At 46.9% G+C, this 71,082-nt stretch overlaps 1 long non-coding RNA gene across 1 annotated transcript; it reads left to right on the plus strand.

Moving 5' to 3' along the window:
• The first annotated feature begins 12,484 nt into the window (after positions 1-12,484).
• Positions 12,485-38,706, plus strand: LOC137332279 (uncharacterized). The gene is made up of 3 exons (XR_010965620.1): positions 12,485-12,640; positions 18,613-18,797; positions 38,601-38,706. It is a non-coding gene; the product is annotated as an uncharacterized lncRNA (long non-coding RNA).
• The last annotated feature ends 32,376 nt before the right edge of the window (positions 38,707-71,082 follow it).

Below are 71,082 nucleotides of genomic sequence, written 5' to 3' on the forward strand. Positions count from 1 at the left end.
TGCCTCTCCAAATGCCTGTAGATCCTGTCTCTCAGAATACCCTCTAACAACTTACCCACTACAGATGTCAGGCTCACCGGTCTGTAGTTCCCAGGCTTTTCCCTGCCGCCCTTCTTAAACAAAGGCACAACATTTGCGACCCTCCAATCTTCAGGCACCTCACCTGTAGCTGTCGATGATTCATATATCTCTGCTAGGGGACCTGCAATTTCCTCCCTAACCTCCCATAACGTCCTGGGATACATTTCATCAGGTCCCGGAGATTTATCTACCTTGATGCGCGTTAAGACTTCCAGCACCTCCCTCTCTGTAATATGTACACTCCTCAAGACATCACTATTTATTTCCCCAAGTTCCCTAACATCCATGCCTTTCTCAACCGTAAATACCGATGTGAAATATTCATTTAGGATCTCACCCATCTCTTGTGGTTCCGCACATAGATGACCTTGTTGATCCTTAAGAGGCCCTACTCTCTCCCTAGTTACTCTTTTGCCCTTTATGTATTTGTAGAAGCTCTTTGGATTCTCCTTTGCCTTATCTGCCAAAGCAATCTCATGTCCCCTTTTTGCCCTCCTGATTTCTCTCTTAACTCTACTCCGGCAATCTCTATACTCTTCAATGGATCCACTTGATCCCAGCTGCCTATGCATGTCATATGCCCCCTTCTTCTTTTTGACTAGGGCCTCAATCACCCGAGTCATCCAAGGTTCCCTACTTCTACCAGCCTTGCCCTTCACTTTATAAGGAATGTGCTTACCCTGAACCCTGGTTAACACACTTTTGAAAGCCTCCCACTTACCAGACGTCCCTTTGCCTGCCAACAGACTCTCCCAATCAACTTCTGAAAGTTCCTGTCTAATACCATCAAAATTGGCCTTTCCCCAATTTAGAATTTTAACTTTTGGGCCAGACCTATCATTCTCCATAGCTATTTTAAAACTAATGGAATCATGATCACTGGTCCCAAAGTGATCCCTCACTAACACTTCTGTCACCTGCCCTTCCTTATTTCCCAAGAGGAGGTCAAGTTTTGCCCCCTCTCTAGTCGGGCCATCCACATACTGAATGAGAAATTCCTCCTGAATACACTCAACAAATTTCTCTCCATCCAAGCCCCTAATGCTATGGCTGTCCCAGTCAATGTTGGGAAAGTTAAAGTCCCCTACTATTACCACCCTATTTTTCTTGCAGCTGTCTGTAATCTCCTTACATATTTGCTCCTCAATTTCCCGTTGACTATTTGGGGGTCTGTAATACAATCCTATCAAAGTGATCTCTCCCTTCTTATTTTTCAGTTCTACCCATATAGACTCAGTGGGCGAACCCTCGGATATATCCCCTCTCACTACTGCCGTGATGTTCTCCCTAATCAAGAACGCAACTCCCCCTCCTCTCTTACCTCCTGCTCTATTTTTCCTATAGCATCTGTACCCTGGAACATTGAGCTGCCAGTCCTGCCCCTCCCTTAGCCATGTTTCAGTAATAGCTATAACATCCCAGTCCCATGTACCCATCCATGCCCTGAGTTCATCTACCTTGCCCATCAGACTTCTTGCATTGAAATAAATGCAGTTTAATCTAGACTTCCCTTGGTCTTTGCCCTGCTTTCTCAGACCATCTGTCCGGTCATGTTTTGTACACTCTCCCTTACTGCCTTTTGTTTCTGTCACCACTTTACTTCCCACTGACTTCCTGCATCGGTTCCCATCCCCCTGCCACATTAGTTTAAACCCTCCCCAACAGCACTAACAAACACTCCCCCTAGGACATTGGTTCCAGTCCTGCCCAGATGCAGACCGTCCAATTTGTACTGGTCCCACCTCCCCCAGAACCGGTTCCAATGGCCCAGGAATTTGAATCCCTTCCTCTTGCACCATCTCTTACGCCACATATTCATCCTAGCTATCCTGTCATTCCTACTCTGACTAGCCCGTGGCACTGGTAGCAATCCTGAGATTACTACCTTTGAGGTCCTACTTTTAGTTTAACTCCTAACTCCCTAAATTCAGCTTGTAGGACCTCATCCCGTTTTTTACCTATATCGTTGGTACCTATATGCACCACGACAACTGGCTGTTCACCCTCCCCCTCCAGAATATCCTGCAGCCGCTCCGAGACATCCCTGACCCTTGCACCAGGGAGGCAACATATCATCCTGGAGTCTCGGTTGCGTCCGCAGAAACGCCTGTCTAGTCCCCTTACAATCGAGTCCCCTACCACTATAGCTCTGCCACTCTTTTTCCTGCCCTCCTGTGCAGCAGAGCCAGCCACGGTGCCATGAACCTGGCCGCTGTCACCTTCCCCTGGTGAGCCATCTCCCCCAACAGTATCCAAAACGGTATACCTGTTTGAGAGGGGGATGGCCACAGGGGACCCCTGCACTACCTGCCTGCACCTCTTACTCTGCTTGGTGGTCACCCATTCACTTCCTGCCTGTACACCCTTTACCTGCGGTGTGACCAACTCGCTAAACGTGCTATCCACGAGTTTCTCCGCATCGCGGATGCCCCACAGTGAATCCACCCGCAGCTCCAACTCCGAGATACGATCGGTCAGTAGCTGCAGGTGGACACACTTCCTGCACACATGGTCGGCAGGGACACTGGCAGTGTCCATGACTTCCCACATCTTGCAGGAGGGGCATATCACGGGTGCGAGGTCTGCTGCCATGACTTGCCTTAGCTTAGTTACCCCTTTTAAATTACGTTGAAATTAGAAAATGTTAACTATACTAGGGACCTAGGTTCACTAAAAAAAAACACTACCTGCTATAAAACCTGCAGACCTTCCCTTTCTTATTACTTTACTTACAGTAAAATGGTAGAAATACTCACCTGAACCTACTCACCAATCAGCTGCCTCCCCTGTGCCGTGTCACTTTCTGACTGGTGACGTCACCCCGAACTGCCGCTGGTCTCAGAGTCTCGCTCTCAGAGTAAGCTCTGGTCTCGCTCTCTCCGCGCTGTTTATATCTCCGCTCTGGTCTCGCTCTCTCCCGCCGCTCACCGACTGGACTCTCGCTCTCTCCGCGCTGTTTTTATCCCCGCTCTGGTCTCGCTCTCTCCCGCCGCTCACCGACTGGACTCTCGCTCTCTCCGCGCTGTTTTTATCCCCGCTCTGGTCTCGCTCTCTCCCGCCGCTCACCGACTGGACTCTCGCTCTCTCCGCGCTGTTTATATCCCCGCTCTGGTCTCGCTCTTTCCCGCCGCTCACCGACTGAACTCTCACTTTCTCCGCGCTGTTTATATCCCCGCTCTGGTCTCGCTCTTTCCCGCCACTCACCGACTGAACTCTCACTTTCTCCGCGCTGTTTATATCCCCGCTCTGGTCTCGCTCTTTCCCGCCACTCACCGACTGAACTCTCACTTTCTCCGCGCTGTTTATATCCCCGCTGTGGTCTCGCTCTTTCCCGCCGCTCGCCGACTGAACTCTCGCTTTCTCCGGGATAGTGATGGTCTTCCCAAACTGGCTTACTGGGGAAATGAGCCACCTGGTGCTGTACTGACCTAGAAGGTCGCAGGTCCGATCTCTGATCTATCCTGGGCTAAGGGAACTCCGACAGGGTGACAGTAAGACTGGCCTCAGCACTCCTGGGCTGGAGAAGGGGGGGTAAATCAACCAAAACTCCCACATTTCATTGCAATCCCCTAACCTCTGCTGGACAATGCTTGTGTACAGATGTCAAGTGAGGATGGGATTGGGTTCAGCTTTGACACCCTTTGTAATCAAATAACCCGCTGTTACTCACTCTGTCAGCTGCCTTCAGAGGGAGCAACCATTGCCCCTTGGAGGTGTAGCCCAGCAAAAGTTGGCACCTTAGACTGAGAGACAGAGAGAAAGAAAGGAAGAGAAAGAACTTGCATTTATATGTCACCTTTCATTTCGTAAGGAGTGCCTCGCAGCCAATGACTTACTTTTGAAATGTAGTTACTCTTGTTGTGTAGGCAAATCCATCAGCACAGCAAGATCCCACAAACAGTAAATCAGACAAATGACCAGATAATCTGTTTTAGTGATGTTGGTTGAGGGTTAAATGTTGGCCAGGACACTGGGGAGAACCCCCCTGCTTTTCTTTGAATATCCTTTATGTTCTCCAGAGAGGGCAGATGGGGCCTCGGTTTAACTGCGTCGAAAGACTGCGTCTCTGTCAGTGCAGCTCTCCCTCAGTTCTGCACTGGAGTGTCAGCCTAAATTTTGTGTTCAAGTCTCTGGAGTGCAGCAAAGGAAGATTTTTAGACTGGCACAAACCACTGTGTTATAAATTGTTAAGCTGTTGCAGCCTGGAATATTCAGTGAGGCTGAAGTTGGATCCAAATTGATGCCAGCAATGTTGGCCATTGTGGTGCCGCTGCGCCAGTCTCCTCATGAGAGTTTAAACAGTAATATGTGTTGCAAATCAACAGTGCAAGACAAAAAAGGCACATTTTTCCCAGCTGCGGTGACTTACAAGTTTAATTCAGTCAGAATGGAGAGGAAGCACTTGGTGCCAGGCTGTATTACAAAAAGACAGTCCAATTCAAATCTTGCCCAGAGAAGGCACTGGTCAGGAGTGAAGTGATGTCTGTCTGCCTGGAGCAGAGGTTAGGGCATGTGAAGCAGTGGTACAATTATCCAGAATTGAACACAAGCCAGCAATGGTTTAAAAGATTCAGTCAGACGGGCCTCGTGTGAAGCAAATGGATTCATTTAGGGAACAGCTAGATGCTGTAATTGGAAAGGCAACGGGATTGGTATTCTGGAAGAATGAGATCATGTGGGCTAATGGGTCTTCTTCATCTGAGCCCACCTTATGACCCTACGACTTTAGGTCATTCTGAGGACATGAAAGGTGATGTATAAATGCATGTTCTTTCTCTTCCTTTCATTCTAAGTTGCCAACTCTTGCTGGGGTAAAGCTCCAAGAAGCACTGGTTGCCCTTTCTGAAGTTACAGGCACAATGGGCTGAATACCCTCCTTTGGTGATGTATGATTCTATGAATGGAAATGCTACTCTGGAACAGTAGGTGCTCCTATATGGAAGTAGAGATTAAGAGGGATTGGTGGGTGAATATGTGAAGTGCTCTGTGTCTAGTCAAACCAGCTACCCCAGTGGGTAAATGGCCAGTGTAGAACTGAGAAAGAGCTTCAAATTGTGCCACATGATTTATTACATCCACTTAAGATGCCAAACAGGGCCTCTCTTCTGATAGATAGCACCTCCAAAGGTGCAACACTCTCTCAGAGTGCCAGCCTGGATTACGTGCTCAAGTGTCTGGAGTGGGGCTTGATCCTGCAACCTTCTGACTCAGAGGCATGAGAGTGCTAGGCTGAGCCATGGCTGGCCCTTTGAGCACGGGATTAAATGTGAGACTATCCTGTTCTATGAGTTAGGTGGTCCCAGCTGGCATGACAGTTAGGGGGAAGGGCTGCAATCAGTATCAATGCAGTATTAAGGGCTAGCGAGTGCAAAAAAAAATCAGCCAGGCTTCCAGCTCTTGAGTACTACCTGGATGGATAACTTCTACTGAAAAGTGGATGCATGTGGGCATCAAGGATAACACTCAATGTGATGCTCCTTACAGTAGAATAGCTTACCAACACTCACTGTCCAGGCTCATCCATGAAGAATGGATATGGTGGTGTAGTGATTATGTTACTTGGCTAATAATCCAGAGGCCTAGACTAATAATCCAGCTGAACAAGAGTTCAAATCTCACCATGGCATTTTGAGAATTTGAATTCAGTTTAAAAAATCTGGAAATAAAAAGCTGGCATCAGTAAAAGTGACCATGAAGCTGTTGGATTGTCATAAACACCCAACTGATTCACTAATGTCCTTTAGGGAAGGAAACCTGCTGTCCTTAGCCGGTCTGAGCCTATTTGTGACTCCAGTCCCACACCAACGTGGCTCATTCTTAACTGCCCTCTGAAGTGGCCCAGCAAACCCCTCAGTTATATCAAACTGCTGCTCAGGGCAACTAGAGATGGGCAATAAATGCCGGTATTGCCAGTGATGCCCACATCCTGAGAATGAATTTCTTGGGCAAGGTACCAGAGGGTGCCTGGCACTCATAGTTCTCCAACACAAATTGGTTCTTTGAGGAGAGAAAGGAGAAAATTGAAGCAAGAAATATTTGAAGCTATGACATGCATTTGCCCTATATTTTTCAATCAGAGCTGAAAACTTGACAGAGTTGGTACCAACCCATATTTAGTTCAAGACCTCTGCTGTTATTTTTTTTCCATTTAATTGTGATTTATGTCCTGGAATTTTGAACAACCTCAGTATGGAGCAAGAAGAAAGGTCCCAAACCAAGAGAGTAAACAGAGTCCGGAAATCATTTGTCAGGAGGAAAGTAATCGTCTGTCTGAGTAACTGTTTGGGTGGCTTAAAGAATGAAATAAAGCAAAACAAGTACAGGACAGAGAGATAAGAACTTGTCCTCTGCGTGTTTATAATCCGCAGTGTTTAAAGTATTCTGTTCTTTTATCTTTTCAGTGAGCAAAAGCTGTTAAAAAAAAAGTACCCGAGAAACATATCATCCTGATTAGAATTAATATGCAATTAATGATCTTTTACGATCCTTTTATCTTGCAAATCAGGCTCTAATAAGCTCAGAGGTTTTATTTTATAAACACCTTATAATAAAGCCACAGCTTTCAGTTGTCACAGGAAATTGGAACTAATGGCATTCGCACAGATAGCAACCCCTCCCCCCACATGGGAACAGGATGAGGCCATTCAGCCTCTCGAGCCTGTTCCACCATTCAACTAGACCATGGCTGATCTGTACCTCTAGCCCATTTCGCTGTTCCGTAGCTGTTAATACCCTCGTCGAACAAAAATCTCAGCTTTGAAATTTACAATTTCCCGTGCGCCATCCCAGCCCTAATAGTCTTTATAAATCCTATGAGCCAAACCCTTGTTTTACCCAGCCTTTAGGTTTAAGATTGTTGGAAGCATGCACACTCTTGGTCTTCGAAGGGTTCCTCGTATAAGATTCTTAAATCCACAAAACATATTCAAACAATTTTCAAATTGTTTTTGAAACAAATTTGAATTCGTTTTAATGAAATAAATAGCTGATATCAGTAGAAGTGACCATGAAGCTATTGGATTGTTGTAAAAACCCATCTGGTTCACTAATGTCCTTCAGGGAAGGAAACCTGCCGTCTGGTCCTATATTTGACTCCAGTCCCACATCAAAGTGGTTGACTCTTAACTGCCCTCTGAAGTGACCGAGCAAACCACTCAGCTGTATTGAACTGCTTCGGGGCAACTAAGGATGGGCAATAAATGCTGGCCTTGCCCGCGATGCTCACTTCCTGAGAATGAATACATTTTTTAAAACACAGTCGCACCACAGTTAAGATACAGATCAGCCATCAGCTAATTGAATGGCAGAACAGGCTCGAGGGGCTGAAAGGCTCAATCCTGTTCCTACGTTCCTATGTTCCACAGCTACGAATAGCCTTCTAGCTTTACTATTATCTGATTTCTTTGTAGGACGCTAACTCCAGGGACATACCTCTGGGATCCCTCAATCTGTTCATCTTGCTGTCACTTTATTTCTTTTTGTGCACAATAATAGACGTCAATGCTAAGGAATGTGATGGTTCTTTTCACTTACATGCACTCAGTGTCCACATCTAGTATGTGGTTTAGTTTCAGGCAAAACTTTTCTCCACACTGCCCCATTGTGTCCTAACCCTGACCTCAGAAGAGAACTTCCCGTTGCGGACATTCCTGTGGTAATTCTCAACAGCATTGCCAATTGAAGTCTACAAATTCTGCATGTGATATCATCACGCAAACATGTAATGTGCTCGCATGACATTATTTTATCTGCTCTTTTAAACAGGTAAAATACCAGACAAAGAAAATTCCGATGTCAGGCTTGGCTCAGTAGGTAGCACTCTCGCCTCTCAGTCAGAAGGTTGAGGGTTTAAGTTCCACAGACTTGAGCACAAAATCCAGGCTGACACTCCCAGTTCAGTACTGAGGGAGTGCGATGCTGTTGGAGATGTCCCGGTCGCCCCCCTTTCCTCACTTACCTGAGGGCCGCAGTTGGCGTCACAGTGACTTGATCTTCGACCCCGCTTCGCCGGCGACCTGCCTGTTAAATTTTTAAAATTCATTCATGGGATGTGGGCGTCGCCGGCAAGGCCGGCATTTATTGCCCATCCCTAATTGCCCTTGAGAAGGTGGTGGTGAGCCGCCTTCTTGAACCGCTGCAGTCCGTGTGGTGAAGGTTCTCCCACAGTGCTGTTAGGAAGGGAGTTCCAGGATTTTGACCCAGCGACGATGAAGGAACGGCGATATATTTCCAAGTCGGGATGGTGTGTGACTTGGAGGGGAACGTGTAGGTGGTGGTGTTCCCATGTGCCTGCTGCTCTTGTCCTTCTAGGTGGTAGAGGTCGTAGGTTTGGGAGGTGCTGTCGAAGAAGCCTTGGTGAGTTGCTGCAGTGCATCCTGTGGATGGTACACACTGCAGCCACAGTGCGCGGTGGTGAAGGGAGTGAATGTTTAGGGTGGTGGATGGGGTGCCAATCAAGCGGGCTGCTTTCTCCTGGATGGTGTTGAGCTTCTTGAGTGTTGTTGGAGCTGCACTCATCCAGGCAAGTGGAGGGTATTCCATCACACTCCTGACTTGTGCCTTGTAGATGGTGGAAAGGCTTTGGGGAGTCAGGAGGTGAGTCACTTGCCGCAGAATACCCAACATCTGACCTGCTCTTGTAGCCACAGTATTTATGTGGCTGGTCCAGCTGAGTTTCTGGTCAATGGTGACTCCCAGGATGTTGATGGTGGGGGATTCGGCGATGGTAATGCATTGAATGTCAAGGGGAGGTGGTTTGACTCTCTCTTGTTGGAGATGGTCATTGCCTGGCACTTGTCTGGCGCAAATGTTACTTGCCACTTATGAGCCCAAGCCTGGATGTTGTCCAGGTCTTGCTCCATGCAGGCTCAGACTGCTTCATTATTTGAGGGATTGCGAATGGAACTGAACACTGTGCAATCATCAGTGAACATCCCCATTTCTGACCTTATGATGGAGGGAAGGTCATTGATGAAGCAGCTGAAGATGGTTGGGCCTAGGACACTGCCCTGAGGAACTCCTGCAGCAATGTCCTGGGGCTGAGATGATTGGCCTCCAACGACCACTACCATGTTCCTTTGTTCTAGGTATGACTCCAGCCACTGGAGAGTTTTCCCCCCGATTCCCATTGACTTCAATTTTACTAGGGCTCCTTGGTGCCACACTCGGTCAAATGTGGCCTTGATGTCAAGGGCAGTCACTCTCACCTCACCTCTGGAATTCAGCTCTTTTGTCCATGTTTGGACCAAGGCTCTAATGAGGTCTGGAGCCAAATGGTCCTGGCGGAACCCAAACTGAGCATCGGTGAGCAGGTTATTGATGAGTAAGTGCCGCTTGATAGCACTGTCGATGACACCTTCCATCACTTTGCTGATGATTGAGAGTAGACTGATGGGGCGGTAATTGGCCGGATTGGATTTGTCCTGCTTTTTGTGGACAGGACATACCAGGGCAATTTTCCACATTGGCGGGTAGATGCCAGTGTTGTAGCTGTACAGCTTGGCTAGAGGCGCGGCTAGTTCTGGAGCACAAGTCTTCAGCACTACAGTCGGGATGTTGTCGGGTCCCATAGCCTTTGCTGTATCCAGTGCACTCAGCCGTTTCTTGATATCACGTGGAGTGAATCGAATTGGCTGAAGACTGGCTTCTGTGATGGTGGGGATATCGGGAGGAGGCCGAGATGGATCATCCACTCGGCACTTCTGGCTAAAGATAGTTACCTTGTCTTTTTGCACTCACGTGCTGGACTCCGCCATCATTGACGATGGGGATGTTTACAGAGCCTCCTCCTTCCGTTAGTTGTTTAATTGTCCACCACCATTCACGACTGGATGTGGCAGGACTGCAGAGCTTTGATCTGATCCGTTGGTTGTGGAATCGCTTAGCTCTGTCTATAGCATGTTGCTTCCACTGTTTAGCATGCATGTAGTCCTGAGTTGTAGCTTCACCAGGTTGGCACCTCATTTTTAGGTACGCCTGGTGCTGCTCCTGGCATGCTCTTCTACACTCCTCATTGAACCAGGGTTGATCTCCTGGCTTGTTGGTAATGGTAGAGTGAGGAATATGCTGGGCCATGAGGCTACAGATTGTGCTGGAATACAATTCTGCTGCTGATGGCCCACAGCGCCTCATGGATGCCCAGTTTTGAGCTGCTAGATCTGATCGGAATCTATCCCATTTAGCACGGTGGTAGTGCCACACAACACGTTGGATGGTGTCCTCAGAGCGAAGACGGGACTTCATCTCCACAAGGGCTGTGCGGTGGTTACTCCTACCAATACTGTCATGGACAGATGCATTTGCGACAGGTAGATTGGCGAGGACGAGGTCAAGTAAGTTTTTCCTTCGTGTTGGTTCGCTCACCACCCTCCGCAGGCCCAGTCTAGCAGCTGTGTCCTTCAGGACTCGGCCAGCTCGGTCAGAAGTGGTGCTACCGAGCCACTCTTGATGATGGACGTTGAAGTCCCCCACCCAGAGTACATTCTGTGCCCTTGCTACCCTCAGTGCTTCCTCCAAGTGGTGTTCAACATGGAGGAGGACTGATTCATCAGCTGAGGGAGGGCGGTAGGTGGTAATCAGCAGGAGGTTTCCTTCCCCATGTTTGACCTGATGCCATGAGATTTCATGGGGTCCGGAGTCAATATTGAGGACTCCCAGGGCCACTCCCTCCTGTCTGTATATCACTGTACCGCCACCTCTGGTGGGTCTGTCCTGCCAGTGGGACAGGACATACCCAGGGATGGTGATGGAAGAGTCTGGGACGTTGGCTGAGAGGTATGATTCTGTGAGTATGGCTATGTCAGGCTGTTGCTTGACTAGTCTGTGGGACAGCTCTCCCAATTTTGGTACAAGTCCCCAAATGTTCGTGAGGGGGACTTTGCAGGGTCGACTGGGCTTGGTTTGCCGTTATTGTGTCCGGTGTCTTGTGGTCCGATGCCGGGTGGTCCATCCGGTTTTATTCTTATTATGACTTTTTTTCGCGAGATTTTACAACTGAGTGGCTTGCTAGGCCATTTCAGAGGGCAATTAAGAATCAACCACATTGCTATGGGTCTGGAGTCACATATAGGCCAGACCAGCAGGTTTCCTTCCCTAAAGGGCATTAGTGAACCAGATGGGTTTTTCGACAATCCTGTCGTTTCATGGCCACCATTACTGATACTAGTATTTTAATTCCAGATTTTATTTAATTAATTGAATTTAAATTCCTCAGCTGCCGTGGCAGGATTTGAACTCATGACGCCAGATTATTAATCCAGGTCTCTGGATTACTGGTCCAGTAACATAATCACTATGCTACCGTACCCATACTGTCCGGGAGACATTAAACCGAGGCCCTGTCTGCTCTCTCAGGTCGATGTAAAAGTTCCCATGTCACTATTTTGAAGAAGAGCACGGAAGTTCTCCCCAGTGTCCTGGGCCAATATTTATCCCTCAACCAAAATTACTGAAAACAGATGATCTGGTCATTATTGCTGTTTATGCGCAGAATAGTTTCTTTCTATCTACCCTATCAAATCCTTTAATCATCTTAAACACCTCAATTAGATCACCCCTTAATCTTCTAAACTCAAGGCAATACGTGGATGATGAGCAGAGAATTTTAACGGTGTGGACAAGGAATAGAATCGGAGAGAGAAGTGAACCCTCAACTTCATGGAAAAGGAGGAGGAGTTATCACCTATCGTACAGATAGAGCAGTTTGGGAGGAAACTGTAGAGGTGCTGACTTTCTTTTAAGTTATTTTTTAACCTCCATTTTCCTTCTGGCTGATTTCCCCCCACCCTAGCCACACCATGTCCTGAATATTATAATATTACAGATGGATAGATAAATGGGGCGCTTATAATAAAATATGATGTGGAGATGCCGGTGACGGACTGGGGTTGACAAATGTAAGGAATCTTACAACACCAGGTTATAGTCCAACAGTTTTATTTGAAAATCACAAGCTTTCGGAGGCTTTCTCCTTCATCAGGTGACGAAGGAGAAAGCCTCCAAAAGCTTGTGATTTTCAAATAAAACTGTTGGACTATAACCTGGTGTTGTAAGATTCCTTACATTTATAATAAAATAGGCTATTGCGTATCACAAGGCTGTGAAACAATTACAGGACCCAGGCGAGGCCAGCAAGCAAGGCTCAGATGGTTTCTGAACATCGTTTGAGGGCTGGGATTGTACTGTAAACTGTCACAATAAAATACAGCAGTTATTTGGCATAATTGACACTGTATTGGCCCAAACATTCCATTCCCACACTCGTTATCTCTGAGTGAGATTGCTAAATTAGTCCTCATTTACGGGCAGTTTTGTGCTGTTTACTCGTGCTCACTAGTAGCTGGATTGCGACAAAACTCAATGGCCTAGAAATGTTGACGCGCTCATTTCTTGGTGCGTGGGGATTAATCCCTGTGCCTGTATGGAGAAGCCCGAGGTGCACCCAATATTGGGCCTTGGGCCTCATTATCATCGAGCCAGCGGGTTGAGGACAGTAACAGGCAGCTCGCCGGCAAAGCGGGATTGAAGATCAGGTCACTGTGATGCCAATTGCGGCCCTCAGGTAAGTGAGGAAAGGGGAGCGACCAGGAAGGGGACTAACAAGAAGAAGGGCAGTTGGATTGGAATGGGGGCCTATCGGGTCAGGAGGTAGAGGTGGGGAGCAGTGGCTGTCAGCGGCCTGCGTGCTTTGAATACGGGGTCGGGAGGAGAGCTCCCACATTCAGGTAAGTATATTTTAAAATCTTACTTTGTTGGTGGCGGCCTGCAGTGGTCCCTTTAAGGACCACCTCGGGGCAAACTAATCTTGCAGTGGGGGCCTCAAACAGACATTAGACCCCTTATTTGCATATGCAAAGGGACTAGCGCCTGTTTCAGGTGGGGGCCACTGCACGCCGATTTTTTGGCCTTTACCCATATGGCGGGCGGCGCACTTCTGGCTCGTAATGAGTGAGCGCTCCATGCCCGCCACATTGGAGGTTTAGGAGGCTGCTTAGCGCCCGAAGAACAGGCACCGCGTGGCTGAATTTCTAGGCCAGTGTTGCAAACTCACTTTTAAACAAAAGAAAGACTTACATTTCTATAGCACCTTTCATGACCTCAGGACATCCCAAAGCGCTTTACAGCCAATGAAATATTTTTGAAATGTAGTCACTGTTGTAATGTAGGAAACGTAGCAGCCAATTTGTGCACAGCAAGATCCCACAAACAGCAATGAGATAATGACCAGATAATCTGTTTTAATGGTGTTGGTAGAAAGATAAATATTGGCCAGGACGCTGGGGATATCCCCTGCTCTTGTTTGAAATAGTGCCATGGGATCTTTTATGTCCATTTGAGAGGGCAGAGGGGGCTTCGGTCTAACATCGCATCCAAAAGATAGTACCTCCGACAGTGCAGCACTGCCTCAGTACTGCACTGGAGTGTCAGCTTGGAACCCTTACAGGTACACAATTAGACTTTCAACCCATCAGTTGGGGTTGGATTTGGACCCCATGTTCCTAGTGAAAGGATTGTGCAGCCCCCTGTATCATCCAGTTCACCTGATACATTTTGATGCACTCAAAGGTGCCTTTTGAGATCTATAATGGAGTGTGGCTCATACCCTCCCCTCCAATTTTCTCTCCTCCCTTCCTGACCCTTGTTGGTTTATAATTCCATTTATAACTGGCCATTCTTCATGTGCCAGCCTAGCCAGTAAGTGTCGCAAGCTAATCAACCATGGGGGCATCACACCTGAACATGATCGTGTGCACACTGACACCCACACACGCGGACACTTTTTGACAGCGGTCACTGCATAATGATCAGTGGCAGGATCCCTGGCTAATTGTCCCTGAGGCTGAGATCAGCTAACTCAGTTCAGGCCAGGAAGCAAACCCGATTCACTCTCGTCTGTATGAATGGCTCAGTGCTGCACCATATAATGCATTTACCAATGGAGACACTGAGCCAAACTCATAAACATTTGAAATGTTCAGTGGAAAGAAACAGACTTTTCCAGTCATTGAGGGATCCACAACAACAACAACTTGCGTCTTTCACGTAGTAAAACATCCCAAGACGCTTCTCAGGAGCGTTCAGACAAAAATTGACACCGAACCAAACAAGGAGATATTAGGACGGAAGAGGTAGGTTTTAGGGAGCGTCTTAAAGAGGGAGAGAGAGGTGGAGAGGTTTAAGGACGGAGGTTCAGAGTTTAGGGCCCAGGCAGCTGAAGGCAGGGCCGCCAATGGTGGGAACGAAAGAAGTGGGGGATGCGCAAGAGGCCAGAATTGGAGGAACGCAGAGATCTCAGGGTTGTAGGGCTGGAGGAGGTTACAGAGATAGGGAGGGGGCGAGGCCATGGAGGGATTTGAACACAAGGATGAGAATTTTATATCTGAAGTGCTGTTGGACCGGGAGCCAGTGTAGGTCAGCAAACACAGGGGTGATAAGTGATGGTTCTAGAATGAGGGGACATAGGTATAAGATTAAATGTAAGAGATTTAAATCAGAGCCAGGGAGAAACTTTTTTACACAGGATGTTGAGAGGCTGTGGAATCACGACCAGAGTTAGCGATTGAAGCAGAGACCACGTCAATATTTAATAATAGGTTAGGTAGGAGGATGAAGGAAAGGGGATAAAGGGGTAGGGGAACAGAGTGTATATATTTGATTAGGATTACTGCTTATGTGGAGGAGAAACACCAACACGGGCTGTTTGGGCCAAAGGGCATATTTGCGTGTTGTAATTTCAATGTCATTTTATGATTGTCCATTTCTACCCCTGCCACTCCCCCGCCCCCCCCCTCCCACTGTTGGTCTAACGGTGCAAGTGTCCATTTATATAGCACCTTCCACGTAGCAAAATGTTCCAAGCTGCTTCACAGTCGGGTGTCAGAGCTAAGCAGGGATGGGGGGGAGAGGGCTGGTTGGGGATGTGACTAAGAAATGCCTTTGAAGAGGTCGGTTTTGAGGAGGACTCTGAAAATGGGAAGAGGGGGTGACGAGGTGAAGGAGAATTCTAGACTGTGGGACAAGATGGCTGAAGTACTCTGCCGATTATCGTGCTCTCGATTTCAAGTGGTCTGTTCCGCTTGAAGTTTAGGAAAACACATTGAGCAAAGTGTAGATTGACCGTTTCCTTGCCTTGCCACACTGGTGGAAGATGGAATCATGCATGAAGTCACTTGTTGTTCCAATGAGCTAACCAGCTGTGCAGACCTTCCTGCTGTTGTTGGGAATTCCATGGCTGGCCAGACACCTTGCCTGGGTTCGAGCTTGTATTGTTTTTATCAGAACGCTGGACTTCCTGGTAGTTTTCGGGAGATGGATGATGTCACCCTGCTCTGTCAGGATAGATTCACTCATGACTGGTCTGACTTGAATAGGGCAAACGGCAGCACCAGAGACTGTACATGGGTAGAAATCTGCAATTTTGCATACTCAGATGAGAGATGGCTGCTCTCATCTGAGTATGCTCATACAGGAAGCTATTCGGCCCATCGTGCCTGTGCCAGCTCTTTGAAAGAGCTATCCAATTAGTCCCACTCTCCCCGCTGTTTCCCCATAGCCCTGCAATTTCTTTCCTTTTCAGGTATTTATCCGATTCCCTTTTGAAAGTTACTATTGAATCGACTTCCACCACATTTTCAGGACAATGTTTTAATGTCTATCTTAACCTGGAATGGGCTAGATTGAGTCTGACTAGGTCTGAAATTTTCTTGGTGGATTAGATTAGGTGGAGGGGATCAGAGTTGTTAACTTTTATTGTTTATTTTCTTCTGTCCATTTCTCCTCTCCTGTCCCCAATCCAGCGGCCTTCCTGTGTCCCATTTTCCTGTATGAGCGCAGAACATGGCCCAAAACATGTCTTCACCTGAGCTTTCTGACGGGGGCGGGGGGGGGTGGTGTCGCAGGATAGTGATCAGGAGCAAGAATCCTGGTTGATTTTTTTTCCCCCGTCTCTCCCTAGGTCTGGGGCACTGAAGCCAATTGTAGCACTCTTAACACCACACCAGCTGAGATTGGGTAATAAAGGTCAGACCAAGGATCCAACACGGACCTTTCTGGTCTAAATAGCTCAGTTGCACAATGGACAAGGCACTTACTTTGAGTTTAGAAGGTTGAGTGGTGAACTAATCAAGGTGTTTAAAATGGTAATGAGATTTGATAGCGTAGATGCGAAGAAACTATTTCCTCTGGTGGGAGAGTCCAGAACAGGGGGGCATAACCTTCAAATTAGAGCTAGGCCGTTCCGAGGTGATGTCAGGAAGCACTTTTTCACACAAAGGGTAGTGGAAATCTGGAATTCTCTTCCCCAAAAGACTCTGGATCCTGGGGGTCAATTGAAATTGTCAAGACTGAGATCGATAAATTTTTGTTCGGTAAGGGTATCAAGGGATATAGAGCAAAGGTGGGTAAATGGAGTTGAGGTACAGATCAGCCATGATCTAATTGAATGGCGGAGCATGCTCGAGGGACTGATTGGCCTCCTCCTGTTCCTCTGTTCCTATGTACCCGCTGAGCTATCTGAGGGATTTGGGACAACATACAACCATGGGAAAAGGCCGTCTGATTCATCAAGACAGCTTCATCCATACATGATACAGTACTTACAACACTGACCTACTCATCCTGGTCATGCAGTCTCCTGGGAGAAGCAAAAACCCTGAGGCTGATTTGGGAAAAACTCTGGGAGATTTGTGGGGTGAATTTGGTCTCTGGTGGTAACGCAAAATGGACGACAGCTAATCAGCCGTCCCTTTTACACTCCGACCGATTTTCCTTTCCAAATGTAGCCATGCCACAGTTTGAATTCTAAAGAGGCTGAGAGTTGACACAGAATCCCAACATTTCGAATAATAGAAACGACTGAGAGGCCATCTCCTGAATAAAAAGAAAAGCAGGGAATGATGGATATCTGAAATAAAACCAACTACAACAACAACTTGCATTTATATAGCGTCTTTAACATAGTAAAACGTCCCAAGGCGCTTCATAGGAGTGTAATCAGACCGAAACTGACTCTGTGCCAAAAAACAAGACATTGACAGGCGATCAAACGTTTGGTCAAAGAGGTAGGTTTTAAGCAGCGTCTCAAAGGAGGAGAGAGATGTGGAGAGGCAGAGAGGTTTGGGGAGGAAATTCCAGAGCTTAAGGCCTAGTCGGCTGAAGGCACGGCCGCCACTGGTGGAGCGAAGGAAGAGGGGGATGGACAAGAGGCCAGAATTGGAGGAGCGCAGAGATCTCTGAGGGTTGTAGGGCTGGAGGAGGTTACAGAGATAGGGAGGGGCGAGGCCATGGAAGGATTTGAACACGAGGATGAGAACTTTAAAACCAGAAAATTCTGGAAATGCACAGTAGATGCAGTCAGTATCTGCAAAGTGAAAGACAGGTTAATGTTCTGGATGGGAAGCCTAAGCATTTTGAACATTAATCTAACTTTCTCCTGGCGATGCCGACTGACCTATGTATTTCCAGCATTTCCTGTTCTTAAGTGATTTGGAATATAGGAAATCTGCATACTGGGAGATAAATGGTACTTGCATAAAATCCATGTTTAATAATCAGGGCTGTATTATGTAATATTGATAATGTTGCTTTGAGATAATTGCATCCTATCTTTCTGTTAGACAGGTTATCGAAATGTACATCACCAGAGAGAACCAGCTGAAATAATTGTACAGGGAATGCAGAAAGAAGAGTGCCTTGTCTGTACTTTATTTCCTTATTAATCTATTTTTATAAACAAAACATCACGAGACACTGCAACTTTTTGTGCCCAGTTGGGAAAAAGTCAATTATTTTTCAGATGTCTTTAGGAAGAGGGAAACCATTGTGTTATGTAATAAACTGGGAAAAAAAATGATTCATGAAAGACATGCACTGCTTTGGATCTCAACTGGAACAGCTCAAGATGCTAAAATTAGTCTCAGTGTCCTTGGACTAGAATTCTCACTGTTGATCACTTAGCCACTTAACCCCTGTTGGAAATTGCACTTGTGTGAACACCAGGTAAGGACCAGGTTCAACTATGATGCCCTCCTATAGTCAAATAGCCTCCTGATAGTCACTGTCTAGGCTCATGCATGAGGAATGCCAATGTGGGCGAAGTGCCAAATCAGGGACTGCACCCAATGAACCATTTTCCCCCATTTTTGATTTTGAGCGGGGTACTGGTGGAGATGGTGGGAGAACAGGATGGTGAGGCCTCCCTCCACTTCTCCTCCCCCACCTTGATTTCCCCTCACCCTACCCCCTGGGACTGCTGCTGGCCGCCCCTTCCCTGCACTCTGCATCTAAGTCAGTCGGGGAGGGGGGCATGGAGCCCGGTCTTTCGTCCTTTTTAACTCCGGCCGAACCCTGTTACCCCGTCCTGTGAAAGGTGGAGGTAGGCCCTGGGTAGTGGCAGTAATGGCCCCAATGTGAACAAATGGAGGGACAGGGCCCAGTAATGGGCCCCTCTCCCTCCGTGTAGGCCCTAAAATATTACCTTTTTAGGACTCAATCTTGGGTGAGGGCTAAAAACAAATTTCTGCTGTTCTTTTTCAGAGCTCTGCCGCCCCCTTTAACTTGGTTCCACCTCTTTGCCAGAGATTCCCTGCCTTGCAGAAGCAGACGTCCACATGCTGGCAGAAATTCCACCCGGCCCAGGAAAATGAGGGGTCCTGCAGCACCATTACCCCATCACTACAAGGAAACTCCAGCCCAAGGAATCACATCATCACATTTTAAAAGTAAGATTTAAAAGTCAGGGCATTTGGGTATTCTGCATCTGCATAACTCATTCAACAACAACAACGACTTACAAACCTAACATAAGAAATAGGAGCAGGAGTAGGCCATATGGCCCCTCGAGCCTGCTCTGCCATTCAATAAGATCATGGCTGATGTTCTACCTCGACACCACTTTCCTGCCCAATCCCCATATCCCTTGATTCCCTTAGTGTCCAAAAATCTATTGATCTCAGCCTTGAATATACTCAACGACTGAGCTTCCACAGCCCTCTGGGGTAGAGAATTCCAAAGATTCACAACCCTCTGAGTGAAGACATTTTTCCTCATCTCTGTCTTAAATGGCTGGTCTCTTACCCTGAAACTATGCCCCTGGTTCTAGACTCTCCAGCCAGGGGAAACAGCCTCTCAGCATCTACCCTGTCAAGCCCTCTAAGAATTTTATACCTTTCAATGAGGTCACCTCTCATTCTTCTAAACTTCAGAGAGCCATTCTACTCAATTTCTCCTCATAGGACAACCTTCTCATCCCAGGAATCAATCTAGAGAACCTTTATTGCACCCCCTCTAAAGCAGGTATATTTTTCCTTAGATAAGGAGACCAAAACTGTATACTGTACTCCAGGTGAGGTCTCACCAAAGCCCTATATAATTGCAGCAAGACCTCCTTATTCTTATATTCCAATCGCCTTGCAATGAAGGCTAACATTCCATTTGCCTTCCTAATTTCTTGCTGTACCTGCATTTATATAACGCTTTTACCGTAGAAAAATGTCCCAAGGCGCTTTGCAGAAGTATAATCAGAAATAAATAGATGTTGAGCCAAAGAAGGAGACATTAGGAGGGGCAACTATAAGCTTGGTAGATTGTAAGGAGGGTCTTAAAGGAGGAGAGGTGGAGGGGCTTATGTGAGGCATTCCAGAGCTTAGGGCCTATGTGTCTGAATGGCCAAATGCCAATGGAGGGGCGGAGAGAATGAAGGATGCACAAGAGGCCAGAGTCGGAAGAACGGAAAGTTTGGGGGCCAGAATTGAAGGGTTGGAGAGGGTTAAGGAGATAGGGAAGGGTGTGGATATGAGCAAATATAAACACTTGAGAATTTTAAATTCAAGAATTTGGGAGGATTGGGTGCTAATGTAGGTCAGCAAGGATAAGGTGGATAGGTGAGCAGGATGGTGTGGGATAGAATGCAGCAGAGTTTTGGATGAGCTGAGGTTTACGGAAGGTGGGGGATGGGAAACCGGCCAGGAGAGCATTGGAATAGTTGAATCTGGAGGTGATAAAGGCGTGGGATGAGGGTTTCAGCAACAGATGAGCTGAAGAAAGGGTGAAGGCGCGTGATATTACTGAGCTGGAAGTAGGCAAATATAATTTGGTTCAGCCTGAGACAGTGGCTAGAGAGGGGGATGGAGTTGGTGGCTAGGGTACAGAGTTTATGGCAGGGGCTAAAGACAGTGGCATTGGTTTTCCCAATGTTTAACTGAAGGAGATTGCGGCTCATTCAAGATTGGATGTCAGACAAGCAGTCTGACAGCACAGAGGCAGTTGAGAGAGGTGGTGGAGAGGTAGAGCTGGGTGTCATCAGCGTACATCTGGAAGTTGACCCCACGTCTACAGATGATTTCGCCAAGAGGCAGCATGCAGATAAGGAAAAGGTGGAGTCATAGAGAGTTAGAGTTATACAGCACGGATAGAGGCCCTTCGGCCCATCGTGTCCGCGCCGGCCATCAAGCCCTGTCTAATCTAATCCCATATTCCAGCATTTGGTCCGTAGCCTTGTATGCTATGGCATTTCAAGTGCTCATCCAAATGCTTCTTGAATGTTGTGAGGGTTCCTGCCTCCACAACCCTTTCAGGCAGTGAGTTCCAGACTCCAACCACCCTCTGGGTGAAAAAGTTCTTTCTCAAATCCCCTCTAAACCTCCCGCCTTTTACCTTGAATCTATGTCCCCTTGTTATAGAACCCTCAACGAAGGGAAAAAGCTCCTTAGTATCCATCCTATCTGTGCCCCTCATAATTTTGTACACCTCAGCCTCCTCTGCTCCAAGGAAAACAAACCCAATCTTCCCAGTCTCTCTTCATAGCTGTCTTGCCTAGGGTCCTCCCATTCATTGTGTATTCCCTTGCCTTGTTAGTCCCTCCAAAGTGCATCACCTCGCACTTTTCCGGGTTAAATTCCATTGCCGCTGTTCCGCCCATCTGACCAACCCATCTATATCGTCCTGCAGACTGAGGCTATCCTCCTCGCTATTTACCACCCTACCAATTTTTGTATCATCAGCGAACTTACTGATCATACCTTTTACATTCATATCCAAGTCGTTAATGTAGACCACAAACAGCAAGGGGCCCAGCACCGATCCCTGTGGTACCCCACTGGCCACAGGCTTCCAGTCACAAAAACAACCTTCGACCATCACCCTCTGCCTTCTGCCACTAAGCCAGTTTTGTATCCAAAGTGCCAAGGCACCCTGGATTCCATGGGCTCGTACCTTCTTGACCAGTCTCCTGTGCGGGACTTTATCGAAGGCCTTACTGAAATCCATGTATACCATATCCACTGCGTTACCCTCATCCACACGCCTAGTCACCCCCTCAAAAAATTCAATCAAATTAGTCAGACATGATCTTCCCTTGACAAAGCCATGTTGACTATCCCTGATTAATCCTTGCTTCTCCAAGTGGAGACTAATTTTGTCCTTCAGAATTTTTTCCAATAATTTTCCTACCACTGATGTTAGGCTCACTGGCCTGTAGTTCCCCGGTTTTTCCCTACTCCCCTTCTTGAATAATGGTACTACATTAGCGGTTCTCCAGTCCTCTGGCACATCCCCTGTGGCCAGAGAGGTTCTGAATATATGTGTCAGAGCCCCCGCAACCTCCTCCTTTGCCTCACACAGTAGCCTGGGATACATTTCGTCCGGGCCTGGGGATTTATCCATTTTTAGGCCTGCTAAAACCGCCAATACCTCCTCCCGCTCGATGTTAATATGTTCGAGTATATCACAGTCCCCCTGCCGTATTTCTATGTCTACATCGTCCTTCTCCATTGTGAAAACAGATGCAAAAAATTCATTTGGAACCCCTCCTACATCTGCCGACTCCACACACAGATTGCCATTTTTGTCCCTAATGGGCCCTATTTTTTCCCTAGTCATCCTCTTACCCTTAATATACTTATAAAACATCTTAGGATTTTCCTTTATTTTGCTCGCCAGTGTTATTTCATGGCCCCTCCTTGATCTCCTAATTTCTTTTTTAAGTATCCCCCTGCACTTTTTGTACTCCTCTAGGGCTTCCTCCGTCTTTAGCCTTTTGTATCTGCCAAAAGCCCTCCTTTTTTTCCTAATCCGTTCTCGTATATCCCCTGACATCCAAGGTTCCCTGGAGTTCTTGGAACCACCCTTGACCTTTACGGGAACATGTTGCCATTGTATGGTCTCAATCTCCCTTCTGAAAGACTCCCATTGCTCCGATGCGGATTTTCCTACAAGCAGCTGATCCCAGTCCATTTTGGCCAGATCCTGCCTTATCCTATTAAAATCGGCCTTCCCCCAATCTAGAACCTTAATTTCCGGCCCCTCCCTGTCCTTTTCCATGACCACCTTAAATCTCACCGAATTATGGTCACTGTCACCAAAGTGCTCACCTGCTAGCACTTCTTCCACTTGGCCGGCCACATTCCCTAGAATTAGGTCCAGTACCGCCCCCTCTCTTGTAGGACTTTCAACATGCTGGCTCAAAAAGCTCTCCTGGATGCACGTTAAGAATTTTGTACCCTCTAAGCCTTTTACACTCTGAGTATCCCAGTTAATATTGGGGAAGTTGAAATCCCCCACTATTATTACCCTATTATTTGCACAATTTTCTGAGATTTGCCTACATATCTGTTCCTCTATCTCCCCCTGACTGTTTGGGGGCCTATAGTACACTCCCATCAAAGTGCTTGCCCCCTTTTTGTTTTTAAGCTCCACCCATATGGCCTCATTAGAGGAACCTGCTAATATATCATCCCTCCTTCTGGCAGTAATTGATTCTTTAATTAATATTGCGACCCCCCCTCCTCTTATACCTCCCCCTCTGTCTCGCCTGAAGATTCTGTACCCCGGAATATTGAGCTGCCAGTCTTGCCCCTCCCTCAACCATGTCTCTGTGACAGCAACAATATCATACTCCCATGTGTTTATCAACACCTTCAGTTCATCCACCTTATTCGCAAGACTCCTTGCATTAAAATAGATGCCATCCAGCCTTGCCCTCACATATTTGCCCTGTCTTCCAAGCTGACTTGTTTTTTTCTCTATATTTGGCTGCACATCACCCCCTATTGTAGCTCCACTCTGTATCCCATCCCCCTGCCAAGTTAGTTTAAACCCCCCCCAACAGTGCTAGCAAACCTCCCCGCAAGGATATTTGTCCCGCTCTGGTTCAGATGCAACCCGTCCGACTTGTACAAGTCCCACCTTCCCCAGAAGCAGGCCCAGTGATCCAGGAAACTGAAACCTTCCCTCCTGCACCAACTCTTTAGCCACGCATTCATCTGTTCTATCCTCCTATTTCTATACTCACTAGCCCGTGGCACTGGGAGTAATCCAGAGATTACAACCTTTGAGGTCCTGCTCTTTAATCTGCTACCTAGCTCCCTAAATTCTTGATGCAGGACCTCATCTCCCTTCCTACCTATTTCGTTGGTCCCAATGTGGACCACGACCTCTGCCTGCTCACCCTCCCCCTTGAGAATGCCCTGTAGCCGCTCAGTGACATCCATGACCCTGGCACCAGGGAGGCAACAAACCATCCTGGAGTCACGTTTACGGCCACAGAAACGCCTGTCTGTTCCCCTTACGATAGAATCCCCTACCACTATAGCTCTTCCACTCTTTTTCCTCCCAGCCTGTGCAGCAGAGCTACCCCTGGTGCCAGGAAGTTGGCTACTGCTGCCTTCCCCTGATAAGTCATCCCCCTCAACAATATCCAAAGTGGTATATTTGTTTGAGAGGGGGACGGCCACAGGGGACCCCTGCACTGCCTGCCTGCTCCTCTTACTCTGCCTGGTGGTCACCCAATTACTTCCTGCCTGTACAACCTTTACCTGCGGTGTGACCATCTCACTAAACGTGCTATCCACGACGTTCTCAGCATCGCGAATGCTCCATAATGAATCCATCCGCAGCTCCAGTGCCGCAATGCGGTTTGTCAGTAGCTGCAGCTGGATACATTTCCCGCACACATGGTCGTCAGGGACACCGGAAGGGTCCCTGATTTCCCACATAGAGCAGGAAGAGCATAACACGGGGCTGGGCTGTCCTGACATGACTTACCCTTTAACTAATTAATTCAAATTAAATGAATCCCACCAATTTCACTTCAATTAAAAGGTATACTCAAGGGCCCTTGCTGAACAGCAGTCCCCCACTACACAACAGAGACCCGAGAATCCACAAACTCTAACCTTAGACAAATTCAGCAGGAAAATACTCACCAACCAATCACTTACCTCTTCCTTGGTGACGTCCCACTTGGATTACTTTTGCTTCTTATTTATCTTCGGTCCAGGAGTTAAGTCCCTGAAAACAAAATATAAAATCGAACCTACCCTTTAAATTCCCTCTACCCCCCCAAAAGGTTAGAGGAGGTGGGAGGGTGGGAGTCACTACTAGCGTAGTGTCTCGGGTTTAGCAACCGCTCCACCTATATACGGGTACCAATGAATTGGCCCCGCCCCCTGCCTTTGAAAAAGCCGCGAAGCTCCCTCCCCGCTGGGGAAAAAGACTCACGTAGGTGAGTTTAATTACTCACCTCAGGCCTCCGCTGCTCCCTTTATCGACTCGCCGCCGCTCCCGCCGCTCCAACCAGGTCCGCTCCTCCTTCCCCGCTGCCGACCGCTCTGTGGGAGAGAGAAAGAAAGGCTCCTCCTCCGCCGCTGGTCTGAGGCCTACCTGAGCCTCGGGGCTCCCTTTATCGACTCGAGGCCTCAGATTGATCCTTAGGAGATTCTGGAGGTAATGGTGCAAGGGTAGGAAGCTAAGCCATTGGTAGACAGGTGCTGGCTGCGCTGGATAGGTAGGAGTGGAACAACATGCAAGTTGTCATTACTCCAAATTACCTTGTCCAAAACTTAGCCACCCATACCCTTGGGGAACTCTGGAGGTAGAAATACTCTGGCTGTAACTGGATAGGTAAGAGTGGAACCAGGCGAAAGCAGTCCCAGCAGCAGCAACAACAACTTGCATTTATATAGCGCCTTTAACGTAGTAAAACGTCCCAAGGCGCTTCACAGGAGCGATTATCAAACAAAATTTGACACTGAGTCACATAAGGAGATATTAGGACAGGTTACCAAAAGCTTGGTCAAAGAGGTAGATTTTAAGGAGCGTCTTAAAGGAGGAGAGAGCTGGAGAGGTTAAAGGAGGGAATTCCAGAGCTTAGGGCCTAGGCAGCCGAAGGCACGGCCGCCAATGGTGGAGTGATAAAAATCAGGGCTGCCAGTGGTGGGAACGGCGGAAGTGAGGGATTAGCAAGAGGCCAGAATTGAGGAGCGCAGAGATCTTGGAGGGTTGTAGGGCTGGTGAGGTTACAGAGATAGGGAGGGGGCGAGGCCATGGAGGGATTTGAAAACAAGGATAAGAATTTTAAAATCGAGGCGTTCCTGAACTGGTAGGTCAGTGTAGATCAGCGAGCACAGGGGTGATGGGTGAACGGGACTTTGTGCGAGTTTGGGTATGGGCAGCAAAGTTTTGGATGGGATCAAGTTTATGGAGGGTGGAAGATGGGAGACCGGTCAGGAGAGCATTGGAATAGTCAAGTCTGAGGTGACAAAGGCATGGATGTTAAAATTGGATAGCCATGAGGTGAAGGATGGAATACTAGATCCTGGTCTTTAGTTGCTTCCAAGCCTTTATTCGCAGAGATTCCCCATTACACACACACCACACCCTAGATAAGCTCTCCTATAAAAAGGATACAAGAGAGTCCCCAATTGATACCCACCACCTGAATACAATTAACATTCATTGTTATAAATCATGCAATTAACAATGGATGAGGGTTTCAGCAGCAGATTGCTCAGGCAGGACCGAGCTGGACAATGGAGGAGAGGCGTTGGAGGAGGATGTTGTGGTCGACCATGTCTAAAGCCAGAAAGAGGTCAAGGAGGGCGCGGAGGTATAATGTACCACCGAGGGTGTCATTTGTGACTGGATGTCGGACAAGCAATCTGACAACACAGAGGTAGTGGAGGGGTCGAGAGAGGTGGTGGTGAGGTAGAGCTTGGTATCGTCAGCGTACATGTAGAACCTGACGTTGTATTTTTGAATGTTGTTGCTGAGGGGCAGCATGTAGATGTGAAGTAGGAGGGAGCCGAGGATAGATCCTTGGGGGATTCCAGAGGTAACGGTGCGGGAGTGGGAAGAGAAACCATTGCAGGATTTTTTCTGGTTACAACTGGATAGATAAAAATGGAACCAAGCGAGGGCAGTTCCACCCAGCTGGACAATGGAGGAGAGCAGTAGGAGGAGGATAGTGTGGTCAGCCGTGTCAAAGGCTGCAGACAGATTGAGAAGTTTGAGGAGGGATAGTTTACCACGGTCACAGTCACATAGGATGTCATTTGTGACTTTGCTAAGGGCCTTTTCAGTACAGTGGTGGGGTGGAAACCTGATCAGAGAGGTTCAGATAAGTAATTACGAGAAAGACGGGCACGGATTTTGGAGAGGAAAGGAGGGTTGGAGGTAGCGCTGTAGTTTGCAAGGACAGAGGAGTTAAGGGTGGGTTTTTTGAAAGGAAAGGGGACAGCACTTGAGGAGACGGAACCACTTACAATGTCAGTCAGGAGCATAATGCAAACCTTTATTACACAAACAATGGGGTGCAGTCAAGTCTGGCTGTAAAATTTAATTCTCAAATTAAAAGGAAAAACTTGCAGATATATTTACATTTCCCCACATAGGCAGGGTGTTGTGACTGAGCTTCTATTGAGAGTCAGACAGGATGGAAGTCATTATTTACGACTAACAAGAGGCACCTGCCAAGAACGGAGTTGGAGATGTTCAGATATCTGACTGTTTACAGAGGGAAAGAATGAGCTAATCCTCAATGTTAATGAAATTAGGCTCCTGGGAACTGTTCTGTGTGAGAAATCTGTGTTGCGTATAGAACTCTTGATGTTGGTGTGATGTTTAGACTAGACTTCTCATAATGAGTCAGACACCAGGATTTCAGCACCAAGCTTGCAGGTTTCAACGCTCAGGTTTTTTTACACTCCACAAGGATCCTATTTGCTGTGACATGTCACTCATTTCCCCTTTGGAAAGAAGGAGACTTTGGCTCTGAAATCACACAGTGTGATAACAGCACACGGACACTTAACTCTCCCCGCCTCGCGGAAACCAGGACGGGTGGAAGGGGGGGGGCGCGGGACAGTTAAAATGGAGCTGGGGCTTACCGTCCCAGGGCTGTTGCCATTTAAATCAGGGTGGGTGTTCAGGCCTGTAGTGGTCTTGAGGTGGTCAGAGATCAGAGTGGCACCTTCGCTGTTCCAAAAGGGGGCACCTGAGGCCCGAATCAGGCCAAAGATAAGTGCATAACTATTGTTAGAAATGCTCCTTGGGAAGCAGAGGGCCAGCCTTGTGAAGGTAATCAATCCTGGAGCAATCGATTGCCTTTGTCCTCTTCATTCTTGGAGCCTTCTTGAGGCCTACAATTGGATGAAAGCCTGCTTTCAGTATAGATCCTGTAGGCCTGTCAGATGATTTGGTTACAATTCCTGAGATAACCCAGGAACACCATCCCCCCACCCCACTCCAGATGAGCTCCCAAAATCAGTCTGTGAGTAACGGGGGCCACGCCTAAGAAGCATCTGTCTCCACCGCCCCCCCCCCTCCTCAACGAGGAACGCAATTTGTGGGGCAACTTTTGAGGGGTGGAAACCCAGCGAATTCAGGTTCCACCCGATATAGAAGCGCACCCTGCTGCAAGTGCACTGCAGGTCTGCCCCCAAGTCCAACCAACTTGGAATTTTTACCTTAATATATGGTCCTTGGTCTCCAGGTTCTGCACCTATGTGGTTCACAGAGTGATAAAGATTGGACACCCCAGGGTCCAGGTTCACACACAAAGAATGCCCACTTGGACTATTGATTTATAAATATAAATACCCAACAGGTATCAGCCGTGGCTCAATGGATAGCACTGTTGCCTCTGAGTCAGAAGGTTGTGGGCTCAAGCCCCACTCTAGAAACTTGAGTACAAAATCTAGACGAGCACTCCCAGTGCTGTACTGAAGGAGTGCTGCACTGAGGGAGTGCTGCACTGTCAGAGGATCCGTCTTTCAGATGAGGCATTAAATCGAGGTCCTGTCTGCCCTCTCAGGTGGACGTAAAATATATCTGGAGCTGGGGCTTACCGTCCCAGGGCTGTTGCTATTTAAATCAGGATGGGTGTCCAGGCTTGAGGTGGTCGGAGGTCAGAGTGGCAACTTCGCTGTTCCAAAAGGCCTGAATCAGGCCAAAGATAAGTGGCACAACTATTGTTAAAAATGCTCGTTGGGAAGCAGAGGGCCAGCCTTGAAAAGGTAATCAATCCTGGAGCAATCAATTGCCTTTGTCCTCTGGAAATATATCGCCGTTCCTTCATCGTCGTTGGGTCAAAATCCTGGAACTCCCTTCCTAACAGCACTGTGGGAGAACCTTCACCACACGGACTGCAGCGGTTCAAGAAGGCGGCTCACCACCACCTTCTCAAGGGCAATTAGGGATGGGCAATAAACGCCGGCCTTGCCAGCGATGCCCACATCCCATGAATGAATGAAAAAAAAATCCCATGGCACTATTTCGAAGAAAAGCAGGAGATTTCTCCTCGGTGCCCTGACCAATATTTATCTCTCAACCAACGTCACTAAAAAACAGATTATCTGGTCATTATCACATTGTTGGTTGGCTGCTGTGATTCCTACATTACAACAGTGATGACACATCAAAAGTATTTAATTGGCTGTAAATCACTTTGGGATAGAATCATAGAATCATAGAAGTTTACAACATGGAAACAGGCCCTTCGGCCCAACATGTCCATGTCGCCCAGTTTATACCACTAAGCTAGTCCCAATTGCCTGCACTCGGCCCATATCCCTCTATACCCATCTTACCCATGTAACTGTCCAAATGCTTTTTAAAAGACAAAATTGTACCCACCTCTACTACTGCCTCTGGCAGCTCGTTCCAGACACTCACCACCCTTTGAGTGAAAAAATTGCCCCTCTGGACCCTTTTGTATCTCTCCCCTCTCACCTTAAATCTATGCCCCCTCGTTATAGACTCCCCTACCTTTGGGAAAAGATTTTGACTATCTACCTTATCTATGCCCCTCATTATTTTATAGACTTCTATAAGATCACCCCTAAACCTCCTACTCTCCAGGGAAAAAAGTCTCAGTCTATCCAACCTCTCCCTATAAGTCAAACCATCAAGTCCCGGTAGCATCCTAGTAAATCTTTTCTGCACTCTTTCTAGTTTAATAATATCCTTTCTATAATAGGGTGACCAGAACTGTACACAGTATTCCAAGTGTGGCCTTACTAATGTCTTGTACAACTTCAACAAGACATCCCAACTCCTGTATTCAATGTTCTGACCAATGAAACCAAGCATGCTGAATGCCTTCTTCACCACCCTATCCACCTGTGACTCCACTTTCAAGGAGCTATGAACCTGTACTCCTAGATCTCTTTGTTCTATAACTCTCCCCAATGCCCTACCATTAACGGAGTAGGTCCCGGCCCGATTCGATCTACCAAAATGCATCACCTCACATTTATCTAAATTAAACTCCATCTGCCATTCATCGGCCCACTGACCCAATTTATCAAGATCCCGTTACAATCCTAGATAACCTTCTTCACTATCCACAATGCCACCAATCTTGGTGTCATCTGCAAACTTACTAACCATGCCTCCTAAATTCTCATCCAAATCATTAATATAAATAACAAATAACAGCGGACCCAGCACCGATCCCTGAGGCACACCGCTGGTCGCAGGCCTCCAGTTTGAAAAACAACCGTCTACAACCACCCTCTGTCTTCTGTCGTCAATTCAATTTTGTATCCAATTGGCTACCTCACCTTGGATCCTATGAGATTTAACCTTATGTAACAACCTACCATGCGGTACCTTGTCAAAGGCTTTGCTAAAGTCCATGTAGACCACGTCTACTGCACAGCCCTCATCTATCTTCTTGGTTACCCCTTCAAAAAACTCAATCAAATTCGTGAGACATGATTTTCCTCTCACAAAACCACGCTGACTGCTCCTAATCAGTCCCTGCCTCTCCAAATGCCTGTAGATCCTGTCTCTCAGAATACCCTCTAACAACTTACCCACTACAGATGTCAGGCTTTTCCCTGCCTCCCTTCTTAAACAAAGGCACAACATTTGCTACCCTCCAATCTTCAGGCACCTCACCTGTAGCTGTCGATGATTCAAATATCTCTGCTAGGGGACCTGCAATTTCCTCCCTAACCTCCCATAACGTTCTGGGATACATTTCATCAGGTCCCGGAGATTTATCTACCTTGATGCGCGTTAAGACTTCCAGCACCTCCCTCTCTGTAATATGTACACTCCTCAAGACATCACTATTTATTTCCCCAAGTTCCCTAACATCCATGCCTTTCTCAACCGTAAATACCGATGTGAAATATTCATTTAGGATCTCACCCATCTCTTGTGGTTCTGCATATAGATGTCCTTGTTGATTCTTAAGAGGCCCTACTCTCTCCCTAGTTACTCTTTTGCCCTTTATGTATTTGTAGAAGCTCTTTGGATTCTCCTTTGCCTTATCTGCCAAAGCAATCTCATGCCCCCTTTTTGCCCTCCTGATTTCTCTCTTAACTCTACTCTGGCAATCTCTATACTCTTCAAGGGATCCACTTGATCCCAGCTGCCTATGCATGTCATATGCCTCCTTCATCTTTTTGACGAGGGCCTCAATCTCCCGTGTCATCCAAGGTTCCCTACTTCTACCAACCTTGCCCTTCCCTTTATAAGGAATGTGCTTACCCTGAACCCTGGTTAACACACTTTTGAAAGCCTCCCACTTACCAGACGTCCCTTTGCCTGCCAACAGACTCTCCCAATCAACTTCTGAAAGTTCCTGTCTAATACCATCAAAATTGGCCTTTCCCCAATTTAGAATTTTAACTTTTGGGCCAGACCTATCATTCTCCACAGCTATCTTAAAACTAATGGAATTATGATCACTGGTCCCAAAGTGATCCCTCACTAACACTTCTGTCACCTGCCCTTCCTTATTTCCCAAGAGGAGGTCAAGTTTTGCCCCCTCTCTAGTTGGGCCATCCACATACTGAATGAGAAATTCCTCCTGAATACACTCAACAAATTTCTCTCCATCCAAGCCCCTAATGCTATGGCTGTCCCAGTCAATGTTGGGAAAGTTAAAGTCCCCTACTATTACCACCCTATTTTTCTTGCAGCTGTCTGTAATCTCCTTACATATTTGCTCCTCAATTTCCCGTTGACTATTTGGGGGTCTGTAGTACAATCCTATCAAAGTGATCTCTCCCTTCTTATTTTTCAGTTCTACCCATATAGACTCAGTGGGCGAACCCTCGGATATATCCCCTCTCACTACTGCCGTGATGTTCTCCCTAATCAAGAACGCAACTCCCCCTCCTCTCTTACCTCCTGCTTTATCTTTCCTATAGCATCTCTACCCTGGAACATTGAGCTGCCAGTCCTGCCCCTCCCTTAGCCATGTTTCAGTAATAGCCACAACATCCCAGTCCCATGTACCCATCCATGCCCTGAGTTCATCTGCCTTGCCCATCAGACTTCTTGCATTGAAATAAATGCAGTTTAATCTAGACTTCCCTTGGTCTTTGCCCTGCTTTCTCAGACCATCTGTCCGGTCATGTTTTGTACACTCTCCCTTACTGCCTTTTGTTTCTGTCACCACTTTACTTCCCACCGATGTGAAAGATGTGATAGAAATACATGTCTTTCTTTGCACTAGGCTCCCAACCAGTTGGCCAGCTCCCAGTGAGCCAGACCCCAGCAAGAGACTGTGTCCTCAGGAGAGGAGGGAGAAAACTGGAGCAGGTGAAAAGAAAGAGAGCCAGATTGTTATAGTTACTTAAACAGAGGTTCAGTGTTACACACTAACTATCTGGGGAAATGGGAATAGATCTGCCAGTCTTTCCTCGGGTAATTATATTTTATGACCTGGCTCGGCTGTACTGTGCGATAAAGGTTCGCACTGTACTGTGGAATGAGGCTTTTCTGAAAGTATATTTGTGAAGTAGTTTGTGAAATATGGGTTAGTTATGCAGATACAGATTACCAGGCCTCCCTATTCGTCTCACTTTGGGCTGCACAGGTAGCTGTGCAAAAAGGCTACTGAGTGAAGACATCTTGTCATTGGACTTGGGTGGTTATATTTTCAACTTGCCCGCTGAGCGCCAAATTGGCATTGCACATCGACTGCCCAGAATAGAAACTGCCCGATTTTCACTTCCCCAGTTATACACCCAGGGCAGCAAGTTGAAAATCTACCCATGATCTCCAGTGGGTCATGTCAGACTCAAAAGTCAAACTATCTGATTCCAGGTACTAAATCTTCAATGTCCCACAACTTTACAGTTGACCAACGTGATGAGTTATCTTCACCCCGTGCTACTTGATAATATTTTGTCACAATCCCAACCAATGTCTTGGTCAATGGGTCACTCTCGGGATTGCTGTCCCATGGAATGAAGGGGACACATTGGCCTCAATTTTAAAATTTTCGTCCTTGTGTTCAGTTCCCTCCACCGCCTTGCCCCTCCCTATCTCTGTAACCTCCTCCAGTCCTACAACCCTCCGAGAACTCTGCATTCCTCCGACTCAGACTTTTTGCACATTCCTCCGACTCAGACTTTTGCACATCCCCCACTTCCTTCACCCCATTGGCGGCCGTGCCTTCGGCTGCCTAGTCCCTAAGCTCTGGAATTCCTTCCGTAAGTCTCTCCGTCTCTCTCTCCTCTTTTAAGACACTCCTTAAAACCTACCTCTTTGACCAAGGTTTTGGTCACCTGTCTTAATGTCTCCATCTTTGGCTCCGTGTCATTTTTTTGTCTGATTACGCTCCTGTGAAATGCCTTGGGATGTTTTACCACGTTAAAGGTGCTATATAAATGCAAGTTGTTATTGTGATTACCCCACACAACGAGCTTCTGATTTCAAGTGCGTTGTAATAGTTTGGTTGCCAAGTGAAGGCCAGCACTTTCCCCTCAGGAAGAGGTCAAAAAATAAAGCTCCAGGCCCATCAGTATCAAAGCCCCCTTACAACAGTCATTTAATCCCAGTTCACTCATAGTTGGACAAACCACAACTGAAGACCGAGAGGCACATGGAGCAGCCAGTCAGCTGAGGGTCACGGGTGAATGAGAGATGGGCTGCAAGTGGTCCCTATGCCTTATTACAAGTCTTCGAGGAAGATTGACTGTAACACGAAGTATGCTATTTTGTCCTGTACAAGAAATTGGTTAGACCTCAGTTGGAGCACTGTGTCCAGTTTTGGTCTCCTCACATGGTGGGTGATATTGGAAAGGGTGAAGAGGAGGGCCACTAGATTCATTCCCAGTTTGAAGCATCTTAGTTATCCAGATAGATTCAAAGAGCTGGGACTCTACACTTTCGAGAAACGTAGACTTAGGGGTGATCTGAACGAAGTTTATAAGATGATGAAGGGAATAGATTGTGTTTATACAATTTGAAACAATTTTAAGTTGTACGAGGCCAGATCGAGGTTAGATGTCAGGAGGTTGTTCTTTCCCCAGAGAATAGTGGACCTCTGGAACAGGCTTCCAACTCGTGAGGTGGACGCTGATTCGCTGATTTCCTTCAAGCGAGAGCTGGACCTGTTTCTGGCTGGGGTGGAGATCATCTTGTACAAAAAGTAAGTATCCTGTAACATAAATCAGGGCCCACGTACATCACAGGACCCCTGCATTTATTAATGAGGCTCCTGCAGGAGCATCATCCACCTCCAAAACCAGCAGTGTTAAACTGGGGAATGGGTGGGTACGGAGAGGGGAAATGGAGCCTCTCCATTTTAACTGCTCTCCCCGCTCCTATCCCGCCGATTGGCGAGAGCTATAATTCCCCCTTGTTTAGAAAAGGGCTTTTGTCGTAACCTTTACTTAGAAAGGGATTTACAAGTAGTTGCAAGCTTGGTATGGACTCCTTTCAAAGTACATTCAGCCCAGCTTTAGTAAAGCATGAGTGCCTTTGAATTTTTGTTGTGACACGCACAAACGTTCATGTGCAAACACATTAATGGACTCTGGCAAATTACTGAGGCAAAAATTAAATCAAAAGTATCTGCCGCTGGATTTTTGCTTAAAAACTTTGTTTAGGATTCAGCAAGAAAAGTGGAAAACCCATTTCCTGTAATCACAGAAACTTGAGTTCATTGCTATATCAGGATACACCTCGAAGGTTTTTTGAAAGTCAAAATGAATCCTTCTAACTGCTATAAAAAAAAGAAAGAAAAGAAAGACTAGTATTTCTATTGCACCTTTCATGATCTCAGGGCGTCCCGAAGCGCTTTACAGCCAATTAAGTATTTTTGAAATGTAGTCACTGTTGTAATGTAAGAAACGTGGCAGCCAATTTGCACACAGCAAGATCCCACAAACAGCAATGCAATAATGACCAGATAATCTGTTTTAGTGATGTTGGTTGAAGGATAGATATTGGCCAGGACTCCGGGGAGAACTCCCTGCTGATCTTCAAAGTAACTCCATGGGATCTTTTACATCCACCTGAGAGGGCAGACGGGGCCTCGGTTTAACGTCTCATCCAAAAGACAGCATCGCCAACTGTGCAGCACTCCCTCAGTACTGCATTGGAGTGTTGCTTGGATTATGGCCTCAAGTCTCTGGAATGGGACTTGAACCTACAACCTTCTGACTTAAAGGCAAGACCACTAAACACTGAGCCACAGATAAACCATGCGTAAGCCATGTTTAAAATATCGAGAGCAATTTTGGGCATTGTAGTATTTATTTTCTTGGATGGCTTTGTACTGGGGAACAGGGATTCGGAATGGAGAATAGGTGGGAGTTCTATTCCACCAACTCCTGCCCAACTTTAGCACTCACCCCATTTTCCATGATAATTTCTACTGGCTAGAGGAAATGCCCATCCAATATTGTGTGGGCACATGGATGGGCAGATGAGGCGGTAATGACTTGGTGATGTTACGCGTCCCATTTTCAACCATTGACTCTTCATTCGCGCCAGTTTACATTCTCATTGACATAAAAGGAGTGTTCAGGGTTGCTAGATTCTAGGAAGACAGATGACAGTTTAAAGAGGGAAGCAGCTGGATTAGTGTCATTTATTTCCCCACTTCAACCCCTACATTTCAAGCGGGTCAGTATGGGTTTCCCAATGGGAATTCCCCCTGTACTTTTGCATTTTGGAAGAAGAACGGAGGAACAACAGAGCTCCAGATGCGTAGCACCTACTGGCTGGTACCCCCACAGCCAGAGCCATTCCTAACCCCCAGCTCTCCTGGGACCAGTATTTCTTGGCTTGAGAAAGGAAGCCATCGCTCAGTTCTGGCACTTGCTGCAACCATATGTACAGTCCACCTCCATCTCAACCACCGTGCTGCCAGTGGTTGCGAAGGTCACACCTGCCCCAAACTTTACACTCCAGAGTCAGGAAGCCTCTCTCTGGCACCAACCAATCAGCTGTGTACAGATGCATGAAGTGGATATATGGACAGAAGAATGCAGCAACCATTTACATTCCACTCAATGTGGGGTGAATGCACGTTAGAATGTGAATGAAGAAACACTTTCAGTCGAAGGCTGAGAGCCGTGAGAAAGGCTGAGAAGATCTCATGGGCATCGATGCTGAGCAACTTCCAAGTTCCCTTCCGAGTCACACACGCCATCCCAACTTGGACATATATCACCCGTTCCTTCATCGTCGCTGGGTCAAAATCCTCAAACTCCCGACCTAAAAGCACTGTGGAAGCACCTTCACAACACGGACTGCAGCGGTTCAAGAAGAAGGCCCACCACCTTCTCAAGGGGCATTAGGGATGGGCAATAAATGCCAGCCTTGCCAGCGATGCCCACATCCCGAGAATGAATTTAAAAACAAATCAAGCTCTTTAGCAGAGCGTGAGTGGCTACTGTAAATATTAGACATGTTTAGTTGAATGCATTCTTGGAAGCTGTGAATCGCTCTACTTATTTTGCCTCACATGGTAAGGTCATTGAATTCTTCTTCTGGTCCTTCGTGGTTGTGAGTGGGATGGTAGTGTTGACCCTTTATTGTCCTGCCACTTGGCCCTGAGCCAATCTCCATGAGGCCCTTTGTTGCTCTCTCTTTCAAAAACAGAACCTACCTCCTCTGCCTATTTCCTACAGCAGCATTTCCACAGCATAATCTGTAAAGCAGACATTATTATAGACGGTTATTTCATTGGTCCATCAAAAATGAGTTCCATAATGTCTGGTTCTTGTAACTGCTGCCAGCCTTTAAACGCTGCATCATCACATGATCGGCTGCCCACCGATGAGAAGCTTTTCTATCAAGCGGAGCTCACCCAATGACCAGATTGAGGTTGACCCTAGAAATTACAGTGGGGCCAACGTTCATCACTTGGGGCAGACAGGAGTCGTGTTCCTCATCATTTCCGTTCAAGGCTGATGTCTGACTGGAAGATCTAGGCCCCTCTCTTCGAAAAGGACATTGAAGCATCCAAGGGGCTTGTGCGGAGTGACAGGAATGATCCTGAGATATCAGGCACTAATTACGAGGAAAGGCTTGCAGAACTGAATCTGTTTACATTGCAGAAAAGGAGATTGAGGAGGGATGTAAACCAGGTCATTAAATTCTGTGAGATGTAAACATTCTAGGTTTTTCTTTCTTTCTTTCTTTCTCTCTCTGAAAGGTTGGACAGTCTTTCCTCACCCTTCTTTTCATATGTTCCTATTTATTATGTACTTAATTTTAAATTTTTAACCATGAGCAATGCCATGGGAGATTTTCTAGCAGTAGTGGGTAAATTCACCAATCACACACTGCTACATGTGAGAGAGTCAAGTCTGCACTGCTATAGTCCTTTCTCTGACCCACTCCTCCTGTGAGTGTGGCTCCCTACTGGGATCAGTGAATTTCCCCTACAATTAAAATCTTCTTGTGCTCCCTAGCACAGTGGAGGAAGGAGGAAGGGGGTAGAGGTGTGTTATAGTCCACAGCATTGATTTAGCTATAGTTACCCCTTCCACTCTCCATTTCATTCTCTGCCCATTTCCTTCTGATTTTTGTTCTCCCCCAGATTAAATGTCCACATGCACCAGAGCCACTGGGAGTGTAGGAGGTGTGGGCTAGTGCTTGGAGTGGGGAACCCCTGTCAGTACACAGCCAACAACGATGGCCTGCACTCCGGCGTCTACCTGCCTTTCTCCCGCCACATTCTCTCCATTTTGCCAGATTCTCCAGGCTTCCCTCCTCCTCTGCTGTTACCATTTACAGCTCCTCTAGACCCATCTCTTGTTTCTTTACTTGTCCCATTCCCACCCTCCTTGCCTTGCACCATCTTCCCTTTTGTAATTTAATCACCCCTGCCCTCCACCCTATCAGAGACTTCCCTTTTGTTCTTTCCTCCCCCCCACCCCCGCCTTTTCCCTGGCCCTGTATTTGCTTAAAAACTGTTAAATCTCTAACTTCTTCCAGTTCTGATGAAAGGCCATCGACCTGAAACGTTAACTCTGTTTCTTTCTCTCCACAGATGCTGCCTCCACTTGCTGAATGTTTCCAGCATTTTCGGTTTTTATTTTAAATGCCTACTTGTTTGCCTCAGGTCCCCGTTCCCTATTGCTTCACTGTGCATTATGCCCAGGACCTTTCCTGCGACCAAATCTATGAATCTCCTGGACCCAGCCGCACCTACCTGTGTTTTTTTCCACTACTGGAAGGGACGCAGTCTTCATGTTTTCCGGCTTTTCTTTAATCTTATTTTTTTTTACTTGGCTTTATTCCCATTTGCCCTCTCAGGTAGATGTAAAAGATCGCATGGCACGATTTCAAGGAAGAGCAGGGGAGTTCTCCCCGGTGTGCTGGCCAATATTTATCCCTCAACCAACTAAATCCCTCAATCAACTAAAACAGATTATCTGGTCATTATCATATTGCTGTTTGTGGGATCTTACTGTGTGCAAATTGGCTGCAGCGTTTCGGACATTACAACAGTGACTGCACGTCAAAAAAAGTACTTCATTGGCTGTAAAGCGCTTTGGGACGTTTTGAATTCGTGAAAGGCGCTATATAAATGCACGGACTTTCATTCTTTTATATTTTTGCCCACCATGTTGAGAGGAGAAGATTAAGAGGAGATTTGATAGAAGTGTTCAAAATCATGAAGGGTTTAGATAAAGTAAATAAAGAGAAACTGTTCCCATTGGTGGAATGATCGAGACCCAGAGGACACAGATTTAAGGTGATTGGCAAAAGAACCAAAGGCAACATGAGGAGAAACTTTTTTATGAAGACAGTTGTTCTGATCAGGAATGCCCTGCCTGAAAGGGTGGTGGAAGCAGATTCGATCGTGGCTTTCAAAAAGGAATTGGACAAATACTTGAAGGAAAAAAGTTTGCAGGGTAACGGGGGAAGAGCGGGGGGGATGGGACTAATTAGATTGCTCTTACAAAGAGGTTGGATGGGCTGAATTGCCTCCTTCTGCGATGCTACCATTCCATGATGCTATGTCTTTGTAATTGTTTCAGAAAAATAAAGTTCAACAATATATGACTCGAGCACCATATGGATTTTGTGAAGCATCGATCCGTTCTTTAAAGACCTGGTACGACAGTAACTGCATCCAATTTGAAAATGTCGAAACAAAACTTGGAATTAAAAGTTGTTAAAAGCAGGATAATGCAGTAAACTCAAAATGATTGCGTAATGGCATTAAAATAGCCCAAACCGGCAAGGGTGTGTCCTTTCTCATCATGTGAATCGCTCCTTGTTTCAGCGGAGGATATCGCCTGTCAGAAAAAAGTACAGTGAGATCATTTTGATTCCGCTGATGGGAAATGCTGAGCGTCAGTCACAAAATCCCACCACAGCCAATATTTGCCACTGCCCCAAGGGTTGCCAACCCCTCCAGGATTGCCCTGGACTCTCCAGGAATTAAAGATTAATCTCCTGGACACTGCTGCCAGCAAAAACCAGGAAACTCATTGAACACTTTAGTTTATTAGTTATAAAAATATTGGAGATGGGAAGAAAGGCTGTTTGGCCGGGCGGGGCAGGTTGGAGGCGGGAGGTCATGTGATGAAAAACTCAGGAATACGGCCAACTAGAGTTGGTAACCGCTGACTGTTCCCGGTACGGTTTCAGCCACATCTTTCCTCGTGGGGCTGCACTGAGTGGCACCGGCTCAGCCCTGCTCAGGCCCGTGCCAGTCGACAGCTAGTTTGTTTTAATCAGGCTGCCTCTGGCTACTGAAAGCTCCTTTGTTTTAATCTCACAGGCATTTCAGACTCCGGAAACCCATTCCTCCGCCCTCCTACCCTCCCTCTCCCCCCTCCCCATCCCAATTTTAGCTCTGGGGGAGGTTTCTGCTCCTGGTCTCTGACAAAATGCCATTGCACGCAGTAGCCATTTATCAAACTCTGACTGGCTTCCTGTATTAATGTAAGCAAAGCATCATTTAACCGCCTCATTGCTGAGCCACAGAAATTCTGTGAATGGTACAAACACTGCTAACATTTGCAATAGAATCATACAGCACAGAAGGAGGCCATTCGGCCCATCGTGCCAGTGCTGGCTCTTTGAAATTATCCAAATATTTCCACTCTTTAACAATAGCCCTGCAAATTTTTCACCTTCAAGTATTTATCCAATTCCATTTTGAAAGTTACTATTGAATCTGCTTCCACCGCCCTTTCAGGCAGCGCATTCCAGATCATAACAACTCGCTGAGTAAAAAAATTCTCCTCATCTCCCCTCTGGTTCTTTTGCCGATTATCGTAAATGAGGTGCCAACCTGGTGAAACCACAACTCAGGACTACATGCATGCTAAACAGCAAAAGCAACATGCTATAGACAGAGCTAAGCGATTCCACAACCAACGGATCAGATCAAAGGTCTGCAGACCTGTCACATCCAGTTGTGAATGGTGGTAGACAATTAAACAACTAACGGGAGGAGGAGGCTCTGCAAACATCCCCATCCTCAATGATGGCAGAGTCTAGCACGTGAGTGCAAAAGACAAGGCTGAAGCGTTTGCAACCATCTTCAGCCAGAAGTGCCGAGTGGATGATCCATCGTGGCCTCCTCCCGATATCCCCACCATCACAGAAGCCAGTCTTCAGCCAATTCGATTCACTCCACGTGATATCAAGAAACGGCTGAGTGCACTGGATACAGCAAAGGCTATGGGCCCCGACAACATCCCGGCTGTAGTGCTGAAGACTTTTTTTTTATTCGTTCATGGGATGTGGGCGTCGCTGGCGAGGCCGGCATTTATTGCCCATCCCTAATTGCCCTTGAGAAGGTGGTGGAGAGCCGCCTTCTTGAACCGCTGCAGTCTGTGTGGTGACGGTTCTCCCACAGTGCTGTTAGGAAGGGAGTTCCAGGATTTTGACCCAGCGACGATGAAAGAACGGCGATATATTTCCAAGTCAGGATGGTGTGTGACTTGGAGGAGAACGTGCAGGTGGTGTTGGTCCCATGTGCCTGCTGCACTTGTCCTTCTAGGTGGTTGAGGTCGCAGGTTTGGGAGGTGCTGTCGAAGAATCCTTGTCGAGTTGCTGCAGTGCATCCTATGGATGGTACACCTGCAGCCACTATGCGCCGGTGGTGAAGGGAGTGAATGTTTAGGGTGGTGGATGGGGTGCCAATCAAGCGGGCTGCTGTGTCCTGGATGGTGTCGAGCTTCTTGAGTGTTGTTGGAGCTGCACTCATCCAAGCAAGTGGAGAGTATCCCATCACACTCCTGACTTGTGCTCCAGAACTACCTGCGCCTCTAGCCAAGCTGTTCCAGTACAGCTACAACACTGGCATCTACCCGACAATGTGGAAAATTGCCCAGGTATGTCCTGTCCACAAAAAGCATGATAAATCCAATCCGGCCAAATACCGCCCCATCAGTCTACTCTCAATCATCAGCAAAGTGATGGAAGGTGTCGTCGACAGTGCTATCAAGCGGCACTTACTCACCAATAACCTGCTCACAAATGCTCAGTTTGGGTTCCGCCAGGACCACTCGGCTCCAGACCTCATTACAGCCTTGGTCCAAACATGGACAAAAGAGCTGAATTCCAGAGGTGAGATGAGAGTGACTGCTCTTGACAGCAAGGCAGCATTTGACCAAGTGTGGCATCAAGGAGCCCTAGTAAAATTGAAGTCAATGGGAATCGGGGAAAACTCTCCAGTGGCACAAAGGAAGATGGTAGTGGTTGTTGGAGGCCAATCATCTCAGCCCCAGGACATTGCTGCAGGAATTCCTCAGGGCAATGTCCTAGGCCCAACCATCTTCAGCTGCTTCATCAATGATCTTCCCTCCATCATAAGGTCAGAAATGGGGATGTTCGCTGATGATTGCACAGTGTTCAGTTCCATTCGCAAATAATGAAGCAGTCCGAGCCCGCATGCAGCAAGACATGGACAACATTCAGGCTTGGGCTCATAAGTGGCAAGTAACATTCGCGCCAGACAAGTGCCAGGCAATGACCATCTCCAACAAGTGAGAGTCTAACCACCTCCCCTTGACATTCAACGGCATTACCATCGCCGAATCCCCCACCATCAACATCCTGGGGATCACCATTGACCAGAAACTTAACTGGACCAGCCATATAAATACTGTGGTAACAAGAGCAGGTCAGAGGCTGGGTATTCTGCGGCGAGTGACTCACCTCCTGACTCCCCAGAGCCTTTCCACCATCTACAAGGCACAAGTCAGGAGTGTGATGGAATACTCTCCACTTGCCTGGATGAGTGAAGCTCCAACAACACTCAAGAAGCTCGACACCATCCAGGACAAAGCAGCCCGCTTGATTGGCAACCCATCCACCATCCTAAACATTCACTCCCTTCACCATCTGCGCACAGTGGCTGCAGTGTGTACCATCCACAGGATGCACTGCAGCAACTCGTCCAGGCTTCTTCGACAGCACCTCCCAAACCCGCGACCTCTACCACCTAGAAGGACAAGAGCAGCAGGCACATGGGAACAACACCATCTGCACGTTTCCCTCCAAGTCACACACCATCCCGACTTGGAAATATATCGCCGTTCCTTCATCGTCGCTGGGTCAAAATCCTGGAACTCCCTTCCTAACAGCACTGTGGGAGAACCTTCACCACACAGACTGCAGCGGTTCAAGAAGGCGGCTCATCACCACCTTCTCAAGGGCAATTGGGGATGGGCAATAAATGCCGGCCTCACCAGCGACACCCACATCCCATGAACGAATAAAAAAAAAATCTGTGTCCACTGGTTACCAACTCTCCTACCAGTAACAATAGAAATCTAAAAATTCTTAACGTTTTCTGACATTGGAAGGATATGCTGATAGAATGAGATGAAGTAGGGAGGGAGGAGACTCGTATGGAGCATAACCTCCAGCATCGACCAGTTGGGCCAAGTGGCTTGTTTCTGTGCAGTGAATTCTATGTAATTCTATACCAAGGCTACAAAAGTAGCACCCCACCTAACACGCAGGGAAAGATTTTCAATCGGGCGACTGACCGGTTGAGCCCGCTCAGGCCTATGGACTGTGGGTTGGAAGGAGGTAGATCTGGGGGATGGGGGCGGTGGTGCGGGTCCAATCTCGGGGGAGGGCGAGACCTAGGGTAGCAGCGGCCCAGGCTGGTTCTGTGGAAAACTCTTGCTCTTCCCGGCCCCACAAAAAGAGAATGCAATCTTACCTGTGGGCTCCTCTTCAACTGGAGCTGATACTGGACAGACCCCAGTGCTATCCTAAAGTGGCAATCGGGGCCCTATCTACACCTTAGGAATTCCGATTTGCATTTTAAATGTGCCGATCGCCTAACACAGTGGGCGATCCCGGGGGAACAGGGTGGTATTTCATTCCCCACCATTTTTGGGGCGCTACATCCATTTCCACCGGGTGGGAGGCCTGAAGATCCATCCCCATACACTCCTACCCCCCGCCCGCCCCCCCCCGACACTAAATAGCCCTGAGGTAACGTGCAAAATAAGAACTTTGAAGTTATTCATTTATCTCACCAAAAGATGGATGGGACTCCCATGTGTTTTTTGATAATGAAAGGTGCCTTTGCCTTTCTAACATTCAGAGTAAGTCTCCGGATTGTAGGGTTAAATTTCAATGGCTGACACTGCTCCATTAACCGAGGCACCCACTGGGGAAACTCCACCGGTGACCCTGATAGACTTTCTGGTGTCGGGGGAAGTTCCTCATTTGTCCGCCAATGGCGGTCGTGCACTAGGCCACGCTAGGCCGCCTGCTATTGTAAAGATGCTGGAAAATCAAGCGATGGAGTCTCAGTCCAGGTTGGGGTTGTGGGGGGGGGGGAGCGGAAATGGGCATGTGGGGGCCTGTTCCAAACTACCCAATCTCAACTGGGTTGATGGGAGGGGCACTACAATTGGCCTCAGTTCCCCACATGCAAGGGAAGAGAAGAAAAATCAACCAGGGTCCTTATTCCTGAGCAATACCCAGTGACTTCTGTTCGAAAGTGTGTGCGATGTGTGCATGTGAGCCTGTGTGCATGTGTGTGTGTGTGAGTTTGAGTGCATGAGTGTGCGTGTGTGTGGGTGTGTGTGCATTTATGTGTGTGTGTGTGTGTGTGTGTACGTGCGGGTGCGTGTGATTGTGCGTGTGTGTGTACGTTGGGTGAGGGCAGGCTTGGATTCAGCAATGATAGCCCAGTGCCTGCGTAGCCTCCTGTTCCTGACTGTCTAGGTGGCAAGGGACTGGAGGACATTCGGTGCCCACAGATCGCAATGCGCCGTGAGTCACTCCAATCAGGAGATGAGGGGAGAAAATGGGAAAAACAAAAATAAACATCTTTTGATTGCGATAGTGGGATAAACCACTATTTTGACAGATATATCAGTCAACCATATGCTTAATCCCACATGTTTAGACAGAGTGCAGCTCCAGCATAATGCTGCTAACTCTTTCATTCGATTGGTTGGTTTACCCTGCCAATGGTTTGATTATAGAGCCTCGTTGACAGCCATGCCTAGCAACACGAGTGTTCGCTGATAGACACCATTGTCTACTTCCTCTCTATTCTTTCCATGGAACCAATGACGCCCAATTCTCTTCATCCCTTGTTCCATTTATTTCTTTCTCCGGATTTTATGCTGGTTTCCGTTTGGCCCAGCTGCTGCAGGCTTTGCTTACAGGACCTTGGCAGGAGCACCCGCTGGTGCAATGGATCAGTCGGCATGGTGGTTAGCAATGATGCAGTAGGGTTGCATGCTTCAGGGTCAGGAGGGATATGGGGGGAAGCTGGACAGGAGCATGCAAGGGCGCTACTCTTATATCATTTAGGAACGCAGTTGTATGAAAAACGAACGACTTGCATTTATATAACGCCTTTCACTACCTCAGGACGTCCCGAAGTGCTTTACAGCCAATTCATTATTTTTGAAGTGCAGTCATTGTTTGAATGTAGGGAAAAGCAGCAACCAATTTGTGCACAGCAAGGTCCCACAAACAGCAATGTGACAATGACCAGATAATCTGTTTTTTAGAGATGTTGGTTGAGGGATAAATATTGGTCAAGACACCAGGGAGAACGCCCCTGCTCTTCTTCAAATAGTGCCATGGAATCTTTTACGTCCATCTGAGAGGACAGGCGGGGCCTCAGTTTAACATCTCAGCCGAAAGACAGCACCTCTGAGAGTGCAGCGCTACTGCACTGGAAGTGTCAGCCTAGATTTTATGCTCAAGTCTCTGGAGTGGGACTCCAGGCATGGAACTCCACTCAATAGCAGTGTCGATTGGAGAATCGGGCTCAGGTCAGAGTGCCCACTGAGCTCAGTGCCCGATTCTTCGAAGCGATCTCCTGCTAACTGAGGCTCCACAAAGGGAGCGCAGCATTGTGAAATTTACCCTACAGCTACCCCACCTTGCCTTAGCTCAGCAGCAATTCCATACCGAAAGTATCCCCAAGTCCCACCTGGTCACTGTGAGGCCACGCTTGTCCAGCCTTCATGCTAAAGGACAGTTGTATAATGGGGAGCAGCAAGAGGTAGCAGTATAGAAGGTGGGAAAAATTGCCAAGTCTAAATAAAGTAGCATTAACCAGCTTCACAATCAGTATTGTGGACTCCCCACTTTTTGAATGTAACGCATTAGCTCATCACTGTACAAATGCTTCCTGTCACAATTTATTCATCTGTTCAGAGATGGTCAAAAGGAACAAATTTAACTAAGCTTAGCACCATTTTAATAAAATGCTACTGAATGGCAGAGGGCTAACTCAGTAACCTCCTGCAGCCCTACAACTCTCTGAGATCTCTTCGCTCCTCCAGTTCTGGCCTCTTGTGCATCCCCGATTTTAATCGCTCCACCATTGGTGGCCGTGCCTTCAGCTGCCTAGGCCCTAAGCTCTGGAATTCCCTCCCCAAACCTCTCCTATTGGCCCCCAAACAGTAGGGGAGATGTAGGAGAGGGCATTAAACAGGAAATTAGAGACGCATGCAAGAAGGGTACAACTATAATCATGGGTGACTTCAATCTACAAATAGATTGGTCAAACCAAATTAGCAATAATACTGTGGGGGAGGAATTCCTGGAGTGAGTACATGATGGTTTTCTAGACCAATACGTTCAGGAACCAACTAGAGAACAGGTGATCCTAGACTGGGTATTGTGCAATGAGAAAGGATTAATTAACAATCTTGTTGTGCGGGGTCCCTTAGGGAAGAGCGACCAGAACATGATAGAATTTCTCATTAAGATGGAGAGTGAAGTAGTTGAATCCGAAACTTGGGTCCTGATTCTAAATAAAGGAAATTACGAAAGTATGAGGTGTGAGTTGGCTATGATAGATTGGGGAACTTTACTAAAAGGGATGACGGTGGATAGGCAATGGCTAATGTTTAAAGAACATGTGCAGGAATTACAACAATTATTCATTCCTGTCTGGCGCAAAAATAAAACAGGAAAGGTGGCTCAACCTTGGCTTACAAAAGAAATTAGGGTTAGTATTAGATCCAAAGAGGAGACATATAAAATTGCCAGAAAAAGCGGCAAGCCTGAGGATTGGGAGCAGTTCAGAATTCAGCAAAGGAGGACAAAGAGATTGATTAAGAGGGGAAAAATAGAGTATAAGAGTAAACTAGCAGGGAACATAAAAACTGACTGTAAAAGCTTTTATAAATATGTCAAGAGAAAAAGATTAGTGAAGACAAATGTAGGTCCCTTACAGTCAGAAATGGGGGAAATTCTAATGGGGAACAAAGAAATGGCAGAACAATTAAACACATACTTTGGTTCTGTCTTCACAAAGGAGGACACAAATAACCTGCCAGAAATGTTAGGGAACCAAGGGTCTAGTGAGAGGGAGGAACTGAAAGGAAACCAGTATGAGTAAAAAAATAGTGCTAAGGAAATTACTGGGGCTAAAAGCTGACAAATCCCCAGGGCCTGATAATCTACATCCCAGAGTACTAAAGGAAGTGGCCCTGGAAATAATGGATGCATTGGTGATCATCTTCCAAAATTCTATAGACTCTGGAAAATTCCTACAGATTGGAGGGTGGCAAATGTAACCCCACTATTTAAAAAAGGAGGGAGAGAAAAAACAAGGAATTACAGACCAGTTAGCCTAACATCAGTAGTGGGGAAAATGCTAGAGTCTATTATAAAGGATGTGATAACAGAACACTTGGAGGGCATTAACAGGATTGGACAAAGTCAGCATGGGTTTATGAAAGGAAAATCATGCTTAAAAATCTACTGGAGTTTTTTGAGGATGTAACTAGTAGAATAGATAGGGGAGAACCAGTGGATGTGGTGTATTTGGATTTTCAGAAGGCTTTTGATAAGGTCCCACATAAGAGGTTAGTGTGGAAAATTAAAGCATATAGGATTGGGGGGAATATACTGGCATGGATTGAGAATTGGTTGACAGACAGGAAACAGAGAGTAGGAATAAGCGGGTCTTTTTCCGGGTGGCAGGCAGTGACTCGTGGGGTACCGCAGGGATCAGTGCTTGGGCCCCAGCTATTCACAATATATATCAATGATTTGGATGAGGGAACTAAATGTAATATTTCCAAGTTTGCAGACGACACAAAGCTGGGGTGGAATGTGAGCTGCAGGGAGGATACAAAGAGGCTCCAATGTGATTTAGACAAGTTGGGTGAGTAGGCAAGAACATGGCAGATGCTTTAACGTGGATAAATGTGAAGTTATCCACTTTGGTTGTAAAAACAGAAAGGCAGATTGTCACCTGAATGGTGATAGATTGGGAAAAGGGGAGGTGCAACGAGACCTGGGTGTCCTTGTACACCAGTCGCTGAAAGCGAGCATTCAGGTGCAGCAAGCAGTTAGGAAGGCGAATGGTGTGTTGGCCTTCATTGCAAGAGGATTTGAGTACAGGAACAGGGATGTCTTACTGCAGTTATACAGGGCCTTGGTGTGACCACATCTGGAGTATTGTGTGCAGTTTTGGTCTCCTTATCTGAGGAAGGATGTCCATGCCATGGAGGGAAGGTTTACCAGACCGATTCCTGGGATGGCAGGACTGACGTATGAGGAGAGATTGGGTCGACTCGGCCTATATTCACTAGAGTTTAGAAGAATGAGAGGTGATCTCATCGAAACATATAAAATTCTAACAGGACTAGACAGACTAGATGCAGGGAGGATGTTCCCGATGGCTGGGGAGTCCAGAACCTGGGGTCACAGTCTCAGGATACGGGGTATGCCATTTAGAACCGAGATGAGGAGAAATTTCTTCACTCAGAGGGTGGTGAACATTTTCTATGTTTACTTCTCTCTCCTCTTCTAAGTCGCTCCTTAAATCTTTGAGGTCACTTGTCCTAATGTCTCCTTCTTTGGCTCGTTGTCAATTTTTTGTCTGATTACGCTCCTTAAGATGTTTTACTACAGTAAAGGTGCTATATAAATGCAAGTTGTTGTTGCAACTCCCCCACACAGTGAGCTGATTTCAATTGTGCTGTCATAGTCGGTTACCAAGTGAAGGCCAGCATTTTCCCTCAGGAAGAAGGCAAAAAATAAAACTCCAGGCCCATCAGTTCTATTAAATCGTTCTATTTTAACAAGGGCCTTTCACCTGCTGTATGGGAGTGTCCTAATAATCGTGATTTAATGCCAGTTCACTCATGGTTGGACAAACCACAAACCCGAAACCTCTCCTCCTTTAAGACGCTCCTTAAAACCTACCTCTTTGACCAAGCTTTTGGTCACCTCTGCTAATATCTCCTTATGTGGCTCGGTGTCAAACTTTGTTTGATAATCTCTCCTGTGAAGCGCCTTGGGATGTTTTACTGTGTTAAAGGCTCTATATAAATGCAAGTTGTTGTGGAGCTGAGAGTCATGCTGAATTTTCTAGCTTTCAAAAAATATTGATCAATCGTGTCAGCCATGGCTCAGTTGGTAGCACTCTCACTTCTAAACTGGAAGGTTATGGGTTCAAGCCCCACTCTGTGGTCTTTGAGTGCATAATGCTGCATTGTCGGAGGTGCTCCCCTTCCAACGAGGGGGTTAAACAAAGGCCCTATTTTCCTGCTGTGATGGATCAGGCAGATGTTAAAAGATCCTCCAGCACTATTTGAAGGAAACCATGAGTTCTCCTGGTGTTTCAGCCAGCATTCTTCCTTCAACGAACACCACCAAAAACAAATTAAATGGCCATTTATCTCATTGCTGTCCGTGAGCTGGCTCCTGTTTTCCTGAATAAAGTGACCGCACTTCGAAGTAATTTGCTCTGGGATTTTCTGAGAGATGTGATAAGGTGCTTTTATTATTATACGGTTTCTACTAATTCAGTAACGCCACTGCTACTGGCTCTTGAATCTGAAATGTTCTGCCTCCTAAATCATTAGCTTTAGATTTGAAAATGAACAGGAAGAGGGGAAAGGCTGCTCCTCGATTCAGTGGTGCCTCACTCCAGGTGCTACTGGATGGGGTGAGGAGGATGAGGGACGTCTTCTACCCGGTGGACGGGAGGAAGTGGCCTGCCTCTGCCACCAAGAAGGCCTGACTCGAGGTGGCAGAGGAGGTCACCGGCAGCAGCAACATCTCCCGCACATGGATCCAGTGCAGGAAGCGCTTCAATGACCTAACTAGGTCAGCCAAAGTGAGTAAACTTACTCATTCTCCTACATTCCGTCTTCCACATCACCGTCCCCACCCCACAACTCCTTCTGCACTGCCAACACTTCTCTATCACATCACTCCTCACACCCACTTAAGGCTCATCCTCAACTTACCTGTGCTTACTCACCACTTCCTCACCTCCCCAGTACTCACCCCACCACTACCACTCAACCCAATCCTCATCCAATGTCATGGCTCTGTCTCATACTCACCCTCTGATGCATCTCTTTCACGGTCAGCCTCACCCAAACCAATGCATTCATCGTTTGGCCACGTCACCGTCCCTCACTCACACGTCTGTACTTTCTCCCCTTATAGGAGAAGAGAGCCCAGAATGCATGGGAGAGGGCGAGGACCGGAGGGGAGCCACAACAGAAAGTTGTCCTCACAGACGTGGAGCAGGAGGCGCTGGAGCTGAGCCGCACCCTCGAGTGCCTGTCGGTCGGGGACGCCGAGACTGGCACCCGACAAACGGCTGGTGACAGAACTTTAGCATTCAGCACACACAATATGAATTGATGTTAACATGCCTTGTCATCTTCAGCACCTCAGTATGCTCATCGCAACATGACACATCTGTGATCATGCTTAATATTGCCTTCTGTTCTCTTACAAGGCCTTCAGTGACTGCTGTGACGGAGGAGGGCGATTCCTCAGAGGACCTGCCGGCCTCTGAGGGCGCACCGTCACATCTGAGTGAGCCATCCACCAGTGTAGATACACGCACCACGGTGGGTCCCAGCCCGCAATTAGTTGGACATGGTGAGTTACCACACACATGTGAGCACGAGCAGACACTGGTGGCAGAGGCAGCTGTGGAGAGTCCGCGTTGGTGGGAGCACTCCTATTCAGGCTGGACACAGATACTGAACCCTGGGGGTCATCCTTTAAAAGGAGAATGATCGAGGGGCAGCAGCACATTTGCGAGGTGCTGGAACAGGTGCCACGCGCACTCTCCACAATCGCGCAGAGGATGGAGGAGCCCAACTCCTGCATGAGTGGAATGGTGGCACTGGTACGGGAGGGAATCTCTGAGATACTGTCACAGGAACTTTGGGGCATCTCTGAGATAGTGTCACGGGTGAGTGGTGGAATGTCTGTGATGGAGGGAAGGCTAGCCTCCATGGAGCTTCAAGCACGGCTCACAAATGAGTCCATTCAGGCCCTGACAACGGCTGTTTGGACTCAGGATGAACAACGTTCTGGCGTCTTAAACAGGCAGGCAGATACACTAGCACTGGCCTTACACTGCTTCACACATGTCCTCCAAACTGTCGTCCAGCAGGGTGGTGTGGGCCTAACCAAGGGGGGGGATAATGGCGAGAGGGGATATGGAAGTGGGGACGACACTTCCGTTGCCCCCCTCTCAATCAATACCCGCAATGCTGCCTTCTCTCCAGGTGGCCGAGTCTGTCCCTGCACAGTTGCAGGTGGAGCAGTCTTTGGAGGGGCCCTCACGGGCTCCAAAACCCAGAGTGTGTAGGCCCAAAGCATCTAATCGGTCAGGGCTTGAACAAGAGCAACCTCTGCTGCAGCCACAGGGGATGCACCACATAGAAGTAGTCGGAAACGAAAGGCGAAGGTTTTGTAAGCAGGAAGGGTGTTTGACGGTTGGTCATGTTTTTTATTCATGTTTGCTTTTTGTTAAACTCACATTAAATATTATTATTGCCACCACTACTGCCACGTCTTGGCCATGCGTGACTGGCTTCTGTAATAAGGCCCTTTCATGAGGTTCACCATGAACGCCGACACTTGATGCCACCCATTGGGTCACTCTACACTGTGCGTACGTGTAGTTGCAGGACTGTTTTGTGCAGGGAGTTGTGGGGGGGGCTGGTGTGGGCGCTGTTCTATCCAGGTGATGAGGACTGGACTCTTCACACACTGTCTGATGTTAGCAGAACCGTTCACATATCGGTGACTCCCTGGCCTCACGAGCAGCCAGGTGAGCCGCTGTTCTGCCCCTGGGTTGCTCCTCCTCCTCTGCCTCTGCCTCCTCCTCCTCCTCCTCCTCAATATGGGTGGTAGATGTGGACGGGGCCTCCTCCAGCGGCAACCCTCTCTGTTGTGCCATGTTGTGCAGGGCACAACACACGACTATAACGTGTCCCATTCTGTCTAGTGCGTATTGATGTGCTCCCCCAGAACAATCAAGGCACCTGAAGTGCATCTTGAGCAGCCCTATAGCATGCTCAATTGTAGACCTGGTAGCAAGGTGGCTGTCGTTATATCGACGCTGTTGCTCGGTGTTGGGGTTCCTCAGAGGTGTCATAAGCAACGTATGCAGGGGGTATCCCTCGTCCCCAAGGAGCCAGCCCTTATGGGTGTTCGGTGCATGGAAGAGGGGCGGGATGTTGGACTCCCGGAGGATGAAGGAATCGTGGCAGCTGCCAGGATATCTGGCGCACACGTGAAGGAATCTCTTGCGGTGGTCACAGATGAGCTGAGTGTTGATGGAGTGATAGCCCTTCCTGTTGATGAACAATCCTGGCTCGTGTGGAGGTGCTCGTATTGCTATATGGGTGCAATCGATTACACCCTGCACCCGTGGGAAGCCAGCCACAGCGTGGAATCCCACTGCCCTCTCCGTCTGGCTGAGGTTGTCCATGGGGAAGTTGACGTAGTGCGAGGCCTTGCAAAACAAGCCGTCGGTGACCTGTCTTATGCACTTGTGTGCAGACGATTGAGAGACCCCGGCGATGTCCCTGGTGGCACCCTGGAACGATCCGGAGGCGAAGAAGTTGACAGCGACAGGTAAGGAGATGCTGCTCGGCCCAGCCGGGAGCAGCTCGGCATGAAGGAGGCTGCAGATGTCTGCGGCGACCTGGCGACTGACTCTGAGCCTCCGTGTGCACTGCTCCTCAGAGAGGTCCAGGAAGCTGAGCCTCGGTCTGTAGACCCTGTGGCGAGGGTAGTGCCTCCTGCAATGCCGCTCTCTCTGTTGTTGCCCTCCGTGCTCTTGTGCAGGTGCGTGTGGCGCAGCACTGTGTTGAGGAGCTCCACGTGGCAGAGGTGGACGCCGTGCCTGGCGAGGCTGGTGATGTTACTCGTCCTTGGATGAAGTGGTGAATGCAGCCATGGCGTCCCCCCACCCCGCCCCCCTCCCCCATCCTGACGGTGTGAGTTTGAGGGAGTCCGCAAAGTAGTTAAATATGTTTGCACAGCTGAATTTTGGGCGGAAAGTAAGAAGTTTGAGTGAAAACACAAAAATGTTGCAGCCAAAACTTTGTCTGAAGTGACAGAGTGCCCTGCTGCAATAAATGAGGTTTTCTCCCCACCTGTCAAATAAGCATTTGCATCTCCCACTGGCTGCTGGCTGAAACACGTCTGTTGCAGCAGGGAGTGTTTCCCACAGCACAGGAAACATGATGAGGATGCTTCAAAATCACACCCCTGCCAAAATGTCCAGTCAATCAAGTAGTTTAAGTACCTCAACTATCTGATAAACTATGCAAATTATCATCCCGCCGGCTTTAATTGCCGGTGGGACTCCCGCATTCGCTAGGCGCGTGCACCCGGACGCGTCACTGGGGCACCCCGAAGTCAGCAGGTTGGAGCCGGGCTCCGAACCAACTTGGCATTTTAGCGATTTTCGGAGTCCCCCCGCTCCCAACGCACCTGAAAATGGGCCCCATTGATGTTAGGGTTGGTCTTGAAATGTAATCGAACCTCTCTGGGTGAGGTATGCAGGACCTCCTTGCAGTTGGGTTGGCTCCAAGATGACGCTTCTGGCAATTGGAACCATGTCAATCCTCTGCAGCAGATTCAGTCTTCTGATCTCTGAGTCATGTAGGTCTGCAGTACTCCAAAGAAGGAAAGAATTTGCATTTATACCGGATCCTTCATGACCTCAGGATGTCCCAAAGCACTTTACAGCCAATGAAGTACATTTGAAGTGTAGTCACTGTTGTAGTGTAGGGAAATGCAGCAACCAATTTGCACATGGTAAGATCCCACAAACAGCAACGTGATAATGAACAGATAATCTGTTTTTGTCATGTTGGTTGAGGGATGAATATTGGTCAGGACACCAGGGAGAACTCACCTGGTTTTTTTTGAAATAGTCCCGTGGGATCTTTTACGTTCGTCTGAGAAGGCAGACGGGCCTCAGTTTAACTTCTCATCAGAAAGATAGCAGTTAACACTGCAACACTCCCTCAGTACTGCACTGAAGTGTCAGCAGAGATTATGTCTCTGGAGTGAGGCTTGAACCCACAACCTTCTTGACTTTGAGGCGAGAGTGCTACCCATTGAGACAAGGCTGACACCATAAGCACAGTTTTATCTGGTTAAGTTCCAAAAGTAACCCTGTGACGCTTAAGAATTCTGAAACCTTGGCTGTTGCCATCTTTGCACCTAAAAGTTCTCTGGGCAAAGATAAGATGGGGTGTGTCTCTACAGAGAGAGAGGACAACTCTTCTAACGTGGATTTCTCACTAGTTTGGTTTGTCGATGGGTTTCCATAAAATAGCTAAGATCATACTGACAGGAGAATGTAGGTTTCCTTCGGCAATGAATTGTAATAAGGAAGATAATTGCCATTTGTGACATTATTATACTAATTGTGGAAACCACACCTAACTGGGCGATGGACCAGCTGGCCTCGCAGCTCGATACTAGTGTGAATGGTGTCATGGCCTTCAAATCCACTGACATCTTCAGGAAATGGGTGTGTCATATTGTGCAGTGTTTTATTGTATGAATAACACTGATGCCCTGAGGTTAAACAAAGAGTTTGTGCTGCGAGTCTCCCCTTGCTAAGTATTTCTTGCATAAGATCAGGCAAGGGCATGTGGCAGGGCAGCACGCAGAGAAGGACTATTTCATGAGCATATATCGGGAAGGATATGTTGGCCTTGGAGACGGTGCAGTGTAGATTCACCAGAATGATACTGGGGCTTAAAGGGTTAAATTATGAGGGCATGTTGCACAGACTAGGCTGGTATACCTTTGAGTACAGAAGATTAAGGGGGATCCAATTGAGGTGTTTAAGATGATTAAAGGATTTGATAGGGTAGATAGAGAGAAACGATTTTCTCTGATGGGAGAGTCCAGAACAAGAGGACACAACCTTAAAATTACAGCTAGGCCATTCAGGGGTGATGTCAGGAAGCACTTCTTCATACAAAGGGTTGTGGAAATCTGGAACTCTCTCCCCCAAAAAGCTGCTAAGGCTGGGGGTCAATTGAAAATTTCACAACTGAGATTGGTAGATTTTTGTTGGGTAAGGGTATTAAGGGTTACGGATCCAATGTGGGTAGATGGAGTTAAGATACAGATCAGCCATGATCTAATTGGATGGGGAAACAGGCTCAATGGGTCGAACGGCCTACTCCTGTTCCCATATATCCTGAGAGTACATGGGGTTATCCTGCCCTGGATTGGTGGGACAGCGTAGAGGGAGCTTTACTCTGTATCTAACCCATGCTGTACCTGCCCTGGGAGTGTTTGATGGGACAGTGTAGAGGGAGCTTTACTCTGTATCTAACCCGTGCTGTATCTGCCCTGGGAGTGTTTGATGGGACAGTGTAGAGGGAGCTTTACTCTGTATCTAACCCGTGCTGTATCTGCCCTGGGAGTGTTTGATGGGACAGTGTAGAGGGAGCTTTACTCTGTATCTAACCCGTGCTGTATCTGCCCTGGGAGTGTTTGATGGGACAGTGTAGAGGGAGCTTTACTCTGTATCTAACCCGTGCTATATCTGCCCTGGGAGTGTTTGATGGGACAGTGTAGAGGGAGCTTTACTCTGTATCTAACCCGTGCTGTATCTGCCCTGGGAGTGTTTGATGCGGAGACTAGGTGTCTGTAACAGTCCTTACTTTGATAAGCACGAAAGTCATACAAAGCAAAGTTGCATTTTTGTAAAAGCTATTAGAGGAGCGCAAAAAAGGAACAGAAAATGTGAAGCAAAGAGTTACACCACTGACAGCACTACTGGGGCAAACTTTACAAAAAGACTCTGAAATTTCAGAGTGAGCATTTATAATCTTTTTGAAGTTACACAAATTTGAAACTTTAAAAAGTAATATTTGGGCTATTTTTGATTATAATTAGAATGATCAGAATATCTGTTTCACTGAGTTCTCTGACTAGATAGGCATTTGATAAAGTACCACATAATAGACTTGTTCGCAAAATTAAAGCCCATGGGATTAAAGGGTCAGTGGCAGCATGGATACAAAATTGGCTAAGGGACAGAAAGCAGAGAGTAGTGGTGAACGGTTGTGTTTCAGACTGGAGGGAAGTTTACAGTCGTGTTCCCCAGGGGTCAGTATTAGGACCACTGCTCTTTTTGATATATATGAAAGATCTGGATGGGTATAGAGGGTATAATTTCAAAGTTTGCAGATGACATGAACCTCAGAAATGTCGTAAACAATGTGGAGAATAGTAGCAGACTTCAGGAGGACACAGACAGACTGATGAAATGAGCAGATGAAATTTAATGCAGAGAATTGTGAGGTGATGTATTTTGGTAGGAAGAATGAGGACAAGCAATATAAACTAAATGGTACAATTTTAAGAGTGTGCAGGAATAGAGAGACCCGGGGGTGTATGTACACAAATCTTTGAAGGTTGCAGGACAAGTTGAGAAGGCTGTTAAAAAAGCATTTGGGATCCTGGGCTTTATTAATAGAGGCACAGAGTATAAAAGCAAGGAAGTTATGCTAAACCTTTATAAAACACTGGTTAGGCCTCAGCTGGAGTATTGTGTTCAATTCTGGGCACCACACTTTAGGATGAAGTCAAGGCCTTAGAGAGGGTACAGAAGAGATTTACTAGAGTAGTGCCAGGGATGAGGGACTTCAGTTAAGTGGGGTAGCTGGAGTAGTTCTCCTTAGAACAGAGAAGGTTAAGAGGCGATTTGCTAGAGGTCTTCAAAATCATGAACTGTTTTGATAGAGTAAATAAGGAGAAACTGTTTCCAGTGGTAGAAGGGTCGGTAACCAGAGGACACAGATTCAAGGTGATCGGCAAAAGAACCAGAGGCGACATGAGGAAACATTTTTTTACACAGCGAGTTGTTATGATCTGGAATGCGCTGCCTGAAAGGGCGGTGGAAGCAGATTCAATAATAACTTTCAAAAGGGAACTGGATAAATACTTGAAGTGAAAAAAATTACAAGGCTATGGAGAAAGAGCAGGGGAGTGGGACTAATTGGGTAGCTCGTTCAAAGAGCCGGCACAAGCACAATGGGCCGAATGGCCTCCTTCTGTGCTGCAACATGCTATGATACTATAATAAGATGGCAGCCCAGTAATCACTACTCCACCTCAGCTATGTAATCTCCTGGGAGGTGCATAAAACCAGAGAATAACCGAGTGCCGATGAGAGAAAAAATATCCTGGAACATTCCTCTCCGATCCCATCAGTGTGATCCAAACCAGTGCAGGAGATGTAACCACTGAGGTGAGGTACTATTGCATAGTTGGCACCTTGGGAAACTATAAAACAGCACAGAGCCAGAACCTTCAGGAGCAGATGGGAAAAAAACTGAAGTTGAGATACAAAGAAAGAAAGACTTGCATTTATATAGCACCTTTCACAGCCTCGGGACGTCCCAATGCTCTTTACAGCCAATGAAGTACTTTTGAAGTATAGTCACTGTTGTAATGTCGGAAACGCAGCTACCAACTTGCGCAAAGCAGGATCCCACAAACAGAAATGAGTTAATTAACCAGATAATCTGTTTTGGTGATGTTGGTTGAAGGATAAATATTGGCTAGGACCCTGGGGAGAATTCCCCTGCTCTTCTTTGAAGTAGTGGCCGTACTAGAGGGCAGACGGGGCCTCTGTTTAACATCTCATCCAAAAAACAGCACCTCCAAGAGTGCAGCACTCCCTCAGTACTGACACTGGAGTGCGGATAAAGGAGGGCCCGAGAGCAGGAGAGCTGAGCTAAGCGAGATCAGAGGGAGGGGGGTAAAGGAGGGCCCGAGAGCAGGAGAGCTGAGCTAAGCGAGATCGGAGAGAGGGGGGTAAAGGAGGGCCCGAGAGCAGGAGAGCTGAGCTAAGCGCGATCAGAGGGAGGGGGGTAAAGGAGGGCCCGAGAGCAGGAGAGCTGAGCTAAGCGAGATCAGAGGGAGGTGGATAAAGGAGGGCCCGAGAGCAGGAGAGCTGAGCTAAGCGAGATCAGAGAGAGGGGGGTAAAGGAGGGCCCGAGAGCGGGAGAGCTGAGCTAAGCGAGATCAGAGGGAGGGGGGTAAAGGAGGGCCCGAGAGCGGGAGAGCCGAGCTGAGGGAGATCGGAGAGAGGGGGGTAAAGGAGGGCCCGAGAGCGGGAGAGCTGAGCTAAGCGAGATCAGAGGGAGGGGGGTAAAGGAGGGCCCGAGAGCAGGAGAGCTGAGCTAAGCGAGATCAGAGGGAGGGGGGTAAAGGAGCGCCCGAGAGCGGGAGAGCTGAGCTAAGCGAGATCAGAGGGAGGGGGGTAAAGGAGGGCCCGAGGGCGGGAGAGCTGAGCTAAGCGAGATCAGAGGGAGGGGGGTAAAGGAGGGCCCGAGAGCGGGAGAGCTGAGCTAAGCGAGATCGGAGAGAGGGGGGTAAAGGAGGGCCCGAGAGCGGGAGAGCTGAGCTAAGCGAGATCGGAGGGAGGGGGGTAAAGGAGGGCCCGAGAGCGGGAGAGCTGAGCTAAGCGCGATCAGAGGGAGGGGGGTAAAGGAGGGCCCGAGAGCAGGAGAGCTGAGCTAAGCGCGATCAGAGGGAGGGGGGTAAAGGAGCGCCCGAGAGCGGGAGAGCTGAGCTAAGGGAGATCAGAGGGAGGGGGGTAAAGGAGCGCCCGAGAGCGGGAGTTCAGTCGCTGCCAGTCAGAACCCACCCACCACATTCTGAGAAAAATCCAAGCATGATGTCATAGGGAAACATGGAAGTGATTGGTTGGTGAGTTTTGACACATTAAACTTTCAAAACATGTGTAACTTAATAATTGTAAGTTTTTAGTGCTAGTAAAATATTTACTAGCAGTTGTAAAGCTTATTGGGAGTAATCGGGTTTATAAATTATAAAGTGTAATTAATAATAATAATAAATTAATTAACATGGTGGAGGGGTAGCTCTTGTTAATTAAGAATGAGATGAGCATAATAGAGAGAAATGACCTTAGTTCTAAAGACCAAGATGTAGAATCAGTTTGGGTAGAGATAAGAAATAGTAAAGGCAAGAAGTTACTTGGAGTAGATTATAGGCCCCCTAACAGTAATGACACTGTAGGACAGGGTAGACAGGAAGAAATAATGGGGGCTTGTGAGAAAGGAACAGCGATAATCATGGGTGATTTTAATCTACATATAGACTGGAAGAATCTGATTGGCAAAGGTAGCCTAGAAGATGAGTTCATAGAGTGCTTTCGGGACAGTTTCTTAGAGTAGCACATTTTAGAGGCAACCAGAGAGCAGGCTAGTCTCGATCTGGTAATGTGTAATGAGACAGGATTAATTAATGACCTCATTCTAAAGGAGCATCTAGGTAGCAGTGATCACAATATGATTGAATTTTGCATTCACTTTGAGGGAGAGAAGAGTAAGTCTAAGACTAGTGTTTTAAACTTAAATAAGGGCAATTATGAGGGCATGAAGACAGAGCTGGCTAAAGTGAACTGGGAAATTAGGTTCAGGGATAGGTCAGTCGAGATGCAGTGGCAGGCATTTAATGAGATATTTCATAACACTCAGCAAAGATACATTCCAGTGAGAAAGAAAGACTCTAAGGGAAGGACGTACCATTCGTGGCTAACTAAGGAAGTTAAAGATAGTATCAAATTGAAATAAACAGCATAAAATTCCCCAAAGATTAGTGGCAGGTCAGAAGATTGGACAGAGTATAAAAAACAGCAAAGAATGACTAAAAGAATAATAAGGAGGGAGAAATTAGAGTACGAGAGAAAGCTAGCTAGAAATATAAAAACAGATATTAAGAGTTTCTACAGGTATTTAAAAAGGAAAAGAGTAAGTAAAGTGAGTGTTGGTCCTCTAGAGAGTGAGTCTGGGGAATTAATAATGGAGAATAAGGAAATGGCGGATGAATTGAACAGATATTTTACGATCGTTTTCACTGTAGAGGATACAAATAACATGCCAGAAATAATTGTGAATCAAGAGGTGAAAGGGAGGGAGGAACTTAAAACATTTACAATCACCAGGGAAAGGGTTCTGAAAAAATATTGGAACTAAAAGCTGACAAGTCCCCAGGTCCTGACAGACTTCATCCTAGGGTCTTAAAAGAAGTGGCTGCAGAGATAGTAGATGCACTGGTATTAATTTTCCAAAATTCCCTACATTCTGGAAGGGTCCCATTTGATTGGAAAATAGCGAATGTAACTCCTCTATTCAAGAAAGGAGGGAGACAGAAAGCAGGAAACTACAGGCCAGTTAGCTTAACATCTGTCATAGGGAACATGCTAGAATCCATTATTAAGGAGGTTATAGCAGGGCACTTGGAAAATCTCAATACAATCAGGCAGAGTCAACACAACTTTGTGAAAGGGAAATCGTGTTTGACTTATTTATTAGAGTTCTTTGAGGAAGTAACAAACAACGTGGATAAAGGGGATCCTGTGGATGTGGCGTATTTGGATTTCCAGAAGGCTTTTGACAAGGTGCCACATCAAAGGCTACGACACAAAATAAGAGCCCATGGTGTAGGGGGTAACATATTAGCATGGATAAAGGATTGGTAGCTAACAGGAAACAGAGAGTAGGCATAAATGGGTCATTTTCAGGTTGGCAAGATGTAACGAGTGGAGTGTCACAGGGATCAGTGCTGGGGCCTCAACTATTTACAATCTATATCAATGACTTGGATGAAGGGACCGAATGTATGGTTGCTAAATTTGCTGATGACACAAAGGTAGGTGGGAAAGTAAGCTGTGAAGAGGACATAAGGAGTCTGCAAAGGGATATAGATAGGTTAAGTGAGTGGGCAAAAAATTGGCAGATGGATTATAATGTGGGAAAATGTGAACTTGTCCACTTTGGCATGAGGAATAGAAAAGCAGTATTTTATTTAAATGGAGAGAGATTTCAGAACTCTGAAGTACAGAGGGATCTGGGTGTCCTAGTACATGAATCACAAAAAGTTAGTATGCAGGTATAACAAGTGATTAGGAAGGCAAATGGAATGTTGTCATTTATTGCAAGGGGAATGGAATATAAAAGTAGAGATGTTTTGCTACAGTTGTACAGGGCATTGGTGAGCCCACATCTAGAATACTGTGTGCAGTTTTGGTCTTCTTATTTAAGAAAGGACATAATTGCTTTGGAGGTGGTTCAGAGAAGGTTCACTCGACTGATTCCTGGGATGAGGGGGTTATCTTATGAAGAAAGATTGGACAAGTTGGGCCTGTATACACTGGAGTTTAGAAGAATGAGAGGAGATCTTACTGAAACATATAAGATCCTGAGTGGACTAGAAGGGGTAGATGCTGAGAGGATGTTTCCCCTTGTGGGAGAGACTAGAACTAGAGGCCACAGTTTAAAAATAAGGGGTTTCCCATTTAAGATGGAGATGAGGAGAATTCTTTTCTCTCAGAGGGTAATGAACCTGTGGAACTCCCTTCCCGAGAGAGTGATGGAGGCAGGGTCATTGAATATTTTTAAGGTTGAGTTAGATAAATTCCTGATTAACAAGGGAGTCAAAGGTTATAGTAGATAGATGGGAAAGTAGGGTTGAGGTCACAATTAGATCAGCCATGATCTTAGCAAATGGCAGAGCAGGCTCAAGGGGCCAAATGGCCTACTCCTGCTCTTAATTCATATGTACGTATATCAGCCTTGATTATGTGCTCAAGTCTCTGGAGTGGGGCTTAAACCCATGCTCTTTTGACTCTAACACGAGAGTGCTACTCACTTAGCCATGGGCTGACACAATAGAACAGGTATTGAGTTGCACTACACTTGTTATAATTTGTGTGAGTGAATATGAGAAACTGGACAATAAACCTCTAAGCAGCAGAGAGTAGAGTGTGCACCCCTGAGAGGCCATGAAGCCGTAGATGTCGTTTGAATGTTCTGCCGTACGAAGCTGGCTGGTCAAAGGATTCCGTGGATTGATAAGTCAAATACCGAGAAGTTAATAATACTGTAGACAGAAGTATGCACTTGGATAGGGGAAACTCCAAGCATGCAGACACCACGCATAGCTGCGTGCTCAAGGCTGCAGAACAGGAGAAGGATGTAGGGGTTATAGTGTATTTGGCTATAGGGTTTTGATAGGGTAGATAGGGAGAAACTGTTTCCACTGGCAGGAGGGTCAGTAACCAGAGGACACAGATTTAAGATAATTGGCAAAAAAGCCAGGGGGAAGATGAGTAGAAATTTTTTTACGCAGCGAGTTATTATGATCTGGAATGCACTGCCTGAAAGAGTGGTGGAAGCAGATTCAATAGTAACTTTCCAAAGGGAATTGGATAAATATTGAGAAGGAAAAAGAATTCAGGACTATGGGGAAAGAGCAGGGGAGTAGAGCTAATTGAATAGCTCTTTCAAAGAGCTGGCACAGGCCCGAGGGGCCGAATGGCCTCCTTCTGTGCTGTTATGATTCTATAAGTCATTAAAGGACAATGACCAGTGCTGGAGGGATATTGTGAAAGCGAATAAGATGTTAGGATGTATTGCCAGGACAATTAAACATAAAACAAGAAACACTATTGAGTAGAATGGGCCTACACTCTCTGGAGTTTAGAAGAATGAGAGGTGAACTCATTGAACATATATGATTACGAGGGGGCTTGACAGGGTAGATGCCGAGAGGTTGTTTCCCCTGGCTGGAGAGTCTAGAACTAGAGGGCATAGTCGCAGGATAAGGGGTCGGCCATTTAAGACTGAGATGAGGAGGAATTTCTTCACGCAGAGGGTTGTGAATCTTCGGAATTCTCTATCCCAGAGGGCTGTGGATGCTGAGTCATTGAATATATTCAAGGCTGAGATCGATAGTTTATTGGACTCTAGGGGAATCAAGGGATATGGGGATCAGGAGGAAAGTGGAGTTGAGGTTGAAGCTCAGCCATGATCTGATAGAATGGCAGAGCAGACTCGAGGGGCCGTATGGCCTATTCCTGCTCCTATTTCTTACGTTCTTATGTTCTTACTATCCTTTCTTTTTATAAATCTTGCTCAGGCCCCATCTAGAGTACTATGTCCAATTTTGGTCCCCTCACATAGTGAGTGATGGAGGTCCTGAAAAATGTTTGGAGGAGGGTCACTGGACTGATACTCAGCTTAAGCACCGTCAATTACTAAGTCAGACTAAGAGAGTTGGGGCTTTTTACTTTGGAACAACTTGAAAGAGATGTGACTGAGGTCTTTAAAATAGTGAACGGATGAGACTCAGTGCAAGTCAGTAAACCATTCAAGCTGGATACGTTAAGTAGCACCAGGGGACATGACTTATACTTATGAAAACATAGAACTAGGTTAGATGTTAAGAAGTATTTCTTTTTGCAGAGTCATCGGCCAGTGAAGCAAGTTGCTGGCTCGTGCACTGAGTATGGATTCACCGCAAGCGTTCAAAAGGGAGCTGGACTAATTCCTGGCAGTGGCCAACATCACCTCCAGCAGGTAGGTGGATCATTGGGGTGGTGTCACCTGGTCACCGTGGTCTCCTGCAGCTGGCTTGATCATCTTTGGGGGGGGGGGCGTCGGAGATGGATATCTCAGAGTTTTCAATTTTCTTCTCTTGTTTTTTTGCCTTTCCCAGGAGATTGATGGGGGGTGGTCAGGGGAGCGAGTGATGGAGTGTAGAAGTTACACCATGCTGGGAGAGGCTCAATTGACCAGTTGGTCTTTTCCTATCATAGAATCGTACAGCACAGAAGGAAGCCATTCAGCCCATCTTGCCTTTGAAAGAGCTCTCCAATTAGTCCCACTCCCCCTGCTCTTTCCCCGTAGCCCTGCAAATTTTTCCTCTCAAGTGTTTATCCAATTCCCTTTTGAAAGTTACTATTGAATCTGCTTCCACCACCCTATCGGGCAGTGAATTCCAGATCATAACAAATCGCTGCGTTAAAAAAAAAATTCTCCTCATCTACCCTCTGATTCTTTTGCCAATTACCTTAAATCTATGTCTTCTGGTTACCGACCCTCCTGCCCTTTTTCCTACGTTTGTAAGTTTGTTTACCAATAAGCGTTCTAACGCTGGGCCTGAGTCACAGAGCGCCATGCTTCATCAAAGTCTGAAGTAATTCCCTTCCACAACTGTTACAACTCATGAGAAACAAAAGTTCCGGGTGGGTCTAGATTACCTAATGAATGGAAATTTGAAAAAAAAAAATACTCACATGACAGGGAGTATTCCACTTGTGGTTTGAAAAACAAACAGGACCCTTTTGTTTTTTTTCCCAGGCTGAGAAATCATGTCGCGGTGTTAATCTTTCATTGTGACAGTGTGGAAAAGAATTTCCATTTCCTCAGTCTGGGATCAGATTGGAGTGCAGCTGGCAAGACCGATTTCTACTCACGAGAAGGCTAATTTCACCCAGAGTCTAAGGCATTCGATGTATAGATATTGGCCTCCAGTTTTTTTTTTAAGTAGTTCTTTTCTCCTGCTGTGCTGAATGTATTTCCCCAACCGAGAGAGGAGGTAATCCATTCCCACGATTCAGCCTGTCACACTTCAATAAGGGCACGCAGAAGAAGCTCAGAAGATAGATCAGAGTATTTTCTAAATGGCGAGAAGCTCGGAACTATAGAGGGGCAGAGAGATTTAGGGGTCCAAATCATTAAAAGCTAGTGGACAGGTACAAAAAATAATTTTAAAGGTTAATGGAATGTTGGCCTATATTTCAAGGGGGCTGGATTACAAAGGGGTGGAAATTATGTTACAGTTGTACAGTCCTCTGGTTAGATCCCATCTGGAGACTGTGTTCAGTTCTGGGCACCGCACCTCAGGAAGGATATATTGGCCTTGGAAGGACTCCAGCGCAGATTCACCAGAATGATACCAGGGTTTGAAGGGCTAAATTATGAGAACAGGCTGCATAGACTGGGCTTGTATTCCCTTGAGTATAGAAGATTAAGGGGTGATCTAATTGAGGTGTTTAAGATGATTAAAGGAGTTGATAGGGTGGATAGAGAGAAACTATTTCCTCTGGTGGGGGGAGTCCAGAACAAGGGGGCATAATCTTAAAATTAGAGCTAGGCCATTCAGGGGTGATGTCAGAAAGCACTTCTTCACACAAAGGGTAGTGGAAATCTGGAACTCTCTTCTCCAAAAAGCTGATGATGCTGGGGTCAATTGAAAGTTTCAAAATTGAGAATGATAGAGTTTTGTTATGTAGGGTATTAGGGTTACAGAGCCAATGTGGGTAGATGTTGTTAAGATACAGATCAGCCATGATCTAATTGAATGGTGGAACAGGCTAGAGGGGCTGAATGGCCTACTCCTGTTCATTTGTAACCTGAGAGTACATGGGGTTGTCCTGGATTGTCTCCCTTTTGCTTAGTATTTCTCCAGCCTTTCTCTGCTGCAGTTTTTTATTGGTATCGATGGCCACAACTCTGAACTTCCCTTACTTTACATAGAATTACAGAGAATGTACAGCACAAAAACAGGACATTCTGCCCAACTGGTCTATGCCAGTGTTTATGCTCCATACGAGCCTCCTCCCAACTTATTTCATCTCACCCTATCGACATAACCTTCTATTCCTTTCTCCCTCATGTGTTTATCTAGCTTCCCCTTAAATGCATCTATGCTATTTGCTTCAACTACTCCTTGTAGTAGCGAGTTCCACATTCTAACCGCTCTCTTGGTAAAGAAGTTTCTCCTGAATTCCCTATTGGATTTATTAGTGACTATCTTATATTTATAGCCCCTAGTTTTGGTCTCCCCCACAAGTGGAAACATTTTCTCTACTTCTACCCTATCGAACCCCTTCATAATTTTAAAGACCTCTATCAGTCTTCTCTTTTCTAGAAAAAAAAGCCCCAGCCTGCTCAGTCTTTCCTGCTGGGTATAACCCCTCAGTTCTGGTATAATCCTAGTAAATCTTTTTTGCACCTCCTAATCTTTACAACATTGGTGTGTTCTGTACAATGGGGTTTGGCCCTTTATTCACGTTCCCTCGTTAAAAATAAGCAGCCTTGCTGTGATTGGCAGCTCACCATCTGGGACATCACAAGGATTAGCATTTGTCCTCATGTTTTGTGACTCAGTGTGGTACATTCACATTTGGTGCCACCGGGCCGATCACCATTAACGCCCTATATTATTTTACCACTTCCACCACAAGGGCTCATCGCCCAACTCTACCCTCCACACCCCTGAAACAGAACCATCTGTTACCACCCTGTAATATCAGAGAGGGAAGGGTGACTGTGATACACCTGGCCAGCTCAGTTGGTGGAGCATGAGACTCTTAATCTCAGAGTTGTGGGTTCAAGCCCCATGTTGGGTGGTTTGTATTTTATTTCTCACACTGCGTGACAAAGGGTTCAGGTGCGATCTCTTATCTTCAGTTAATGAAATCCAGTTATATGAATAGACACAACACTGAGCTGTGTGAACGGAACCCGTGAGCACTGCCAAATATCCAGTCCGGGCCCATTCTACCATCTCATTCCCTCAACGTGGGACACGGCAGATTATCTGTTCAATTTGGGTTCATTTTTTATGGTTATTAACAATGTTGATATTTAGAAAATGTAATGTTTAGAAGGTAACAGCTCTGGGTCCATTACCTCTCCGATACCTCCTGAATGCTCCTTACCCTGAGCTCCTTATCTTCTCTGATACGTTCTGTCTCTTACCTTCTCCGATACTCTCTGAGAGTCCCTTACCCTCTTTGATACCTCCTCAGAGCCCTTTACGTTCTCTGATACCGTCGGAGTGCCCCTTACCCACTGATATGCCCTGAGCCCCCTTCCCCTCTCTGAAACTCTCTGCCAGTCCCTTTCCCTCTCTGATGCCTTCTGAGAGTCCTGTACATTCTTTGATGCCCCCGTACTGTCCTCATACCCCCTTGGTAGCTCCTGAGAAGTCCTTTGTCTCCATGACAGCCTCTGAGATTCTCTTGCCCCACTGGATCGTCACTAAGAAGCCCTTAGACTCACTGATACCTTCTCAGAAGCCATTAACCTCTCTGGTACCCAAGTGCTATGTGCACCCACCTGTCTGTGTCAACGGTGAGATCTAGAGTTTGTTCGGTACCATTTCTCCGATGTGTGATGATCATCAAGAGGGAAATCCCATCCGCCCATATGTGTTTTTCAAAGAAAAGGAAAACAAACACTGAAATAGCTCAGTCGGGAGAGCGTTAGACTGAAGATCTAAATGGTCCCGGTTTTGGCAGCCTTTTCTCTCCCTCTCTGTTGGGAGAATCCAGAATAAAGGGGCATGATTTTAAAATTAGAGCTGGACCGTCCAGGAACGAAATCAGAAAGCACTTAATCCCACAAAGGGTAGTGGAAATCTGAAACTCTCTCCGCCTAAAGGCTGTGGATGCTGGGGCAATGCAAATTTTCAATAGGAGATCGATTGATCATTATTTGGTAAGGGCACCAAGGGATATGTGTCATATACGAGTAAATAGAGTTGAGGTACAGATCGCCCATGATCTCTACCCCATGATAATTGAACGGCGCAGCAGGTTTGAGGGGCTGAATGGTTTTCTCCTGTCCTGATGTTCTTATACTGCTCAGCGCAGGACAGATTGACAGGTAAAAGGCATCAGACTGACTCCAGAATGAAAAGTGAGTGTTCAGAAGGAGCTCCCCTGGGATTGTGAGACAAGCTGAGTCCCTGAAGCAGAGCCAACAGCTGCTTCCCTGTAATAACAGACAGGGCGGAGTAACTAAGACATGCCCAGCGAGCTCAGTCAGTACAGCATGTGACTCTTAATCTCAGGATTGTGGGTTGGAGCCCCACATTGGGCAGTATGTGATTCACTTCTTATACTGGGTGACAGAAGGGTTCCAGGTGCAACCTGTTATCTTCAGCTAATTAAATCCGGTCATGTAAACGGACACAACGCTGTGCGCCCCCCTCCCCTCCCCCCCCCACAACCTGGTTCCTCGAACCTCAGTGGAAATAAAAATCGGGAGAGATGTGAAACCGGCTGCCGATTTGCTATCACCCGTTTTATACTATCCCACAAAGTCAAAATTACCCACATTTACCTTGACTATCTAAAGTCATATAAAGTGCATGTTACAGATATTCCCCTAAATTGTTACAGTCACCATTACTGCACACATCACTCCAGATGGAGTTTAATTGTGGCCTCTTAAAGATGTACTTACGCAGAAGCTTAGTGCCCGACAAAATGATTTCTCCTTCATACCGATGCTGATCTCAATCTGGAGTGAAGCGATGTGGGATTCCCAGTTTGGCACAGCATGGAGTGTAAATCCCGTGCAATGTCAAGCTTGGTTTACGAAGGCTCAGGGGATCAAATGGAGATACAGGGCATGTTTTAAACCTACCTGACCTTAATTTAAATGTTTGGAGAGTAGGGATTCTCCCGAAACAAGGAGTTCGGTACATGCCTAAATCTAGATTTATGCACAACTCTCTCCAGGCCAGAACATTACAAGCGTAAATGGGGTTTATACCTTTCTTCATTGACAAAGTAACAGCAGCAGAAAGTCCGAGAAAATTCAGGGCCACAGAGTTCCAACCAAGCAGGAGCCAAGAAATGGCAGACTGGTCAGAAAGGTAAAAGCCCATGGGATACAGAGAAATATGGTGAATTGGATCCAAAATTGGCTCAGTAACAGGAAAAAAAGGGTAAAAGTCGATGGATGTCTTTGCAAATGGAAATCCGTTTCCAGTGGTGTGCCACAGGGCTCAGTGTTGGGTCCCTTGCTGTTTGTGGTATATGTTAATGATTTGGACTTGAATGTAGGGGGCATGATTGGCAAATTTGTGGATGACACAAAAATTGGACGTGTAGTTGATAGTGAAGAGGATAGCTGTAGACTCCAAGAAGATATCAATGGGTTGGTGGAGTGGGCAGAAAAGTGGCAAATGGAGCTCAACCCAGAGAAGTGTGAGGTAATGCACTTAGAAAGGGCAAACAGTAAAAGGGAATACGCAGTAAACGGGACTATATTGAGAGGGGTAGAGGATGTGAGAGACCTTGGAGTGCATGTGCACAGGTCCCTGAAGGTGGCAGTACAGGTAGATAAGGTTGTGAAGAAGGCATATGGAATGCTCTCTGTTATTAGCCGAGGTATAGAATACAAAAGCAGGGATGTATTGATGGAACTGTAGAAAACGCTGGTAAGGCCATAGCTGGAGTATTGTGTGCAGTTCTGGTCACCACATTACAGGAAGGACGTAATTGCTCTGGAGAGAGTGCAGAGAAGATTTACAAGAATGTTGCCAGGGCTTGAAAATTGCAGCTACGAGGAGAGATTGGATAGGCTGGGGTTGTTTTCCTTGGAGCAGAGGAGGCTGAGGGGAGACTTGATTGAGGTGTACAAAATTATGAGGGGCCCAGATAGAGTAGACAGGAAGTACCTGTTTCCCCTAGCGGAGAGTTCAAGAACTAGAGGACATAGATTTAAGCTGATTGGTGGAAGGATTAGAGGGGACATGAGGAAAAACTTTTTTACCCAGAGGGTGTTGGGTGTATGGAATTCGCTGCCCGAATTGGTGGTAGAGGCAGGGACCCTCAACTCCTTTAAAAAGTACCTGGACCTGCACCTAAAGTGCTGTAAGCTGCAGGGCTACGGACTGGGTGCTGGAAGGTGGGATTAGAATGGGCACCTGGTTGTTCTTCGAGCCGGCGCGGACATGATGGGCCGAATGGCCCCCTTCTGTGCTGTATCTTTTCTATGGTTCTGTGGTTCTAAATGTTCCAGGCCTAGGCCCTGGACAGATGAGATATAACTACTTCATACAAAGGGTGGTGAATGCTTCAAATCGGAAGACCAGAGAAACAGTCAAAACTGATAACATCGAGGAGGAATGGGATGGCCGGAGAATCAATTGATGGATATAAATAATAAACTGTATGTCCTGTTTTTTGAACTCTGAGGCTAGCCAGATGGACTCATAGGGCCCTTTTTGGTCCTGTACTATCCCGACACTCCAATTTCATTGAGGCACCGAGGATGCTGCAATGTCCTGTACGAGGGGCCTAACCCTTCAATTGATATGAGACTTGACCAGAATGATACCGGGGCTAAAAAGGTTAAATTATGAGGATAGGTTGCAGAGACTAGGCTTGTATTCTCTCAAGTATAGAAAATTAAGGGATGATCTAATTGAGGTGTTTAAGATGATTAAAGGATTTGATAGGATAGGTAGAGAGAAACTATTTCCTCTGGTCTAGAACAAGGGGCCATAACATTAAAATTAGAGCTAGGCCGTTCAGGGGTGACGTCAGGAAGCACTTAGTCATAGAGAGTTATACAGCACGGATAGAGGCCCTTCGGCCCATCGTGTCCGCGCCGGCCATCAAGCCCTGTCTACTCTAATCCCATATTCCAGCATTTGGTCCGTAGCCTTGTATGCTATGGCATTTCAAGTGCTCATCCAAATGCTTCTTGAATGTTGTGAGGGTTCCTGCCTCCACAACCCTTTCAGGCAGTGAGTTCCAGACTCCAACCACCCTCTGGGTGAAAAAGTTCTTTCTCAAATCCCCTCTAAACCTCCCGCCTTTTACCTTGAATCTATGTCCCCTTGTTATAGAACCCTCAACAAAGGGAAAAAGCTCCTTAGTATCCATCCTATCTGTGCCCCTCATAATTTTGTACACCTCAGCCTCCTCTGCTCCAAGGAAAACAAACCCAATCTTCCCAGTCTCTCTTCATAGCTGAAGCGCTCCAGCCCTGGTAACATCCTGGTGAATCTCCTCTGCACCCTCTCCAAAGCGATCACATCCTTCCTGTAGTGTGGCGACCAGAACTGCACACAGTACTCCAGCTGTGGCCTAACCAGTGTTTTATACAGCTCCATCATAACCTCCTTGCTCTTATATTCTATGCCTCGGCTAATAAAGGCAAGTATCCCATATGCCTTCTTTACCACCTTATCTACCTGTTCCGCCGCCTTCAGGGATCTGTGAACTTGCACACCAAGATCCCTCTGACCCTCTGTCTTGCCTAGGGTCCTCCCATTCATTGTGTATTCCCTTGCCTTGTTAGTCCCTCCAAAGTGCATCACCTCGCACTTTTCCGGGTTAAATTCCATTTGCCGCTGTTCCGCCCATCTGACCAACCCATCTATATCGTCCTGCAGACTGAGGCTATCCTCCTCGCTATTTACCACCCTACCAATTTTTGTATCATCAGCGAACTTACTGATCATACCTTTTACATTCATATCCAAGTCGTTAATGTAGACCACAAACAGCAAGGGACCCAGCACCGATCCCTGTGGTACCCCACTGGCCACAGGCTTCCAGTCACAAAAACAACCTTCGACCATCACCCTCTGCCTTCTGCCACTAAGCCAGTTTTGTATCCAAAGTGCCAAGGCACCCTGGATTCCATGGGCTCGTACCTTCTTGACCAGTCTCCTGTGGGGGACTTTATCGAAGGCCTTACTGAAATCCATGTATACCACATCCACTGCGTTACCCTCATCCACACGCCTAGTCACCCCCTCAAAAAATTCAATCAAATTAGTCAGACATGATCTTCCCTTGACAAAGCCATGTTGACTATCCCTGATTAATCCTTGCTTCTCCAAGTGGAGACTAATTTTGTCCTTCAGAATTTTTTCAATAATTTTCCTACCACTGATGTTAGGCTCACTGGCCTGTAGTTCCCCGGTTTTTCCCTACTCCCCTTCTTGAATAATGGTACTACATTAGCGGTTCTCCAGTCCTCTGGCACATCCCCTGTGGCCAGAGAGGTTCTGAATATATGTGTTAGAGCCCCCGCAATCTCCTCCTTTGCCTCACACAGTAGCCTGGGATACATTTCGTCCGGGCCTGGGGATTTATCCATTTTTAGGCCTGCTAAA

The sequence above is a fragment of the Heptranchias perlo genome, chromosome 14, assembly GCF_035084215.1.
Source record: "Heptranchias perlo isolate sHepPer1 chromosome 14, sHepPer1.hap1, whole genome shotgun sequence".
In the NCBI taxonomy this organism is placed as follows: domain Eukaryota; kingdom Metazoa; phylum Chordata; class Chondrichthyes; order Hexanchiformes; family Hexanchidae; genus Heptranchias; species Heptranchias perlo.